General features: G+C 42.2%; 2 protein-coding genes across 2 annotated transcripts; both read left to right on the top strand.

Moving 5' to 3' along the window:
- The first annotated feature begins 16318 nt into the window (after positions 1–16318).
- On the top strand, positions 16319–44736 carry LOC117288499 (ubiquitin-conjugating enzyme E2 Z-like). Its single transcript, XM_033769380.1, has 4 exons — positions 16319–16434; positions 19449–19564; positions 20806–20896; positions 44379–44736. Exons 1-4 carry the CDS (start codon positions 16393–16395, stop codon positions 44547–44549), a joined length of 420 nt encoding a protein of 139 aa, XP_033625271.1. The 5' UTR covers positions 16319–16392; the 3' UTR covers positions 44550–44736.
- Positions 44737–67773: 23037 nt separating this feature from the next.
- LOC117288079 (uncharacterized protein K02A2.6-like) lies at positions 67774–69456 on the top strand. Its single transcript, XM_033768777.1, has one exon. It carries the CDS (start codon positions 67774–67776, stop codon positions 69454–69456), a length of 1683 nt encoding a protein of 560 aa, XP_033624668.1.
- The last annotated feature ends 2633 nt before the right edge of the window (positions 69457–72089 follow it).

Genomic DNA, 72089 nt, shown 5'->3' with positions numbered 1-72089 from the left:
GCCTTAATTAAGCTTGTGAATATTTAATTAGCAAACCTAGTTAACACCATATCTCAAAAATTAGACCGCCGATCCTGAAACTTTTTTCAGCTATACACTAGTCAGGTCCTGTTGATGTGATTTCCGACATAAAATTCTGGACGACGTCACCATGACGTCATGTAATGCACGTTTTGTGTCTGTGCACAAACACAATGGCTCTTCAAATCTATACTTTAAACTGGTCAAAAACACAATAACTTCTAAATAATTTATTTGTTAGTTTCCTAAATATCATATTATGTGTAGAAAAATACACTGATTCTAATAAGATTTGTTTCAGTCCATAAAAGCAATCAATGTTCGTCTATTAATTAATTAATCAATTAGAATCTTGGCATCATGGGTACAACGTAGTACTTCATGAATTGGGTGCAGTCACTTTCATTGCAATGTTTAAACATCTCTATGATGGGTTGAGGACTCTTGGGGAGAGTCTGAGAAGACGATGTCGTGATGTTTGCATCTTTAATTTGTTTTTGAAAAATGGCAACTAGTAACTAATTAACCACATGACCCTCATTTGCATATTCAATCAGAAAATCTTTGCAGCACCATATCTCAAGAAGTATACAGCCGATTTTAAGACTGTTTGTTGCTAAAGACTCTTTGGGGATTGGAGATTAATTTTGAAAAATCGTGACCTCAAGTTGACCTCTACTTCCGGGTCAACCGGAAGTGGGACCATATCTCAAGAACTATACAACAGATTATAAAACTTTTTTCAGTTATAAACTCCTTAGGCATAAAATATAACTTTTGACAAACCGTGACCTCAAGTTGACCTCTACTTCCGGGTCAACCGGAAGTGGGACCATATCTCATGAAATATACAACCGATTTTCAAACTTTTTTCAGTTATAGACTCCTTGGACATTCAAGATTAGTTTGAAACACATTTGACCCCATATTGACCTTTACTTCCGGGTCGACCGGAAGTGGGCCAATATCTCAAGAAGTACAAAGCCAATGTTCAAACTTCAGTTATAGACTCTAAGGCAATAAATATTAACTTTGAAAAACTGTGACCCTATGTTGACCTCTACTTCTGGGCAACCGGAAGTGGGACTATATATCAAGATCTTCACAACCGATTGCTTAAACTTTTTTAGTTATAGACTCCTTGGCATTGCAGATTAGTCTTTGGTAGCTGTGGGCCCATTTTGACCTTTACTTGTGGGTCAACCGGGAAGTGTGACCTAATACCAAGAGCTACACAATTTTTTTGAAACTTTTTTTCCAGTTATATATTCCTTGGGCAATGAAGCACATAATCAAAGCAAAACATCACGGAACAGCTTCGTGTTTGTTCACAAACACTTAATGTCTAGTTATTATTATTATTCTTTGTTTCTCCCTAAATCCCATAGTGTTTGTACACGTTTTCGTGGCAGCCTAATCTCCTAAACCATAATACGAAAGAGTGAGTTTATTATACCAAATTGAAGCTTAGAACATAAGCTTAATTCTTATCGTAAAAAATGTAAAAATTGTTAATTAATAAGCCTTAATTAAGCTTGTGAATATTTAATTAGCAAACCTTGTTAACACCATATCTCAAAAAGTAGACCGCCGATCCTGAAACTTTTTTCAGCTATACACTAGTCAGGTCCTGTAAATGTCATTTCCGACATAAAATTCTGGACGACGTCACCATGACGTCATGTTATGCACGTTTTGTGTCTGTGCACAAACACAATGGCTCTTCAAATCTATACTTTAAACTGGTCAAAAACACAATAACTTCTAAATAATTTATTTGTTAGTTTCCTAAATATCATATTATGTGTAGAAAAATACACTGATTCTAATAAGATTTGTTTCAGTCCATAAAAGCAATCAATGTTAGTCTATTAATTAATTAATCAATTATAATCTTGGCATCATGGGTACAACGTAGTACTTCATAAATTGGGTGCAGTCACTTTCATTGCAATGGTTAGACATCTCTATGGCTCTTGCAACACACTGCAGACCTGTATGGGTTGAGGACTCTCGGTGAGAGTCTGAGAAAACGATGTTGTGATGATTACACCTTTAATTTGTTGTTCAAAAATGGCAACTAGTAATTAGTTAACCACATGGCCCTCATTTGCATATTAAATTAGAAAATCTTTGCAGCACCATATCTCAAGAAGTATACAGCCGATTTTAAGACTGTTTGTTGCTAAAGACTCTCTGGGGATTGGAGATTAATTTTGAAAAATTGTGACCTCAAGTTGACCCCTACTTCCGGGTCGACCGGAAGTGGGTATATATCTCAAGAACTATACAACAGATTATAAAACTTTTTTCAGTTATAAACTCCTTAGGCATAAAATATAACTTTTGACAAACCGTGACCTCAAGTTGACCTCTATTTCCGGGTCAACCGGAAGTGGGACCATATCTCAAGAAATATACAATCGATTTTCAAACTTTTTCAGTTATAGACTCCTTGGACATTCAAGATTAGTTTGAAACACATTTGACCCCATGTTCACCTTTACTTCCGGGTCGACCGGAAGTGGGCCCATATCTCAAGAAGTACAAAGCCAATGTTCAAACTTCAGTTATAGACTCTAAGGCAATTAATATTAACTTTGGAAAACTGTGACCCTATGTTGACCTCTACTTCTAGGTCAACCGGAAGTGGGACTATATATCAAGATCTTCACAACCGATTGCTTTAACTTTTTCAGTTATAGACTCCTTGGCATTGCAGATTAGTCTTTGGTAGCTGTGGGCCCATTTTGACCTTTACTTGCGGGTCAACCGGGAAGTGTGACCTAATACCAAGAGCTACACAACTTTTTTGAAACCTTTTTTTTCAGTTATATACTCCTTGGGCAATGAAGAACATAATCCAAGCAAAACAACAAGGAACAGCTTCGTGTTTGTTCACAAACACTTAATGTCTAGTTATTCTTTGTTTCTCCCTAAATCCCATAGTGTTTGTACACGTTTTTGCGGCAGCCTAATCTCCTAAACCATAATACGAAAGAGTGAGTTTATTATACCAAATTGAAGCTTAGAACATAAGCTTAATTCTTATCGTAAAAAATGTTAAAATTGTTAATTAATAATCCTCAATTAAGCTTATGAATATTTAATTAGCAAACCTTGTTAACACCATATCTCAAAAAGTAGACCGCCGATCCTGAAACTTTTTTCAGCTATACACTAGTCAGGTCCTGTTAATGTGATTTCCGACATAAAATTCTGGACGACGTCACCATGACGTCATGTAATGCACGTTTTGTGTCTGTGCACAAACACAATGGCTCTTCAAATCTATACTTTAAACTGGTCAAAAACACAATAACTTCTAAATAATTTATTTGTTAGTTTCCTAAATATCATATTATGTGTAGAAAAATACACTGATTCTAATAAGATTTGTTTCAGTCCATAAAAGCAATCAATGTTCGTCTATTAATTAATTAATCAATTAGAATCTTGGCATCATGGGTACAACGTAGTACTTCATAAATTGGGTGCAGTCACTTTCATTGCAATGTTCAAACATCTCTATGGCTCTTGCAACACACTGCGGACCTGTATGGGTTGAGGACTCTCGGGGAGAGTCTGAGAAGACGATGTCGTGATGTTTGCATCTTTAATTTGTTTTTGAAAAATGGCAACTAGTAACTAATTAACCACATGACCCTCATTTGCATATTAAATTTGAAAATCTTTGCAGCACCATATCTCAAGAAGTATACAGCCGATTTTAAGACTGTTTGTTGTCAAAGACTCTTTGGGGATTGGAGATTAATTTTGAAAAATCGTGACCTCAAGTTGACCCCTACTTCCGGGTCGACCGGAAGTGGGACCATATCTCAAGAACTATACAACAGATTATAAAACTTTTTTAAGTTATAAACTCCTTAGGCAGAAAATATCACTTTTGACAAACCGTGACCTCAAGTTGACCTCTACTTCCGGGTCAACCGGAAGTGGGACCATATCTCAAGAAATATACAACCGATTTTCAAACTTTTTTCAGTTATAGACTCCTTGGACATTCAAGATTAGTTTGAAACACATTTGACCCCATGTTGACCTTTACTTCCGGGTCGACCGGAAGTGGGCCCATATCTCAAGAAGTACAAAGCCATTGTTCAAACTTCAGTTATAGACTCTAAGGCAATAAATATTAACTTTGGAAAACTGTGACCCCAAGTTGACCTCTACTTTTTCAGTTATAGACTCCTTGGCATTGCAGATTAGTCTTTGGTAGCTGTGGGCCCATTTTGACCTTTACTTGTGGGTCAACCGGGAAGTGTGACCTAATACCAAGAGCTACACAACTTTTTTGAAACCTTTTTTTCAGTTATATATTCCTTGGGCAATGAAGCACATAATCCAAGCAAAACATCACGGAACAGCTTCGTGTTTGTTCACAAACACTTAATGTCTAGTTTTTATTATTATTATTAGCTGTTCCGAACTTTCAGTCGGAACAGCTATTGTTTTCGTCCAGATTATTATTTTTTTTTATTATTATTATTATTATTATTATTATTATTATTATTATTCTTTGTTTCTACCAAAAACCCATTGACTTAACACATGAACTTTCTTAATAACATAGTATTAATTTACCATTATAAGAAACAAGTAAATGATATACCACATGAAAGCCTATGATTTGACTTACTTTTTAAATGTCGTTTGATTAAAATTCTTAATTAATTATTCACGTTACAGGGGTGTGAATATTTAATTAGCCAATTTTGTGACAGTCATATCTCAAGAAGTATTCATCCGATCCTGAAACTTTTTTCAGCTATACACTAGTCAGGTCCTGTTAATGTGATTTCCGACATAAAATTCTGGACGACGTCACCATGACGTCATGTAATGCACGTTTTGTGTCTGTGCACAAACACAATGTCTCTTGAAGTGTAAACAAACCCAGCTTTCCAGAACATAATTTATTCGATTAAAATTAAATTACATGTTGTACACTTCCCAAAATTGCTTTAGATTAAGATATATGTTATTGATGGTCATTTTAAAAGCATCAGAACTTATAGAAACAGTGTAATTATTTTAAAAAACCTGTATTTCCGGGGAAGTTTTTTCAAAGATCATGGGTACGGCGTAAAACTTGATTTGAATAGTCAAAATTGTAAAACTGTTAACTTGACCAAGTCCTTATACCATTTTCGACCGGTGTTATTGCGTTTTTTTTTTCAATATACATAGATTTCTTACGGTAACCGACTAGCACAAGTCTAAACTTGTTCCCAAAATTTGACAAGCCTGAGCATGGTGCGTCGTGGACCGGGTTCATTTCAGCCGACGAGCGTGGACGACGAAAACAGACCGCCCGGGATTTGGAATTATTTACGGGTAAAGTCACCTTGTTCGCGCCGGGGACCATTTGCCTAAACTAATTCCAGTATTTCGCGTTACGTTTGGAAATTAGACCATGACAAACAAAAACTCTTTGACAGGAATACAAAAGCAGAGATTTTATTATGCTGACGTTTCTCTGGTGGTTGAGTGGCTCAGTTTTATAGAGCTGCTTATAATAAACAGGCAAAACATTTTGCTTTACAAAATTGCAGAAATTGAGCAGAATACCTGGATTCACAACTTGAACATGAGGCATGGTTAAGCTGCTTTTTGTGTTTAAAAAGCTATTATGTAGTTTGGTCCTGGGCCAATGGCTTTTAAAGGAAATAATCGCAGCGCTTACGTAATCAGGGAACTGTGCTTACGCTAAGCGTATTTTACAGCTTAGCAGGGAATGTGTTCTTCACGTCACAATTCGCATAAAAATTTTTGCTACAGTTGACTAATTGTGCTCAACTCCTGCGAAACTTTCACTGCGAAAACAGTGACTTAAAAATTTGATTTGCATTCGCAGGAAAAACCGTGCTTTACTTGTGACAAAAGTAGGCAGGGGCGACTAGTGTGCTTTAGTGTTAAAGTCGCGACTACAAATTATTATTTGAGTCGCGACTACTGTTTTTCTCTACTCCGTTATAATCGTGTCCACACATCGACTACAAAATTTGTCCCGACTACCTGTTTGGTGAACCAGTTGTGTTGCTTACTACTATTCGCAACATATTTAATATTGCCCTTGCGGCATAGCGGCACAAATCTTGAGAATCTGTACTTTATCTCGACAAGTGTCGTAGTTAGGTTTGAAGTGCGACTAGTCGAGTAGTAAATTTCACTATAGTCACACCCATTCGCAACATAATTAAAAATTTGTCCCGACTACCTGTTTGGTGAACCAGTTGTGTTGCTTATATTCGCAACATAATTTATATTGCCCTTGCGGCATAGCGGCACAAATCTTGAGAATCCGTACTTGATCTCGACAAGTGTCGTAGTTAGGTTTGAAGTGCGACTAGTCGAGTAGTAAATTTCACTAGTCACACCCATTCGCAACATAATTAATATTGCCCTTGCGGCACATAGCGGCACAAATCTTGAGAATCCGTATTTTATCTCGACAAGTGTCGTAGTTAGGTTTGAGGTTCGACTAGTCGAGTCATGATGGGAACTTGCTTAATGAAAAAGATTCAGTGCTCTGCAGAAGCATTGAATTCTGCGCTTACGTCAAGCGAAATAGACTGCTTATAGCAGGGATTTCTTTTGTTTGTGTGCTTCCAAGTTCGCACATTATTTTCCAAGCTTGCACATCACAGTAAAGCGGAAAATGGTGATCGTAAGCGCAGACTTTGGTGGTCATGAGAACCATGTAATTTTGCCCTGTTAGTAGGTTTGGTAAGGCCTACACTTCAAACATGTAAAGTCAAAAAAGATTGTTAGTACATGAGGGGAAATCTTGTGAATCTGGTCCAAATTGACTCTGCTTCACCGCGTAAGCAAAGAATTGACACATCAGAAGCGCGGATATTATCGTTTACTTAAAGCATATTTCACAGCTTAGCAGGGATATTTTTGCTTGTGCGCGGGGAAACTTATAATATGTAATCTTTGCTTTGAACTAATTGTACAGATATTTCAGCGCCTGCACAGTAAGCGGAGAATGGTGGTTGTATAACAAATGGGCAGAGTTTGGTTGAAGCAGACAGAGCCATAAAACTGGGCCGTGTTCTATAGGGGAAATTATAGCTTGACATTTTGTGACAGTTTTGGTCTCTGCGACGTACACATACAAATACAGAGTCAGATACAGAAATTACGGTGCAGAAATCGTGCAATTGAAATGTCTCATAAGAGCGCCCCCTATCGGCAGGAGTAGGAAAATAAAGGAGTATATACAAATTAATTATGTGTTTTTAAAGACGTAAAATAATATCAAATGGAAGCTTTAGGATGTTTAGCTTAATTCCTATCATAAAACATATTAAAATTATTTATTAATTAACCACCAGTGACCCTCATATGCATATTAATTAGGAAATCTTTGCAGCATCATCTCAAGAACTTCACGGCCGACTTTTCAACTGTTTGTTTTTAAAGACTCCTTGGGGGTTGGAGATTAATTTGAAAATACTGTGACCTCAAGTTGACCTCTACTTCCGCGTCAACCGGAAGTGTCACCATATCTCAAGAACTATACAGCAGATTTTCAAAATATTTTCAGTTATAAACTCCTTAGGCATAAAATATTAACTTTAAAAAACCGTGACCTCAAGTTGACCCCTACTTCCTGGTCAACCGGAAGTGGGACCATATCTCAAGAACTATACAACAGATTATCAATTTTGGTTCAGTTATAGACTCCTTGGGCATTCAAGATTAGTTTGAAACAACTTTGACCCCAAGTTGACCTCTACTTCTGGGTCAACCGGAAGTGGGACTATATATCAAGATCTACACAACCGATTTTATAGACTCCTTGACATTGCAGAATATGTCATAAGGTTGTAATGTTTGTGAATTTTTGCAACTTCGACACACTTGCGACTTTTGAAAGGAAACAATGTACCTAATTTGATCTTTACTTGAAGCTTGAAATTAAGCAAAATTACCGGAACAGCTCTGTGATTGTTAGTAACAATCACTATCTCTAGTTATTATTATTATTCTTTGTTTCTCCCTAAATCCCATAGTGTTTGTACACGTTTTTGTGGCAGCCTAATCTCCTAAACCATAATACGAAAGAGTGAGTTTATTATACCAAATTGAAGCTTAGAACATAAGCTTAATTCTTATCATAAAAAAATGTAAAAATTGTTAATTAATAAGCCTTAATTAAGCTTGTGAATATTTAATTAGCAAACCTTGTTAACACCATATCTCAAAAAGTAGACCGCCGATCCTGAAACTTTTTTCAGCTATACACTAGTCAGGTCCTGTTTACGTGATTTCCGACATAAAATTCTGGACGACGTCACCATGACGTCATGTAATGCACGTTTTGTGTCTGTGCACAAACACAATGGCTCTTCAAATCTATACTTTAAACTGGTCAAAAACACAATAACTTCTAAATAATTTATTTGTTAGTTTCCTAAATATCATATTATGTGTAGAAAAATACACTGATTCTAATAAGATTTGTTTCAGTCCATAAAAGCAATCAATGTTCGTCTATTAATTAATTAATCAATTATAATCTTGGCATCATGGGTACAACGTAGTACTTCATAAATTGGTTGCAGTCACTTTCATTGGAATGGTTAGACATCTCTATGGCTCTTGCAACACACTGCAGACCTGTATGGGTTGAGGACTCTCGGTGAGAGTCTGAGAAGACGATGTTGTGATGTTTACATCTTTAATTTGTTGTTGAAAAATGGCAACTAGTAATTAGTTAACCACATGGCCCTCATTTGCATATTAAATTAGAAAATCTTTGCAGCACCATATCTCAAGAAGTATACAGCCGATTTTAAGACTGTTTGTTGCTAAAGACTCTTTGGGGATTGGAGATTAATTTTGAAAAATTGTGACCTCAAGTTGACCCCTACTTCCGGGTCGACCGGAAGTGGGACTATATCTCAAGAACTATACAACAGATTATAAAACTTTTTTCAGTTATAAACTCCTTAGGCATAAAATATAACTTTTGACAAACCGTGACCTCAAGTTGACCTCTACTTCCGGGTCAACCGGAAGTGGGACCATATCTCAAGAAATATACAACCGATTTTCAAACTTTTTTCTGTTAAAGACTCCTTGGACATTCAAGAATAGTTTGAAACACATTTGACACCATGTTGACCTTTACTTCCGGTTCGACCGGAAGTGGGCCCATATCTCAAGAAGTACAAAGCCAATGTTCAAACTTCAGTTATAGACTCTAAGGCAATAAATATTAACTTTGGAAAACTGTGACCCTATGTTGACCTCTGCTTCTGGGTCAACCGGAAGTGGGACTATATATCAAGATCTTCACAACCGATTGCTTTAACTTTTTCAGTTATAGACTCCTTGGCATTGCAGATTAGTCTTTGGTAGCTGTGGGCCCATTTTGACTTTTACTTGTGGGTCAACCGGGAAGTGTGACCTAATACCAAGAGCTACACAACTTTTTTGAAACTTTTTTTTTACAGTTATATATTCCTTGGGCAATGAAGCACATAATCCAAGCAAAACATCACGGAACAGCTTCGTGTTTGTTCACAAACACTTAATGTCTAGTTCAAATTATTTTTTTAAATAGCCTGGATTAGTCATAACTGCTGTAAAAAAAATGAATAAATTTCAAATTAAGTGGAACAAAATTTAAAATTTTCTTAACGAAACAGCTCTGCATTTGTGCACAAATGCAATTATGTCTAGTTTATTAGCTGTTTCGTAGCGAAGCGCAGCGAAACAGCTCTTGTTTTTGTTAAAGTTTTTTTTATTATTTTTAGCTGTTTCGTAGCGAAGCGCAGCGAAACAGCTCTTGTTTTTGTTAAAGTTTTTTTAGCTGTTTCGTAGCGAAGCGCAGCGAAACAGCTCTTGTTTTTGTTAAAGTTTTTTTTATTATTGTTTTTTTTTTTTTTTTTTTTTATTTTTTTTTTTATTTGTCTGATTCAGTACTCGCAATTTTTTGCATAGTTCCCAAGGAGCAATTGCAATGAAACTTTCAGGGATTGAAGGTTATGGTGCAATAATGGTCCTAAAGCAAGGATGTCATGATGACGTCATCAGCGGTCACGTGACGTCATCTTAAAGGTGTTTTATGTTAAATGTTTGAAAATCTATATCAAATCAGCCAAACGAGACCGTAGGTTTCTGTTTGCGGGATGTGGTAGGGATAAATTAGGTCTTCATTTTGTTTCGTGTGCGTGACCTCACATGACCTCTACTTCCGGTTGAAACCGGCAAAAAACGGAAGTGCCCTGTAACTCAAAAGTGGTAAAAGTTATGAAGTTGCTTTCCAAGGACGTAAGTGTCTAGCAAGGGTGGGCAGTTCAAAAAAAATATTGATGACGTCACAAATTGCAACAGCGCCCTCTAGCGGCAGGTTGAAAACTCGTCAAAATGGACTTTTTGAAGATGTCTGTGGTGAAGTTTTTTGTAATCACTTCAAGTTTTACACACACGTTAACTGTCAGGCAGCCATCATATGTGTGAAGTTTCAGATCAATGACGTCATCGGGGGTCACGTGACGCGGCCTTAAAGGTGCACTTTTTGAACTAATATAACTCCCTAAGTGATTATGCGATCATGTTGAAACTTGGTAAGTTGTTGGATATTGACAAGTTCTTTACAAATGTGAAATGACGTCATGATGACGTCATCAAATGATTTTTTATGATTTTTTCCATTTTTGCACCTTTAAATCATAAAATGCTATCTGAACATGGTATCATCCAAATTATTTTTTTTAATAGGCTGGATTGGTCATAACTACTTTTATGCAAAGAGAATTTCAAATTAAGTGGACAAAAATTGAAAATTTTCTTAACGAAACAGCTCTGCATTTGTGCACAAATGCAATCATGTCTAGTTTATTGTTGTTTTTTTTTTTATTTGTCTGATTCAGTACTCGCAACTTTTTGCATAGTTCCCAAAGAGCAATTGCAATGAAACTTTCAGGGATTGAAGGTTATGGTGCAATAATGATCCTAAAGCAAGGATGTCATGATGACATCCTCAGCGGTCACGTGACGTCATCTTAAAGGTGTTTTATGTTAAATGTTTGAAAATCTATATCAAATCAGCCAAACGAGACCGTAGGTTTCTGTTTGCGGGATGTGGTAGGGATAAATTAGGTCTTCATTTTGTTTTGTGTGCGTGACCTCACATGACCTCTACTTCCGGTTGAAACGGGCAAAAAACGGAAGTGCCCTGTAACTCAAAAGTGGTAAAAGTTATGAAGTTGCTTTCCAAGGACGTAAGTGTCTAGCAAGGGTGGGGAGTTCAAAAAAAATATTGATGACGTCACAAATTGCAATAGCGCCCTCTAGCGGCAGGTTGAAAACTTGTCAAAATGGACTTTATGAAGATGTCTGTGGTGAAGTTTTTTGTAATCACTTCAAATTTTACACACACGTTAACTGTCAGACAGCCATCATATGTGTGAAGTTTCAGATCAATGACGTCATCGGGGGTCACGTGACGCGGCCTTAAAGGTGCACTTTTTGAACTAATATTACTCCCTAATTGATTATGCGATCATGTTGAAACTTAGTAAGTTGTTGGATATTGACAAGTTCTTTTGAAATGTGAAATGACGTCATGATGACGTCATCACATGATTTTTTATGATTTTTTCCATTTTTGCACCTTTAAATCATAAAATGCTATCCGAACATGGTCTAATCCAAATTATTTTTTTTAATAGGCTGGATTGGTCATAACTACTTTTATGCAAAGAGAATTTCAAATTAAGTGGACAAAAATTGAAAATTTTCTTAACGAAACAGCTCTGCATTTGTGCACAAATGCAATCGTGTCTATTTTTTTTAATTTTTTTTATTTGTCTGATTCAGTACTCGCAATTTTTTGCATAGTTCCCAAAGAGCAATTGCAATGAAACTTTCAGGGATTGAAGGTTATGGTGCAATAATGATCCTAAAGCAAGGATGTCATGATGACGTCATCAGCGGTCACGTGACGTCATCTTAAAGGTGTTTTATGTTAAGTGTTGAAAATCTATATCAAATCAGCCAAACGAGACCGTAGGTTTCTGTTTGCGGGATGTGGTAGGGATAAATTAGGTCTTCATTTTGTTTCGTGTGCGTGACCTCACATGACCTCTACTTCCGGTTGAAACGGGCAAAAAACGGAAGTGCCCTGTTACTCAAAAGTGGTAAAAGTTATGAAGTTGCTTTCCAAGGACGTAAGTGTCTAGCAAGGGTGGGCAGTTCAAAAAAAATATTGATGACGTCACAAATTGCAACAGCGCCCTCTAGCGGCAAGTTGAAAACTCGTCAAAATGGACTTTTTGAAGATGTGTTTGGTGAAGTTTTTTGTAATCACTTCAAATTTTACACACACGTTAACTGTCAGGCAGCCATCATATGTGTGAAGTTTCAGATCAATGACGTCATTGGGGGTCACGTGACGCGGCCTTAAAGGTGCACTTTTTGAACTAATATATCTCCCTAAGTGATTATGCGATCATGTTGAAACTTGGTAAGTTGTTGGATATTGACAAGTTCTTTAAAAATGTGAAATGACGTCATGATGACGTCATCAAATGATTTTTTATGATTTTTTCCATTTTTGCACCTTTAAATCATAAAATGCTATCCGAATATGTTATAATCCAAATTATTTTTTTTAATAGGCTGGATTGGTCATAACTACTTTTATGCAAAGAGAATTTCAAATTAAGTGGACAAAAATTGAAAATTTTCTTAACGAAACAGCTCTGCATTTGTGCACAAATGCAATCATGTCTAGTTATTTTTTTTTTTATTTGTCTGATTCAGTACTCGCAATTTTTTGCATAGTTCCGAAAAAGCAATTGCAATGAAACTTTCAGGGATTGAAGGTTATGGTGCAATAATGATCCTAAAGCAAGGATGTCATGATGACGTCATCACTGGTCACGTGACGTCATCTTAAAGGTGTTTTATGTTAAATGTTTGAAAATCTATATCAAATCAGCCAAACGAGACCGTAGGTTTCTGTTTGCGGGATGTGGTAGGGATAAATTAGGTCTTCATTTTGTTTTGTGTGCGTGACCTCACATGACCTCTACTTCCGGTTGAAACGGGCAAAAAACGGAAGTGCCCTGTAACTCAAAAGTGGTAAAAGTTATGAAGTTGCTTTCCAAGGACGTAAGTGTCTAGCAAGGGTGGGCAGTTCAAAAAAATTATTGATGACGTCACAAATTGCAACAGCGCCCTCTAGCGGCAGGTTGAAAACTCGTCAAAACGGACTTTTTGAAGATGTGTGTGGTGAAGTTTTTTGTAATCACTTCAAATTTTACACACACGTTAACTGTCAGGCAGCCATCATATGTGTGAAGTTTCAGATCAATGACGTCATCGGGGGTCACATGAAGCGGCCTTAAAGGTGCACTTTTTGAACTAATATAACTCCCTAAGTGATTATGCGATCATGTTGAAACTTGGTAAGTTGTTGGATATTGACAAGTTCTTTACAAATGTGAAATGACGTCATGATGACGTCATCAAATGATTTTTTATGATTTTTTCCATTTTTACACCTTTAAATCATAAAATGCTATCTGAACTTATTGAACTAATATAACTCCCTAAGTGATTATGCGATCATGTTGAAACTTGGTAAGTTGTTGGATATTGACAAGTTCTTTTGAAATGTGAAACGACGTCATGATGCAACATCAAATGATTTTTTATGATTTTTTCCATTTTTGCACCTTTAAGTCATAAAATGCTATCCGAACATGGTATAATCCAAATTATTTTGTTAAACTACTTTAATGCAAACAGAATTTCAAGTTAAGTTAACGAAACAGCTCTGCATTTGTGCACAAATGCAATTATGTCTAGTTTTATTTTTTATTTGTCTGTGTCAGTACTCGCAATTTTTTGCATAGTCCCTAAAGAGCAATTGCAATGAAACTTTCAGGGATGGAAGGTAATGATGCAATGATGATCCTAAAGCAAGAGTGTCATGATGACGTCATCACCGGTCACGTGACGTCATCTTAAAGGTGTTTTATGTTAAATGTTAGCCTTGCTCAAGGCAGTCGAATTATTCACTCCGAAAAAAGACCGCCGCTGTATAAGAAAAAAACGTATTCACTGTGCGTAACATCGCACGACACGATTCCCCCGTACCGCATGCGGAGGCCGTCAGGCCGACAGCCTTGTAGGGTCTGTGTTGAAGCCACTGACCTCATTACTATAATAAGCGAAGAGTTCCCACGGTCAGCTCATTACCATAATGCATGCGAAAGACGAGACATGTCTACATCACACAACACCACCACGGACGGTCAGCGAGCATGATAGGCGTGCGTGATTTGCATCAAAATGAATAATTTATTTGCCTCACGTCCTGTGTTGTCTGATAGGTCTGACGAAAGATATAAATATTTATGGGCTGCATACTAGCATGTCCGAGAGCCCCCCCAATTTTTCAATACAACACATTAAACCCGGAAGTTACAGACCCTACAAGGCTGTCGGCCTGACGGCCTCCGCATGCGGTTAGTGGTACGAGTGGGGATGACTTGTGTGCACAGTAGTCGTACGATGACAGTGTGTATATGGGTGGGCCATGGGGTGTGATCGCAAGCACCACGCACAGGGTATACGGGTGGGTTTACAGTGGCGTCTTTTCGGAGCGAATAATGCGACTGCCTTGACCAAGGCTAGTTAAATGTTTGAAAATCTATATCAAATCAGCCAAAAGAGACTGTGGTTTCTGTTTGCGGAATTTGGTAGGGATAAATTAGGTCTTCATTTTATTTCCTGTGCGTGACCTCACATGACCACTACTTCTGGTCGAAACCGGAAGTGCCCTCTAATTCAAAAGTGGCAAAAGTTATGAAGTTGCTTTCCAAGGACGTAAGTGTCTAGCAATGGTGGGCAGTTAACAAAAAAATATTGATGACGTCACAAATTGCAACAGCGCCCTCTAGCAGCAAGTTGAAAACTCTTAAAAATTTACTCTAGTAAGATGTGTGTGGTGAAGTCTTGTGTAATCACTTCAAATTTTACACACACGTTTACTGTCAGGCAGGCATCATATCTGTGAAGTTTCAGACCAATGGCGTCGTGGGGAGTCACATGACGCGGCCTTAAAAGTGCACTATTTGAACTAATATAACTCCCGAAGTAAAAATGCGATCATGTTGAAACTTAGTAGGTTATTAGATATTGGTAAGTTCTTGTGAATTTCATGACGTCATCACGTGATTTTTTATGATTTAAAAAAAAATTGCACCTTTAATTCACCAATTGCTAACTGAACATGGTTTAATCTGATTTTTTTTTTTTTTTATGCCAGGATTGAGCAAATTGCTTTGAAAACACAACAAATTTCAAATTCAGGTGAGAAATTTGAAAAATGTATTGATGAAACAGCTATGCATTTGTGCACAAATGCAATTATGATGTTCTTCACACACTCCATGCCAATGCTGAACTACCCAAATCTATATCGTCCATTCTTCTCACTGACTTTTCTAAGGCTTTTGATCACATCGACCACACAATTGCAGTTACCAAGCTCCTCAAGTTGGGAGTTCCACCACATTTAGCCGCATGGATCGGTGATTTCATCTCTAATCGTGAACAGTGCGTGAGATACCTCGATTGCTTTTCTGTCGAATGCAGGTGTCCCACAAGGCACTTAGCTCGGTGCCATAATCTTCCTGGCAATTATCAACGATACCGGTTTCAAAGAGAACAATACAAGTTTCAAATATGTTGATGACATGACTGTCATTGAAACCCGTGATGCCAGTGTTGGATCCAACCTCCCATCTGCAACAACTGATCTGGATGTTTGGTCGTCGGACAACAAAATGCAAATTAACGTGAAAAAGTGTTTTACCATGGACGCGGAACCCACCAGATCCCCCTCTCATTGACTCTAAATGACAATTTTCAAAAAAAAAATTAAAACAAAATAAAAACATTGTGGATTATTTTGTATAACTGCTGATCGATGCAACAAAAACATTGTAGCAGCCTTAAAACGTCGGGTTGCCCTGTGACTGCAGTATCAATGCACAAGACGTGATATACATTGTAAATATTTGTCTCTCTCCTTAATCAATTATTTCTTAAATAATGTGTAATAGTGTGATTTTTTCTTATGTTAATCTCTCTATATTTTCCTGTAATTCGACCTCCGGTCGCCATGGGAATTTGTTTTTAAAGTAATAAACCAATAATGAATGAATGTCTAGTTGTTAATGTTATTATGCAAATTATAAGAGTCTTCTGTTTTTCTTAATAAATACTTGTGATATATTTTTCAGTACATGGACAGGTCCAGCGTGGAGTCCAGCTCAATGTCTTTCAAGTGTTCTGATCTCCATTCAGTCTCTCATGAATGAGAAACCATACCACAATGAACCAGGTTTTGAACAGGTTTGTGTATAGTGCTATTATTAACCAGTGATGTGTTAAATATGCAAATTTTTCTATGATGTGTGGTGGGGGTTTGACTTTTGTGTTTTTGTGTCACATTGGATAACAGGAACAATGGTCACTTACTTTCCTTTAGTGAGTATGCTTAGAGCACCATGCACTGTTTACTTTCTATTAGTGAGCATGCACAGAGAGCAAACACTCACCATGCACTGTTTACTTTCCATTTGAGCATGCACAGAGCATACACTCACCTACACTGTTTACTTTCCATTAGCGAGTATGCTTAGAGCATACACTCATCGTGCACTGTTTACTTTCTATTAGTGAGCATGCACAGAGAGCATACATTTACCATGCACTGTTTACTTTCCATTAGTGAGTATGCACAGAGCATACACTCATCGTGCATTGTTTACTGACCTTTAGTGAGTATGCACAGAGCATACACTCACTAATGCACTGTTTACTTTCCATTTGTGAGCATGCACAGAGCATACACTCACTGTGCACTGTTTACTTTCCATTAGTGAGTATGCTTAGAGCATACACTCACCTTGCATTGTTTCCATTTGAGCATGCACAGAGCATACACTCACCTACACTGTTTACTTTCCATTAGCGAGTATGCTTAGAGCATACACTCATCGTGCACTGTTTACTTTCCATTAGTGAGCATGCACAGAGAGCATACACTCACTGTACAATGTTTACTTTCCATTAGTGAGCATGCACAGAGCAAACACTCACCGTACACTGTTTACTTTCCATTAGTGAGCTTGCACAGAGCATACACTCACTGTACAATGTTTACTTTCCATTAGTGAGCATGCACAGAGCATACTGTTTACTTTCTATTAGTGAGCATGCACAGAGCATACACTCACCATGCACTGTTTACCTTCCATTAGTGAGCATGCACAGAGCATACACTCACCATGCATTGTTTACCTTCCATTAGTGAGCATGCACAGAGAGCATACACTCACCATGCATTGTTTACCTTCCACTAGTGAGCATGCACAGAGCATACACTCACCATGCATTGTTTACCTTCCATTAGTGAGCATGCACAGAGAGCATACACTCACCATGCATTGTTTACCTTCCATTAGTGAGCATGCACAGAGCATACACTCACCATGCATTGTTTACCTTCCATTAGTGAGCATGCACAGAGAGCATACACTCACCATGCATTGTTTACCTTCCATTAGTGAGCATGCACAGAGAGCATACACTCACCATGCAATGTTAACTTTCCATTAGTGAGCATGCACAGAGCATACACTCACCATGCACTGTTTACCTTCCATTAGTGAGCATGCACAGAGAGCATACACACACCGTACACTGTTTACTTTCAATTAGTGAGCATGCACAGAGCATACACTCACCATGCACTGTTTACCTTCCATTAGTGAGCATGCACAGAGAGCATACACACACCGTACACTGTTTACTTTCCATTAGTGAGCATGCACAGAGCATACACTTACTGTACACTGTTTACTTTCCATTAGTGAGATTGCACAGAGCATACACTCACTGTACAAAGTTTACTTTCCATTAGTGAGCATGCACAGAGAGCGTCACTCACCATGCACTGTTTACCTTCCATTAGTGAGCATGCACAGAGCATACACTCACCATGCATTGTTTACCTTCCATTAGTGAGCATGCACAGAGAGCATACACTCACTGTACAATGTTTACTTTCCATTAGTGAGCTTGCACAGAGCAAACACTCACCGTGCACTGTTTACTTTCCATTAGTGAGCATGCACAGAGAGCATACACTCATCGTGCACTGTTTACCTTCCATTAGTGAGCATGCACGGAGAGCATACACTCACCGTGCACTGTTTACTTTCCATTAGTGAGCTTGCACAGAGCATACACTCATCGTGCATTGCTTACTTTCCATTAGTGAGCATGCACAGAGAGCATACACTCATCGTGCACTGTTTACCTTCCATTAGTGAGCATGCACGGAGAGCATACACTCACCGTGCACTGTTTACTTTCCATTAGTGAGCTTGCACAGAGCATACACTCACCGTGCACTGTTTACTTTCCATTAGTGAGCATGCACAGAGAGCATACACTTATCGTGCACTGTTTATCTTCCATTAAAGAGCATGCACGGAGAGCATACACTCACCGTGCACTGTTTACTTTCCATTAGTGAGCTTGCACAGAGCATACACTCATCGTGCATTGCTTACTTTCCATTAGTGAGCATGCACAGAGCAAACACTCACCGTACACTTTTTACTTTCCATTAGTGAGCATGCACAGAGCATACACTCACCATGCACTTTTTACTTTCCATTAGTGAGCATGCACAGAGCATACACTCACCATGCACTGTTTACTTTCCATTAGTGAGCATGCACGGAGAGCATACACTCACCGTGCACTGTTTACTTTCCATTAGTGAGCTTGCACAGAGCATACACTCACCGTGCACTGTTTACTTTCCATTAGTGAGCATGCACAGAGAGCATACACTTATCGTGCACTGTTTATCTTCCATTAAAGAGCATGCACGGAGAGCATACACTCACCGTGCACTGTTTACTTTCCATTAGTGAGCTTGCACAGAGCATACACTCATCGTGCATTGCTTACTTTCCATTAGTGAGCATGCACAGAGCAAACACTCACCGTACACTTTTTACTTTCCATTAGTGAGCATGCACAGAGCAAACACTCACCGTACACTTTTTACTTTCCATTAGTGAGCATGCACAGAGCATACACTCACCATGCACCGTTTACTTTCCATTGGTGAGGAGTGCAGATAATGCAATGCAATGGAGAGCATTGTGGGCAGTAGAAGATGTCTTGTAGAGAGCTGTGTATTGAATCAATGCAGTACTGTGAAGAGTTGTGTAATGAATGGAGCATGGTGTATTTGTATAATGAATATGTTACAATTGACTTTCTGCTGAAGTTCAGTTAATACCCTTTCAGTTTTCTTTTAACATTCTGTAAAATTGTATGTTTAGGAACGGCAGCCTGGTGACTGTGAGCGTTATAATGACTGTATTCGCCATGAAACCATAAGGGTTGCTGTTTGTGATGTGTTAGATAACGTCAACCCAATCATGCCTTCACCTCTGAGGTAAGTCAATTGCATTAAGGTTTTTTGGTATTCTTACCTCCTTCCCTTTTACGATCCAAGAAAAAATCGCAAGCCTTCATTGACCAGGCGGAAAATCTTCTTAAATTGAACTGAAATGTGGTTTTATAACTGGTGCTTTAAAACATTGTTCTTTAATAATATGTAAACGAGTGAAGATTGTGAAAATGCATAAATGTACAATGTTAAGTTAAGTTCATCAACACACCAGAACCACACAATGCGTTTGTGTTTTTCTCTATTGGAAAAAACAGGACATTGAACAATAGACTCACCACAAGACAACACAAATACTGGATAAAATTACATGATGAAATTGTACATGATTATAAAATAACTTGTGGTTTTTACTGTTATTACTACATATTGTACATGTAGATTATGCACTTTACTACATGTGTTTTATTATTTTGTGCAAAAAATGTTACCTCAGTTTGACCATTTTCAAAGCCGGAAGTTCAAGTGAAACAATATTGTTAGTGGTCTGTAACGGATGTGAGTGGGACTTTTTCTTTATATGAAATCATCAGTAGTTGGATGCACCTGTTCAGAACAGTAGGAAAGTATTTATTTTGGACTGAGCTTAGTCAACACAGCATACTGCATCTTTGTGTCGTGTTTATCAAAGACTAAACCCCAAATTGGAAATTAAGATAGAACACAAAAATGCACCACATGATTTTAAATCTAACAAAATACGTAAATCATAATATTAAGACCATTAATTTGCTATGTGCAGTTGACCCATTATTTGGCACAGGAGTGGGTCATAAGCAATGGAAAATGTTTATTATTAACGCAATTTTGTCATATGACAATGGCAACATTAAAGGAGTGTTACAGAATGTGTAAGAAACAGAAATCATGAAATCACAGATTTACATAAAACTTACACAGTCTAATGATGAAGATACATGTATTAGAAAACATGCCTTGAAATATTTCTGTCTCAAATTTCATATTTGATGAGAAATTAATAATCGCGTTTGGAGATTATCGCTCAGTGAGTGTTGTATTCATTTTTGTTTTGGCATCGATGCAATGCAAAATTTGTAATCGGTTCTTCACTATTCTCTCGTGAACCAGGTGGCTGATCGATCTAAAACTTCTACAGGTTTGTCAAGTCATGTATATGATGGATTACATAAAGTGCTTAGACTGCAAGCAACTGTCTTGCTAGCAAAACCAATTCTTTAAAACATGCAATGTATTTCTAAATACAGAGAGGTGATTAAGAAATCATTTCCAGAGTTTTATGAATACTACTTGAGTGCAGTGACTGAAAGATTACACCTGACTGGACAAACTATGCAGGTAAAATGAGTTTATTTCACATGGCATACCCTTACAGAAAAAAGACCTACCGTATTTTCCTGCGGAGCATACCCTTACAAAAAAAATACCTACCGTATTTTCCTGCGGATAAGACACTTGGCGGACAAGACGCAGGACCCTCAAATTCAAACGCCAACAGACAAAGGCGCACTGCCGCATAAGGCGGAAGTTTAGCCGCACACAGAAGTACACCAGGTGCCACCCAGGGTCGGTACATTGACACAAAGACGTAATTTTGTGCCTTTTGGAACATACGTAAACTGATACTGACCTTCATCCAATCAACCAACGCTGTCTATTGTTAATAAAATAAAGTCTGGCCCAATCAGCGGGCAGAATACATGGTCCACACACTATCTGAAGTTAATTTTCCTTGCAACACGAACCCAGGCCCTCCCTGGACGTAGCGTGTGTGTAGTAATGTATCCCCCGGCTGGGAGGTAGCTGCATGCACATTAATATGCACATGTACTTGTGCGAGTTCGTTAAGCTAGCAATCTGTTAATTGCGCTGCTCAATCTTGAGATTGTACAACAGATGTTGGGGGCACTGTATTGAGCGATGTTTGCCGACGGGTTGCGCTACGCCCTCGCATTTGCGCCGCCTGGAAATGCGCTAAAATTCCCACGTGACTGTGCAGATCCCAAGCATGCCCAGACACGTCGAGTCTTGTCTCAATGCGTTTATGCTGGTTCGCGTAATTTTTACCAATAGAGGGCGTTTAATCTTGGGCTATTACATTGTTCCAAAACGCCCTCTAGCGTTCAATGCTTCTTGTATTTATTGTCGCACGCAAAGTAACAACGACTACAAGCATGATATCAGCTTTTGTGTTGCGTGAAATTAGAGATTTTTTAGTTGAACTTGGACATCGTTGAATCAACAGGAAATTTACATGCGAGGGCAAACATATTTTTAATAATCGTTCCTACCCGAAGTTTTGAAGCAATAAAATATATCAACAAAATAAAATGTGTTTTCGTCCCTACCGACCCACTAATTTTTTGGCCAGTCAGTGTAATAGGAAACACACATATTATTTTGTTTGGCCTTACCAAAAATCCTATCCTATTGTAATAAGATAATGCTATATGTTCCCATAATACACTTTAAAGCAAACGTCTATAAAAGAGGCAAATAAATTAAAGAGGTGAATGCCGTTTGTACAAAGGCATTGACTGTCAATCTGCTTGCAAAATTTACGGAACAAATACATGCCCAGAAATATAAATTATTATTTCAACAAGACCCCTTTTACTGTAATTACAAATCCTATCCTTCTATGATTATAATAAGATAGTGCTACGTTCCAATAATATTTTTAAGGCAAACGTCCAAAAAGAGGCAATAAATAAATTTTAAACGATTTGAACATTTATTATAACAATAATAAACTGCGCCAATAAAGTATCTAAACACTTACAAATGGTCTGATTTACCGGAACCTCAAATAGTATACAAAAAATAATTCTTCATTTCTATTCACCGTTAATTTCTGCACATTTTGACATCTCTTGCGTTGTGCTACGATATTGTTTGGTGGATTTATGGGCACTTGAGTGGCTTAAGGTCGAATTTCAAAAGTTGCAAAAGCCCCTATTCACCCAATTCCAGAAGGGAACTTACATAAGCACAAAATAAAAAAACAAAAGACACAATTCGTTACGTTTACTTGACCATGTAATTTATTGCCGTATCTTTAACTCTAAAACTGCTGATATCCTGTCCTCAATATTTGCCCACATTTCCCTGAGCTTGGTAGCGATTCCACCATGTACTGACCGTCGCTGGTGACGTTGTAACCTGATGAGCTGCAGCTCGCATCGACATAACGGCTTCTATCAAACCAACGAGCCGTCCTCTTTCATGTTTGGTCTGTTGAGCCATCTTTCATGTTATCTTGAAACACCTTTCCCTGTCTTACCTTATCGGGGAATCTGGCTATAAACCCATATTGATGTATGCCTCCCATCTTTGACCCATTTGCTTTGTTACTGACAACTATTGCTAGTGTTCATCACAACCGATTTATCCAACACGCCACAAAAAAATCATCTATAAAAAGTGGGCAAAAGAAACGCTGATCTTACTCGTCACAATACAACGATTTAGCTCGAATAGGGGCTTTTGCAACTTTCGAAATTCGACCTTAAGCCACCCAAGTGCGCATTAATCTGCCAAACAACAACGTAGCGCAACACAAGAGGTGTCAAAATGTGCAAAAATTTACGGTGAATCAAAATGAACTAGACATGTATTGTTTGTGAACAAACACAAAGCTGTTCCGTGTTTTTTTGCTTTGATTAGGTGCTAAAATGATCAAGGAGTTTTTAACCGAAAAAAAGTTTGAAAAATGTTGTATAGTGTCTTGAAATGAGGTCCCACTTCCAGTTGACCCGAATGTAGAGGTCACAATTTTTCAAAATTAATCTCCAACCCCTAACGAGTCTATAAGTACAAACAGTTTAAAAATCGGCCGTGTAGTTCATGAGATATGATGCTGCAAAGATTTTCTAATTAAATATGCAAATGAGGGTCATGTGGTTAATTTAATAAAGAATTATAATATTTTTTTTCAATTTACCCCTAGCACGCGCGTCCACGCGGCGACTGATGCCAAGCTACCCATTATTTCTAGCAGGGTTGCCGTGCGAAGCACTGCATCCCGCTAGTCTTTATTATATATTGTACGTTGTCAATAGAGGGCGGTATATAAGAAGAGTGGTCTACTCTATATATACAACATCTCCTTTTTACTAGTCAAACGTTCAGTTGAAATGTTTTTCACAAAAAGTTCAATTAAAAAGTAGCCTTGCTCAAGGCAGTCGCATTATTCGCTTCAAAAAGACGCCGCTGTAAACCCACCCGTATACCCTGTGCGTGGTGCGTGCGATTACACCGCATGACCCACCCGTATACACACTGTCACATCGTACGACTACTGTGCACACAAGTCATCCGCACTCGTACCACTAACCGCATGCAGAGGCCGTCAGGCCGACAGCCTTGTCGGGTCTGTAACTTCCGGGTTTAATGTGTTTCATGAAAAAATTTCCACTAGTGGAAAAAAATGGCGGGGCTCTCGGATATGCTAGTATGCAGCCCATGAATATGTATACTCAACAACTTATGCAATAACAATTCCGTAGACCCCTGGCCTATCATATAAGAATACAAAGATAAACACGTATAAGACCCCTGGCCTATCACATAAAATGCAATGATAAACACAATGATTGCAAGAATGAACAATCTAATATATATACACTTTGTACAGAAAACTTAACTTACGATCTCTCCCGCTCCATCCACGAACTATTTAGGGAGCATGTATATATTTAACCCCCCGAGAGCTAGGCCGAAACTGGCCGAATCGTCCGGTGCTGTAATGAGCATCATTATCAACAGGTGAATGCACACCGCTTGGTTTGGTACCTGCATATTCATGATCTCCTTGCCCCTGCTTCCTAGCTTTTGGTACACAAAGGAATAGATGGGCGACTGTTAATCCCTTATGACTTGGACAAAGCCCCTCTGTGTAAGTTTATTGCTGGTTTCTATGTTATGACTGAATTTGCAAAAAATAAATAAGGAATGATTTCTTCAACTAAATTCTGCTATTAAAAATATAAAAACACTTGGTAGGCCTACTCTTTCGTAGAAACAAACCATAAAGGTTGGACTTAGGCCGTTCCAACTTGATAAGTTTGTTTACGGATCGCGGCGACCGATTTTCTGAAAAAATTGAACAAACGTACATTTTAGGAAATCCACAATGTTTATTTGTTTTCGCCCGGTGCGTATATATTGGTCCGATTATTTATAAAATACATCATATTTCAGTTCATTTTTTATGTTTGAGAAACGTGTTGCAATGCATCGACCGGCCGGTACATGCTACCCGGCTCTGCGACGCAAAGAAAAATCCGTCGGGGCAAACCTTACCTCACAAAAAACAACAATGTATTAATATCCATTATCGTTCAGCACACGTGGATAATTTATAGGCACTGAAATATTGTTATCACACCATATTTTGTGTACTGACGCAAATTTATTTTGAAAATGTCTTTAAATAAACAAACACTTGGCGGGTGAGTGGTATTCATTATTCTCGGTAGAAAAAAAAAGGAAGGAAACATTCGTGTAAAAAGAGGGCGCTCTTTAGTAGGTTCCCTTAATGTATTACGCACGCAATTGTATCAACACGTCTAGCACACGACCTGTGGTAGTGTTGTTGTGAGCAAACCAATACGGCAGACCCTGTGCAACTGTACATGCATGGAGGAATAAATCAGTTGTTTTAAAATCAGCAAATTAGTGTAAGTCTCGGTGCACATGACTTGTGGTAGCGAAATAAAAGTTTAATCAATCTGGCTGTTTCAAACAGCCTATTCAGTCTGAAGTTGAGGGCAGTAATCCTATAATCCCTTAATTGCCAACCACTTGACAAAGGACTTGTCATGCCTTTTGTTGCCGCCTGGACCCATCCAGACCCAACAACCATTGTGTTGAGGTTGTGAAGGTTTAATGAGCAAAGGTGAGCAACTTTAACCCCAGATATGCGGATTATTCATGACACCAGTCATTTCTTTTGTAATAGCTTTCAGAGCGGAAAACCTTCAGGTTCGGCCACTTTCGGTCTAGCTCTCGGGCGGTTAAATAGATACGTGCTCCCTTACACAGCACCTCCTGTTTGGAGGTCTTCCGCTACACACACCTGACTCGTTACTGCCCTCTACACGCTAGCCCCCGGTGCCATGCCTCTACACATGCGGTCCCAGATCGCTAACTGCGCACGCGCACCCCGCTAACCTGATCACTGCGCACGCGCACCATGCCAGCCTGAGTCACTGCAAGCGCTTAGGCTCCGCCCACTTGCATCGATCGCCCAGCCACACAGCAACACATGCAAACACATGTCCGTTACATGCATTTCCGCTACAATATTAAAGGGACAAGGTGAAGGGATTGGGACAAAAGGCATACCAACTGAGTGAACAAAAGTCAAGAGCTATTTTTGAGTGCTTGGACAAGGGATGGGATGCAATTTGGCTGACAAGCCAGAATGATACGAAAGGCCCTTTTTGGTAACCTTTTAAAGCCATTATATACTTTCGGTACCAAAAAAAAGTTCACAGATTTACAAATAATTTACAGGGTTTACAGAAGGTAATGGTGAAAGACTTCTCTTGAAATATTGTTCCATAAAATGCTTTACTTTTTGAGAAAACATTAAAACAATATCAATTCTCGATAGCGAGAATTACGGATTTATTATAAACACATGTCATGACATGGCGAAAAGTGCGAAAACAGGAGTGGGTTTTCCCGTTATCTTCTCCCGACTCCGATGACCGATTGAGCCTAAAGACGATCTGATAAAAATCCACATGGCCAAGCCCCAAGCTTAATAGATTTATTAATAACTATATTGTGGTAAACTCTATCACATGCCTTACTAAAATCGGTGGCTATTAAGACAGCAGAATTATGTGGTTTATTAAAAACACAATGTATACAGTTAATTACAGAGAGTGTATTAAACAATTTGATTTATGGTGTGATGAAAACTACTTGCATCTCAATGCTACTAAAACAAAAGAACTTATATTTTGCTTAAAGAGGAAAAATGGTCAACAACCTGTTATTCCTGTAAATGTTGGAAATTTTGATATTGAAATTATTCAATCTTATAAATACAGTACCTGGGCACCATCATTGATAACTAACTTGGACTGAACAGTGTAGGGCACTTGTTTTAAAAGGCAATCAAGGCATGTACAAAACAATTATGGAGCTGTTTTAAATTTCTGGTGTCATTCTCTACGGCTGTTTTGTGCGTTTCAAAAGTCTAAAGAAAGCAGACATGAACAAGCTACAAAGGATAGCCAACCAAGCTGGTAAAATTTTTGGTGAGAAAATAGACCTTTCTGAAAAATAAGGACCATCCCCTGCACCATTATTGCTGTTTCATGAGGTCGGGGAAATGACTTCAAAGCATCCAATGTAAAACCACACGCTTTCTTAATTCATTTGTGCCTTTGTCAGTTGGAATTTGTAATGATTCTTAATGGGTTTTTACTGATTATTTTTGGCGAGCTGCAGAGCAGTGCGAGCCTATGTAATACCAATTTCCGTCCGGCGTCTGTCTGTCTGTCTGTCCGGCCGGCATTTCGCGCTAAATTGGAAATGTTAAAGTTTTTGGCTTAAGTTTAAAGGGTGGCTGCAGTGTTTTTTTATTCATTTAAATGATTAAACATGACTTTTTAAACCTGAAATATTTTTTTCTATTTGTTATTAAATGCGCAAGTATTTTAAAAATGGTTTTCAAGAGATTAGGGGAACCCACCCCGCCCCTAAAAGGGAGCCTTTATTTGCATAAACGTGACGTCATGTTGGTAACCCGAGCCGTCGGGCCCCCTGGCTGTGTGCATATAGAGACGTGTGCACTGTGTGGCCTGGTACCTAGGCGCGTGTAGTTAGGGGCCAGACTCTTTTTGCCGACGATATGTTTGAATTCCCGACGTGATGTTGATGGTAGGGGGCGGTAACAATCCACAAAAGGGGGAGGGGCATGACTTATTCGCTAATTACGCAAGTCAGATATGTCGGGAATAAACAAAACACATTTTATTGATGTTCAATACATATATCAGAAATAAATGACAGCAAAATTAAATGTTTTATTTTAATTCACTGCAGCATCCCTTTAAGTCTTTGAGTTCAGTTGTTTTTGGTATATACAAGCCAAAGTGAGATTGTTATATACAGTTGCCAGTCATTTCAGTAATTTTCACCTATGTTGTCTAATAATGTATAAGTTTCTGGAATAAAAAAAATGTTAAAGTTTTTTGGAATAACAATTTTTTTTTTTCAGGCTCAAACATTGACATCTGGATTTAATGAAACGAACTCAATCTAAAATCTCAAAGTTTTGAAATAATTTGTTAAAACAAAAATCAAACTTGTTGTCACTGGTTCCAGTTGAATGAGCTGAAACAATGACAAACATAAATGATCATAACTCCTGATTGCAATTATGTACAGACTTGAAACTTAAGTCAAATATTGCTTCTTGTGTAGGTTCATATGAAAAGATAAACTCAAAGAATTAATCACAGGTTTCAGTTGAATGAGCTAAATTAATAAAAAACATTTTAATGTTTGGTCATAACTCCTTATTGCAATGATGTACTGACTTGAAACGAGTCAAATATTGCTTCTTACATGTAGATTCAAATGAAAAGAGATAACGCAAAGAATTAATCACAGGTTTCAGTTGAAAGAACTAAAACAATGAAAAACATAAACGGTCATAACTCCTGATTGCAATGAAAATACATTTTTTTGTATTGACTACGACCATACTTCGTTGATTACTATGGTTCTCGTCCAACATCTGGCCCGGTCAGTACTTGGATGGGAGACCGCTTGGTCAGTTAATATTTCAAATGTTTTTGTTTTTCTTAATAAGCTTCGTTTATAATCTGTTTTCAAGGCATTTTCAACCACAAAAAGCTATTTTGACAAGCTATTCATCATATGAAGGAGCTTTATGTACGTGGTCTGTTTTCAAGGTGTTTCCCTTCCGGTTAGTTAGTCTCTTCTCCAGTCGTCATTACTCATCAGTTCCTATTTCCTCAACCACAAAAGCTATTTTGACAATCTGTACATCATATGAAAAGCCTTGACGTACTTCACAAAAATGGGTACATAGGTTGGTTGCCTTTTCTTGACATTTTGACCTGTCTTAACAAGTGAATGTAAAATGCTTTGATTAGGCTTAAATTCATGGAGTTGTCGCTTTGTTTATTTGTGACCCGCTACGTGAAAATGAGTCAGATATTGACAATTTCAAGAATTGAGTTGTATGCATGGCTGGAAAGAACACACCAACAGCAGTCGTTTGGTATAATATGTCTAAGCTTTTTGGTGTGTCGCGTTGCTGAGTTACCCCCATTTGAAATTAGCCAATACATCATTTTTTCAGAAAAACGAATTACAAGTAAAATGATGTTTTAAACTATCATTTCGCGCAAAAGGATACAAATTAGACATAAGTATGATCACAAAATTGTTGTATTCATAGCTTTAATGCCTAAAGGTAAGTGTTCTCAAGGTTAACCATGCAAATAAAGATCTTAACAAGTAAAAAGAAAAAATGTATATTTTGTTTATATTTTTTTTTTCCACACTAAACTGTCCATAACTTAATAATGCATTGGGCGACATCTGACTCATTTTCACGTAGCGGGTCACATTTATTGTCCACCATGCTTGAAGTCTTACTGGGGGAACTCGAAATGTCGTCATGGTGACGTAATCTTGTTGTTTTGACATTTTTGCAATTTTGATCTTGAGAACAAAGCAAGGTGCAATATTTGTTTTTTTACCTCAGGCTTTTACTCCCGGAAGCTGAACACCTCGAATTTGTTCAAAAACTCTCATTGCTAGTTATTAATATTAAAATTCAAACATCGGCTTGATGATTTACTTGTCATGGTTTATTTATTTTCGCTATATTATAAATGTTAAGAAAATAAAAAGACAGAAAACTAAATAAAAATCAGATTTGAAAGCCATCAATTATTTACACATTCTATTTATTTATTTTTAATTAATTTTTTTGTCAAAATATCATGGTAATTTTGTAAAATGACATAAAAAACTAGACATTGAGAGTTTGTGAACAAGCTCTAGGTGTTCGGTTTCCGGGAGTAAAAACCAAACATTGCATCTCGCTTTGTTTAAAAAAAAAAATTGTAATAAATTCAAAATTACCAAAAATTGTCAAAACAACAAGATGACGTCATCATTGTAAAGTATGTACATGTATTGTAAAGTATGTACATGTAAAGCCCTTTAATATGATGTATAGATTGTCAAAATAGCTTGTGTGGTTGAGGAAATAGTATGAACTTATGAAATATTGACGACTTCAGAAGAGACTAACTAGCCTACTAACTAGCCTTAAGGACACTGTATGTTGAAAACGCCTTGAACGAAGACTAATAAATACGCGAAGCATTGCGCTCTATAGTCTAGTGGGATTTATAGAAAAAGTGACTGTTTGGGGCATTTTGGGGTTAAAGTGGGGAACTAGACTTTTTCACACATTTCTGGTGTGGTGATTCCGAAAAAAATGGTTCCCAAGCGAAATTTTAGTTTTTGACCATCTAATTTGCATAATCATATTTGGAGAAAATTACTCCTTTCTCAAAAACTACATTACTTCAGAGGGAGCCGTTTCTCACAATGTTTTATATTATAACACCTGTTACGTCCGTTGCGTGTACGAGGATGATAAAGTAATAGTCTGTAACCATTTCGGATTGCACGACACTACATGCAGCACAGTAAAAGTTTTTGCAATCTGTATTCGCGTCGTCCGTGGATTGTAGCATTCAGGTCTGTAACTTAATAATAATAGTACAGTATTTGGAAATGTTTGGGGTGTTATAAAACAAATATTGACTGCTTTTACTCGTGCAATGGTTAAAACTATGACTCCCTCGGTGATCCCCATAGCGTTCTATGAACGCTTCGGGGATCACCTCGGAAGTCATAGTTTTAACCATAGCACTCGAAGGAGTCAATATTTGTATACTATCAACCTCTCCCCATTACTTGTTACCAAGAAAGGTTTTATGCTAATAAATATTTTGAGTAATTACCAATAGTGTCCACTGCCTTTAAGATGAATCCAGATAAGACAGAGTTCTTTATTGCATCTTCCCCCTCTCACTTAAAATGTCTTCAATCATCACCTCACTTTCAATATCGAAAATCTTGTTATTCACCCATCTCCCTCCATTACCAACTTAGTTGTTGTCTTCAACGCTGACATAAATCTGTCTGACCACATCACACAACTCTCTTGCTCTATCAACTGGCATTTTCGCAAATTTAGTCAGATCAGAAGATTTCTTGATTTTGATGCCTGCCACAGTGCAGTCTGTACCCTGATCGTGTCCAAGCTGGACTTAAGCTGTTGTGTGTTGAATGATAATAATAATAATAATTACAACATTTATAGAGCGCTAAATACGGAAGTTTCTAAGCGCTATAACCAGATTGACAGAAAAGATGGGTTTAAAGTTGAGATTTGAAAGTGTCCAATGAAGGAGCTGCTTGAATGTGGATGGGTAACTTGTTCCAAAGTGTTGGAGCTATGACTGAAAAGGCCTGATCGCCATAGCGTGTCATGGTGCGGGGTCCCGGGGAAAGCTTGAAATGAGCTATTGAAGAAGAGCGAAGGCGTCGGGTAGCTGATGAAAGTGAAGAAGAACGAAGGGCTATGAGGTCTTGGAGATATACCGGAGCCAAATTATGAACAGCTTTATACACAAGAAGAAGAATTTTGAAGTGGATGTGTTGGTGAATTTGAAAGCCAATGAAGAGAGCGAATGATGGGTGTTATGTGATCTGATTTTTTCGTAAGGGTGACTAATCTGGCAGCGAAATTTTGTATTCTTTGTCATGTTTGTAGAGGAGCGAGATGAGTGTTTGGAAGACCTGCCAGTAACCCATTGCAGTAGTCCAGATGGGAAGGCACAAAAGCATGTTTCTATGAAAGACATACGTCGCCTCCAACGACTTCAAAACATGGCCCAATTTCATGGCTCTGCTTACCACTGAATTATGCGCTTACGATCACCCTTACGATCGCCCCTCACTTGCAAGTGCTAAATTTCTGCGCTAGAGATGTGTAAGCGTAGTATGCCTAGTAACATGGAGTACGCACAGTCACAACCCAAATTCTCTGCTAACCTATGAAATACGCTTGAGGTAAGCACATAATTCCCTGCTTCCATATGCCCCAATTATGTGTTAACAGGAAGCAGAGCCATGAAATTGGGCCCAGATGTGCCAGGCTAATCTCCAAGATGCCAAACACTCAAAGACTGTTTGGGCCTCCAAAAAGGGTCTCAAGACACACCTGTTCTCCAATCTGTAGCTGGTTTGTCACCATCACTTCAGTCTTTCATTTCTCTTTGAAGGAACACGTTGCCTTTAATCAGTCGAGTTGGTTTTTGAAAAGTGTTTACTAGGTGTTTGTAGCCGTTCGTTATAAAATGCATGGTTAGAAAGATGTTTTAAAAGTAGAATACAATGATCCACACACATTTGCCCCGAAATTGCATGGTTTTCCTTTTACTTTGCGAACCAACACGGTCGGCCATTTCAGTACAGGCTGGTACAGTTCTGGATCTTGCTTTTGACCCATGACGTGTGCATCCCCATCATCCCAGCTTCTTCCTCGAATCTTTGGAGTGAGACAGGCCACTGAGCGGGCTCTCCTAGGAACAGAGCAGCGTCGTCAGCATAGTCCAGATCTGTGAAGGATGTGTCTCCGACCATTATTCCGAAGTCTGCCTGACAGCGGTTTAGGATCCAGTCGATGGCGCAGCAGAATAATGTTGGGGCAAGGATGCAGCCCTGACGGACACCTGGGGTGGTAGAGAAGGGGTTGGAAACGTCACTTCCGATACGTACAGTCGATGCACTGCCCACGTGCAGGTCCTGAATCAACTGAAGCAGTAATGGTGGGACACCGGTCGCTTTCAGGGCCTTCCAAAGAGCATCGCGATCCACCGAGTCGAACGCTGCCTTGATGTCAACGTAGGCAACGTGGAGATGTCTCTCAAATTCACGGTGGAGTTCTGACAGAAGTCGGAGAGCACCGGACACCGGTCGCTTTCAGGGCCTTCCAAAGAGCATCGCGATCCACCGAGTCGAACGCTGCCTTGATGTCAACGTAGGCAACGTGGAGATGTCTCTCAAATTCACGATGGAGTTCTGACAGAAGTCGGAGAGCAAGCACGGCATCCAGAGTAGACCGGCCCCTTGTAAAACGAGACTGCTTGGGTCGTCGGTGACAGGCAAATAGGGGTTCTTAGGAGGAGAGCAGAACATGGCTGAACACCTTTCCAGGGACAGACAGTAAAGTTATATGTCTGTAACTGCTGCACTGGTTTCGATGACCCTTTCCTTTGTACAGGGAGATGATGATGCCATCCCTCCATTCAGCAGGAACCCTGCCAGAAGACCAAGAGTTTTGAAAGAGCTTGTGAAGGGCAGCACTGATTGGGGTTTCTGCACATTTGAGCAGCTCAGGAGAAATGCCGTCAGGTCCTGCAGCACGCCCATTGTTTAACTTCCTGATAGCACGACGTACTTCAGCCAAGGTGGGAGCGTCAGATGAGACGTCTGTGGCTGGAGGTGTGCCTGAAGCCTGTGCTGTAAGGTCTGGGCAGGGCGTAGCTGAGGGGTGGTTGAGCATGGTGTTGTAGTGCTCCCACCAGCGGGCAAGAGTCTCCTCGACCGACTTGCAGGGAGTGCCATCAGTTTTTGTAATTGGGGAGGTGCTTCGTCCCTGTTGTGGGGGGCTGCGCATGCACTTGATGGCCTGGAAGGTTGGACGGAGGTTGTTTTTCTGCAGTCCTTCGTCGGCGAGGTAGTTGTAAAACTCCTCGAGGTCGCCCTTAGCCTTAGCTTTAAAGACACCCTTCAGTCTGCGAGCTTCGTCAGTGTCACCACGGAGACGCGCTTCACGCTTCTGGTCAAATACGTCCAGAGTACTTGGAGTCAGCCAGGGACCTCGCTGGGGTCTGCGATTGCCGATGGATTCTGAAGCCGCAGAAATGATTGATGAGCAGATGGTGGACCAAGCAGACTCTTCTTCAAGAGCGCCGAGTGCTTCGAATTTGTTGCTGACCGCAATGTTGTACTTTGCTGCGATGCTGGTGTTGCGTGTTAGTGAGCTTACATCGAGCCGTCTGGCGGTTGGTTTTTGTGGTTTGTGGTAGACCTGAATTTTGACACCAACAACTAGTCGATGGTCTTTTAGCTGGGGCCTCTGCCCCTCTGTGCACCCTGTAGGAGCTGAAGAGAGAGAGAGATATCTTGTTAACATGTGGTCGATCTCCTTCCTTGTACGGCCGTCATTGGATAGCCACGTCAGACGGTGGATTTCTTTCCGTCTGAAGGAGCCGACAATTGACAGCTTGGCGAGGGAGCACGTGTTGAGGAGGCGTGCCGAGTTATCATTTGGCTGTCCAGAACCGAAGTTTCCAACAACACGCTCGTAACCTGCACGAACTATTCCGCTTACAGCATTCAGATCTCCGATGACAAGTAGTTGGTCATGGGGTGGAGTAGATTGAATGAGTGGTTCCAGTTGGTTGTAAAAGACATCTTTATCGGCTGCAGAGGCGAGCTCTGTCGGAGCATAGACCACAATGATGGTGATGGGCCGTGTCTATGATGCAGCCGGGCATGAAGGATCCGGTTTGAGACTGGTGTCCATTCGGTGAGGGATTGACTGACCTTGTTATTAAGGAGCAAGGCAACTCTCTCCGTGCGGCCTGTACTGCCCGAGTGGTACATTGTATACTGATCGATGCGACATTCCTAGTTCCTGGGATACGAGCTTCGGTAAGACCAGCGATGCTTATTCGGGAGCGTGTCAGTTCGTGAGACATGGCCTCTGGGTATCCAGCCTTGGAGAGTGTCAGTACGTTCCATGTAGCGACACGGAGACACGATCTTAGATCGAGTTTTGGTCCCAGTTTGGAGCCCACTATTGGTCTGGCACCGTCCCCTGTGGAGCTTGAGGTGTCAGACGCCATTGAATCACTAGACTTGTGGACAAGTCGTTAAATCGGCCCCACGCGCTGAGATAGTGCTCCCCCGACAACACTGCTCTCGCGCGAACTCACTGCTCTCGCGCGAACTGATGGCTCCCCGATTTCGACTCCTCATTGACAACTTGTACAAGCTGACAGCGGTACGTATTCATGTATTCAAGTACGAACGCGGTATACCTTCACTGTTGCCGCGGAGACAATCGTGCAGACGAGTCCATTTTTATAAGAGGGTAGTAATAGTTTCTAATACTGTAAAGCTTGAACCGGAGGGCATCTGTGAATCTTTTTTATTTTGATTTAACTGCTTTATTAGTTGATTAGGGCCTAACTTTACAAAGTCATCTTCAAATGCATTACTATTTATCTGTTTAATATCCGTGAGCTGCCTCATGCAAATAAATAATGCCCACGGTCAATGGTAATGGTCCAATGCAATCCTTTAACCCGATGTGTTCTGCTCCGACTGTGTATAAATTAAACTTGCTATAAGTCCCTGGACAGTACGTTACGTCAAATTACCAATCAAAATGTGTTTTAAATATGACACCTAGACAAGTTGCAACATAAAATATAGTTTGTATTACTACCAGTCCCAAAATTCATTATTTGTTTACTGACAAACGTTTTTTTTATTTTAAGTTTTCATCTAAAAAGTGATTTTGAAAACCATGGTCGACATGTGGAAGTTTGATATGTGAGTCTTGTGGACAAGTTTCACAGGGCAGTCGTGTGCGGATCGCAGGGATTCCGGAAAATTTCAGTAACTCTTTTCAGATGTCGATGTATTTTAAAGGTATTATAGCTAATCATCGACATACACTCTACTTGCCCAAGATATTGCAAGACAAGGTTTCATATAGCAGCTGTACTTTTGTTTTGTTTTAAGCAACTGTTACCACGAAAAATATTTTCTCACTTCCAAGCAATCATAACAATTAATATAAGGCTCAAATAGGGTAAAGACACCGTGAAATGCAAAAAAGGAACAGTGACTCAAATTGTAGTTTGCCTCAAACAAAAAACAAGAAACAAATTTATTGATAAATCGATCAACAAATGCAAACGAGTGGTTGAAATAAATAAATTAAATTGAGCAATAAACAATGAAAATACCTTCAGACTAATGGATATTGATGGTAGAAACTGTAAATAAAGAAAATGTGGAGTGTTTCCCTTGCACCTCCAGGTTGCTATATAAACATAGTGAGTAGTTGACCACGGATTTTGCAAAACCTGTTCATTATAAAACACTTTAAACAATTTACAAACTAGGCGAGTGCTAGAAGGGTTACAGCTCGATGGCCGAAGGTTCAATAGTCTGAATGTTCGATAGTCCAAATTGACAATAAGGTTCGATAGTCCGAATTGACAATAAGGTCCGATAGTCCGAATTGACAATAAGGTTTGATCGTCGATTCAGACTATCGGACCTTATTTGGACCAGTGAACCTTCGGATCAATGAACCTTCGGACTATCGTATCAAATGTACGGGTTAATGAAACCTACTTCATTTTGGGACTAATGAACCCCCTGTTATGGGAAATTTGTGCGTTCGGACAATCGAACCTTCGGACTAACGGACCTTCGGGTGGACACCGCTAGAAGATCGTACAGAAATGTAAACAGTGGTGGATATGGGAAAACTAACTTGAATGAACATTTTAAATGGGTCTTCTACCTATGTTGCACAACCGCCTAGCCTTTATACATTATCAAACCCTCTCAGTCTGTGCTTTGGATATTTAAGTATTTGGATTGGAAAGAATAAATTTTAACTAAAATGAGCAAAATAGTTGTTGGTAATTGCACAGTATAAATGTCATTCTTACATTTGGAACCATTCAGAATGCACCATCCACATCAGTCAAGAACTTTGGTGCATATTTTGATTGAATTGTCTATAGGCCTTTTCACACGAGAAAAGTAAGCAGGGGGTCCTTGGTCTTAAGAACACAAAGTTGTTTAATCCACATCGTGTGAAAGGTACCTCTGCTTAAATAGGCACGGGTCCCTGGTCTTTTTAAGACCAAGGTCCAGACCTCCGTCTTGAAAACACAACGTTGTGAAAATTATACCACGATCGGCCGTGTGTGCTGTGTGAATGAACATTGCTTGCGTAACGAAGGACCCTGGTGTGGCTGGAGCTACTACGCATGCGCGCAAGAAGAAACACATAGTGCAAGAAAATCAATATGTTCGACCCCGTTGTACGATAACGTTAAACCTTTGAGCATGTTTGTGAGAACGTGTGCACGACTCCTTCAAGAGAGCAAGTTTTCAATGTTTAGCATGAGATCGTTGAGACATGTTTCAAAAAGTTCACTCTCGAAAATCAATTTGATTTTCCCTGAAATTCCAGCATAGTTCTAGGAGTAGGCCTACGTAGCATTCGTTCGATAAGTTTCATGATCGAGCATAGAACGACATATTTATATAAAAAAACTTCAGTGTGCAACAAAATGCGTGCCAGATTTATGACAACATTCATCGGTAAGAATCTGCACTCCCCAGTTTATAATCGATTGTTACATTTTCTGTTTGGAATTGGTGGTCGGAGCATGAGTGAATGGTTCGAGCAACTCAACTACACGTTCATTCTTCGTCCAAAACAAAAATCTTTTTTAGGGGCCGCCGATTCACGACAGTGCAGAAAAATGATTGGTACATACGTTGGCGATGCGGATATCAGTGAAATGGCGATGAACAATGTTGACCTTTAGCACCACAAAAGACGGATGTTCTGAGACACGGGACGTTGGTTTCTGCGCCGTGTGAAAGGTCCTGTTTGAGTTTGACTAACGTCCTTGGTCAAGACAACTGGCACCGGGGACCAAGGACCCTAGTTTGACTTTGTCGTGTGAAAAGGGCTTATGACTGATCAAATAGACCTGCTTTCGTTTACACCAAACTCTTTCCAACTTGTGTTAATCTTACGACTTGAGTTGAGTCCCAGCCTTGCAACGTAACATGCAAACCCTAAGATCAACGTTTCGTGAAAACGGCTCCAGCTTTGCAAGTCTGTTCGATTTCATGTGTGACAGATTAGGAAGTATGTATCTGACGATTCATAACATCATGTGATTCGCAGCCATGTTCTTTCTCGGTTAGATTGTTGTAATGGGCTGCTTACAGAAAACCCACATGCATATTTTAAAAGAGACTTCACAGTTTGCAGAACTGGGCTGCTCGTGTTATATTTAGGTTAAATCGCCGTCATGATGCCATGCTCCTTCTAAGATCGCTTCATTGGTTACCAATTAAACAGAGGATTGCAATTAAGATTATTTTATTTGTATGAACATTTCTTTATAAATCAGGCACCAGAGTAATTTAATGAGTGTCTTGAGTTGTATCAGTTTTTGCGTACACATCTTCACTCCAATGCAGATCCATCTCGGCTAACTTTTCCCATGACTCGCAGTAAGGCAGGAGATCAAACTTTCACAGTTTTTACAGCAGCTTAGGGGTAGGGGTGGAATGAACTTCCTTCTTAAACGAGGAGTGTTTCCCTTGCACTGTCAGGCTGCCATGTGACCCTGTGGAGAAAAGAAAGAAACACACAATGTTGACCTGAACTTATGTTGATTGTGTAATACTATCCGTAGTATGATAGGCTAATACTTATTGCAAGCAAATAAGTTAACGTAAATGTCAGAAAATTGTGTTGTTAAAATCACACATAAAGATACCATTTTTCACGTCAGGAACCTCTCTGTGCAGACGTCTTACGTGAGCATGAATTAAGCCCAAAGTGGTGACGTCACCTAACAACACAATGTTTTGACCTTCACGTTCACGTGTTTGCTGGCATAACATGCAGCTAATAAAACCTACCTAATACTTACGGGCTAAAGTGAGGTTCGAGGCAACACCATCACAAATAAAGACTCTCATGTAATTGCAAATCTTATTTAAGTTTTAGTGTTTAAATTTTTAAAACATTTTGTTATTATGTTTTGTTATTGTTTCTAAAAAAAAAAACAATTATGTTTAATTATAAAAACCAACAACAACAAAAACAGTGAATTTGGTACTTTTTGCATTGCTTGAGACTCTACTCTCTAGATACAAAAGTTCCAACAACAATGCAAAACAAGTAACCTTGTGTAGAACTAGAACTTTAGAAGTAGGGGCTCAATTTTAATATAATAACCTGTGCGTGTCGGTGCAACCGCCACTGACGACAGTGCTTTTTGTGGAACCATGGAGGTAGAAACTTCCTCCATGGTGGAACCAGTGAGTTATATGAATAATAACACATGTTTTGTTAAGTTTTACTTCAAAACAAAACTTGTTCTTTTAAGTAAGAAGCCCAAACCAAGTTACCGGTAACTCCATGGAGGTAGATTTTTGCAATATTATTTGTCAACGCAAATTTATTAGTAGTTTAATTAAGAAACTTAACAGCAAGCTCACTTGTTTTGATTTCATGATGCCAACACAGTATGCACCAACCATCACCACTGCCTTGAGCAAGGCTACTGATTACATCGAATATTCGGCCGGTGCAAATCATTTGTTTACAAAAGTGTCATTGCCTTTCATCAATCAATACACGCTGTGTGCAGTGTGTGTGTGTTGGCATGATGCATATAAATGGCGGCTTCTTCTTCTTCTTCCTTGCGACCTGTCGTCGACGTGAGCAGATCTCTTGCATGTTGCATGCCTTGAGAAAACTGGCTACTTCTATATCTTGTTCTTCAAGTTTATCAACCAAGTCAGACCAAGTTAAGACGAAGTTATTTATTTAATATGCACGTCAAAGTTCCCGATGAAAATACGTACTCAAAAGCACAACCATACACACACGACGTCTAGTGTGTAGGCATAATAAATACACGCTGACAGGTTTGTTGATCGTTCATTCATACATGTGACTTCCCGAACCCATCCAATACAGGGTGTACTGTTTGATAGCATATACATGTTGAATATTCATTGATTTAACGACATCGACCAATCAGATGCGTCCGTACGATTTCGGCTGAAGTGCCCATAGGCTGTGCACAAACTGCTGACAACTTGTACAAGTCGTTAATGAGGAGTCGAAATCGGGGAGCCATCAGTTCGCGCGAGAGCAGTGAGTTCGCGCGAGAGCAGTGTTTTCGGGGGAGCACTATCTCAGCGCGTGGGGCCAATTTAACGACTTGTCCACAAGTCTATTGAATCACGAGATGGAGCTTGTCGTGATGTGGTTCCTAGTATGGGGCCGGGGTAGGCAGGGACTTTAACCCTGGTGTTACTTTGGCGTAGATTCATTGGTTTGGGTGATGACCCTTGATACTCTGCCTCCTTGGGACAGGGGAGACGTAGAGCACAGTAGCAGGAGACGACTTCTGAGTTGTCAGAGCGCCCTCACGTAGTGTCTGACAGATCATTGGGCCTCGATGTAGCCTCATCCGCCCCGTCAGCATTGTCACGGCTGCTGCCTTCGCGCCTTCACTGGACCTCGTTCCCAGTAGGGGGTTTGGAATCAGAGTTTTCCTTCTCCTGGGTGGGCTGCCAACCAAGGCTGCGAGCCCCACCCGCCCGAGTTTGAAATCAGAGTGGCTGTCTCCTAGGTGGACTACCTCCCATGGTTAACGAGCACCACCTGCCCGGAGCTATCTGGTTTTGAGGCGCCAGAAATTTGCCTGCACACCTCTGCCCACTGTTCCCAACAGGGATCGGCACGTGAAGCCGGGCAGATAGGAGTTTGAATTAGGAGAGGCTCTTTGAGACGCTGATCATGTGGGACATTTTCAGTGGATGAGGAGTGGCTCAATACTCCCCACCGTTCCCGATCATCCTAAAACCTTTGACCCCCAATTTGCAATTGGTGCTATATAAATCAAGTTATTATTATTCCATCTTATCACAGCAAGCAAAAGAAAGATTACATTTTCCTTTGAGCCTGTATCTTCTCGAGTCCGGCTATGTCCCCGTAGCCTTGGATCTTGACGAATTTTCTCAGGATCCTTGCTGTTCCCGAAAACGCTGCCTTCTGCAACAGATCTATCCTCACATTTGTCCGTTTTACGTCCTGATGTTTCCCTAGTGCTTTCGGAATGGTGCCGAGCGCTCCAATTGTAATATTCACAAAGTACACGTCCCGTACATTGCATCATAATTTTATGTGAATGTGTAGTTTGTACATGATAAAGACGTGTGCAAACATGGCCACCCGCGATACTCTTGAACCCCTGAACCAAACGTAGCAGGCACTACTTTTACTTTAACCTGCCAGATCTTACCATCTCCTTCCAATATACCCTTATATCTGCCGGCACAGCTATGTCAATAAGATGACACATCTTCGTTGCCTACTACGTTTGTACAACATCAAACACTGATGTTTTGTAACATGATCAGTGTGAATGCTTAAGTCTCAGAGGATCTTGACCAGGTCAATCTTTGCATCTTTCCCTGGAACATGGTCATACCATTTTGCAGTCACTTTGTAACATTTCTTACACAGATCCCAATGAATTATCTTGGCCTAATTGTCATGCCTTCCTTTGTACTCACTGACAACATGAAATACAGTCTCATCCACCTTGTTACACATTCTGCAAACAGGAGAGACGTCTGCTTTTTCTATCCTTGCCTTCATTACATTTGTCCTTAGAGACTGGTCTTGTGCCGCAGCCATTGGTTTCCTTTTTCACTTCTCCGCTCTTTAACCAATTCTAGGACTTGTTGCAAGTCACCTCTTTAGTACACCTTAAGAACCTGCCATGAAGTGGTTTGTACTGCCAATCTTGATGTCTTTTCCTCTTACCTTTCCCTCTGTACTCCGTCGGCCCAACTTCGCCCGTTTTCATGTATTTCTGCACAACTTTCAACAAGCTCTCATCTTCATTGTCATTGACACACATTTTGTCAGGCCGAACTGCATCCTGATGTCATCGCTGAAAATCCTGACGGTCTGCTCCAAAGAATCAGTTTCCGGTCTCTTCTTTGCAAACAACTTCAAGTCATCCATAAATCCTTCTTCATAACATAACCGGCACTCACCTTCTTCAGAATCATTGACTAAGGCATCAATCAGTGCAAGAACAAACATAAGCAGAGACAGAGAATCACCTTGGAAAATACCTCTTCTTGTACACATCTTGCCCAGACTAACATTGTTGGCAGTAAGATTGGTTCTCCATGTCTTCATGCTCTCAACTAGAAGACACTTTACTGCATCAGCCACTCCAACCAGATCCAGGCATTATCCATGTGTGAGATACCATGTAATCTGCCTTCTTGAGCATATTAAGGTGGTTTCTTCAAAGTGAAATATTTTTCCCTCAGAAAGATTATTCCAGCAATACTTTGGAATTTATGATAAGCAGCAGGTACAACTTTTTAAAATCCAGATTGAATTTTTATTCATATTTCCCATGCAGCATGTGAGTGTTCTTGTTGAAGCCCACAGGGTGTAATGCAACTGACCGAGCGATAAAGTTATTTCAATTGCAAGAAAAATCCACTATCTATCTTCATGGCATTTCAAAACATGCTTCTACCCTTATTACCAAGTCTGAAATGAGTAAAGAAATCAACACTCTAGTTGATATATTTTAATAACGAGTCATCAAAAAGTGTAATGCGAATAACCAGTAATGCGACTGACCATGCAAATGTAATGCGACTGACCTAGTTGTTTTTCAAGAGGAGGATGCTAAGCAGGATATCTTAGTTATGACTTACTAGAGGACAATATTACATGAATTAAGAGATCTGGGGCTCTTCAAATGCCACTCACTCCCTACCCTTAATGCATTTATCCAAAAGCACATGCTCAAAACTATAACACGTGTTGTACATCAGCCATTCCAATCTGTAACTTCTAGTTTCATCATTTGTACAGAATCTTAAAGAGCCAATAAAGGATGATCTCAATATTTCAACTATTACCTTTTTATGGCCAAATAGACATCGTACATGTAGATACCAGTTAATAACCATTTTACTCTCAAAATTTGCATTTAGTAATGAATAACTCGAGTCAAAAATGCACCCGATCGCGTGGCTTTTTCAGCCGAGAGTCAAAAACGGCTTATTATAATGACCTCTTGACGCCAGTGACGATATTCCCCTAATTGGGTGTGAACACAGTTCTCCAGCTTTGGCAAACTGAGGGCGCTATTTTCCACACCAAATAGCTGCCACTGACGTACTGATTCCTTTGTCGCGCAGGTTTGTTTGACCTCGCGTTTTTTTTTAATTTGGCTAGAAGCGTTCTGTAGAAAAAACATTTTTACCATGTTTTAACGTGAGGTAAGAGACTCGTTAAATTTTTGGTATGTTTCCTATGGACTTCAGCTATTAGAAAACTGTAATATCTATATATTTGAGATCATCCTTTATTGGCTGTTTAATGTTATCATATGAAAAATAATAAAGAAAAGCAACATTTGCTGAGAATTTTGAGTAGAAAAGTGAAGTTTATCATTGAAATTGTTTACTCTCCACAAATTTTGGACATACCACAGACAAATATTCCAAAAGAGCAAGCAAAAGCAAAAAACTTATGTCCTCTTGCCTAACGATAAATAGTTCTCTAGTTATGAAATTCTTGAAATTTCAACTTCAATGTTAAAGGGGCAAACCGGCTCACCGTTAAAGTAATTTAGTGGTGTAGTTCATGTCTGGATTGCAAGCGTACCTTTTATGGAATGAAAGCATAATTTGAAAGAACGTAACAATATCTTGGAATGTAAGTGTAGCTGCGTATCTTGGAACGTAAGCTTAGCTTGACTTGGGATTGAAAGCGTACCTTTTTTCCATAACAGATTATTTAATTAAGCTACTCACACAATAACACCATCAATATACCCAATGCGGTAGTTCCAACGTTTTGGCAACATCAATCTTTTTTAACTACCTGAAAAGTCGGAACAACAAAAAATAGGGGCGGAAACAAAACACAGAGTATTGGGTAAGAAATAACTGATTCGACAAGCGAGGTACCGACTGACAAACCCACGGACACCCCCATGAAGGCTCCCAACCCCTCTTAAGCTCACAGCTAGACCTAAGCTCACGGCTGAGGAGTTCATAGCGCCTGGGGATTACACCTCGGGGCCCCCACGAGACACGGCATGGGCGGTACGCGATATGCTCCAAGGCTTACAATCCGATTGCTCCAAGCCATGTGGCCATACAACACGCTTCCGTTACACGGACTCTCTGAATGCGAATCTTGCATTACATTTTTTACCATTATTTACGATTTGTATCCATAATCTGAATACATAGTCTTTTTTTGTCATTTACACATGAATAATTTAAACAAAAATATTGAAATTTGGTTCAACAAATATTGGCTTTTCTAGGGCATGAAGTCAAACCAACTCGGGAGGTGACGTGATTGTTTTAAAACCACTTGTGGCTCTAACTATCACGCGACCTTTGTTTTTCAGTGGTCGATGGAGGGTTTCAGCGGTACCTAAAGAGCTTTGATGGTCAGCTCAGAGTGTGGTTTGGAGGTTGGGTGTGGCACTTATACTTGGTCTTCGGAAAAAGGCCAATGTTCGTAATGTCATTGGGCTGACTTAGTTTCTGTAGCAATCTACATGTACATGATTTACTGTGTGTATACAGTGTATGCAAATTATCACAGTGTAGCAACTAAATCGTGGTGATGGGCTACATGGGCTACTATGGGAATGCTCTAACCATAGCTGGGGTATCAAGAATAATATACATTACTCTAGCTCAAATATGCTTGTTGCATGATCGCAACACTATACCATGTATATACTTTTTATGTCCCTTTACAGCTCCGTACTGGTGCTATTATTTCATCAATTCATTTTCTTATTATTACTTTTAGGATCCATATGGTGAAAAGAGAGGAAAGTTCCAGTACAGCACATTGAAAACTCGCCTAGAGGGTTTAAAAAAAAGTTTAGACGAAGAAGGATTGGATAAGGCATCAGATGGTGATTGTAGTAGCTCTTCAGACAATGAGATGGACACATGTGCTTCACTATCAGTCCACTAAACAACTGGTGTTTGACTTCTCGAACAGTGTGTAGCAGTTGATTCAAAGCTTTATGCCACTCAATTTTAAGACTGAAACACTGCCCTAACTTGCCTTCAATGTAGGGGGATGCCTCTTTTTTGAAAGGACAAGGGCACCAAGGCATATTCTCCTTTAGGCCTATATAGGACTCTTCCTCTGTACGCAGATACAGAGTCCTATCTATTAAGGCCCGTTTCTGGGGCCAAAATTTTTCAAAGCTTCATAACTCAAATCTTACCTGCAACGAGCCACTAATTTCAACAGATTCACATTCTAAGGCGGCATACATTTTTCTGCGGTGGGTTTTGGTCGTCATATATTCTTCACAAATCCGTCATTTTTGTGAAATAATGCAGCTCCCAAAGTTACAAAATTCCTGTTTTGATCGTTTTCTTACAGTGTTGTCTGCTGCCGTGCGTACGCGTATACATTCGCATGCCAGACGCAAGAACTCTTGGTCACCGACCGTATCTTGACTGCACAGCTTAACACTCGGACACAACACTCAAACCCAACGCAAGGTTTGCGCGTTTTGCGTACACACGGCAGACTGTGAGAGTACGAACAAAAATGGGAATTCCTTAACGTTGGGAGCTGCATTATTTCATGAAAATGATGGATTCGTGAAGAATATACGACGATCAAAACCTACCGCAGAAAAATATATGCTGCCATGGAATGTGAATCTGTTGAAACTATAGTGGTTTCTTGCAGGTAAGATTTGAGTCATGAAGCTTTGAAAAGTTTCCGCCCCAGAAATGTACCCTGATATCCAGGACGTCACTGTAGTACAATACGAAAGTGTAACACCACCAGCGCTCATTCTCCTTAGTAAAGGGCACCTTGGGAGGAAATTTGTAATGGAGCATTTCAAGGGCACCAAGGCAATGACCAGGGGACATGGAGGCAATGGCGTTCGTTGCTTTTAAACTAAGTTTCGTTGAATAGTCAAATGATGACCAACACAAAATGTAACCCCACTGACTGTTGAATATATTATAAAGTAAACACCATTATTATATACATAATAAACTGTATATTGAAAACAAGTTAATTTAAAAAAGAGATCTACTTAAAATATGAGTTCTAGTGTAAATTACTTTTTGCTGTCCATTTTTTTTTATTATGAGAGATCACCTTACATTACACTTAACTGATTTGGGCTGTCGAAGCAAATCAAGTGCTACCAGGGGTTAAAACAGGGTTACCCCCTTAACAGCCCGTAAGGATGTAGGCATGGGTACTGGGAGCGTTTTTTTTTTCTCCCTAGGACGAACGTTGGCAATTTACATAAAATGGGCGTAGTTAACTATACATTTTCCCATGAAGACACGCCCATTTTGTGTTAATTGCCCATGTTCGTCCTAGGAAAAAAAAATACGCCCCCAGCCCCCTGCTTGTGGAGTGGGTCACTTGGGGGTGACCTGAGGTGTATGCCATCACCACGAGAGGGCGAGTGTGATCATTCATTTAGTTCTTTTTAGGGGCTAACCGGAGTGAGCACTGCGGGGTCGACCCAGGGAAGCTAACCAATCCACAGGCTAGTGAGTATAACACATGACTGCCACACTGCATGCACTATGCTGTCGGTCTATAGGTTCTTTATAAAACCCTCTGATACGCAGTCAAATTCTTGGGCATCTATGTCACTGCACGTACCCAATGATATCATTGTATCCAATGGAATCTCTGGATCTAGCGGCAGCGACCTGTCTTTATCCTTGCAGATAAAGACAGGGGCCCGGTGTGGTGGCCTCAGAGCTAATCAGCACTAATCGGCAGAGCCAGAAACATCTGCGGGCACATTTCCTAACAAGCTAAGTATAAAGAACTAGCTATTATATGTCTCCCAGTTACGCCACAGAAAAATACACAGATTGCATTGCGTTCAAGCGCCCTTCTCAACCAACGACATACGGCAAGGATGATTTTAGCTATGAATAACGACATTTAAAGGATTTTGGCAAACACAAATGCAATAGGAATTACCTCTTTGTAATATTCTTATAAAACAAACACAAAATCAGTTGAATAATTACGACTCTCTCAATCGAAGTGTCGTGGCCGAGCGGTTAAGAGCACCGAATTCAAACTCTGGTGTTTCTGATCAGCAGAGTGTGGGTTCGAATCCCCAGCCGTGACACTTGTGTCCTTAAGCAAGACACTTAACCATTGCTTCGTCCTTCGGATGGGACGTAAAGCCGTTGGTCCCATGTGTTGTGTAACGCATGTAAAAGAACCCAGTGCACTTATCGAAAAGAGAAGGGGTTCGCCCAGGTGAATATTTAATTAGGCAATATTCTAACAATCATATCTCAAGAATTAAACATCCGATCCCAATTTTTTTCTTCGGTTATGGACTTGTCTTGTACAATAGATGCTGTGTCTGGCCTAAAATGTTCAGTCACGTCATCATGACATCATACGTTTGCGCGTTTTAATTTCTGTGTACAAAACATGGCGCTAAAAGTGGAAACGTTTTACAAGTCAAATACACAAAAATTGACAATAACTTCAAAATAATTTATCTGTTCGTTTTCAAAATGTCATATTCTGTGTTGAAAAATTAACTGATTATAATAAGGGTTGTTTCAGTCCATTAACAGCAATCAAGGTACGTCTATAATTAACGATTAATTAAAAATCTTGGCATCATGGGTACAACGTAGTACCTCATAAACTGGATGCAGTCCCTTGCAAGGCATTGTATTACCTTCTCCATGGTTAATGCAATACAAAATTAGGATTTGTAAAAGGCATTGGATTGGGGGAAGTTGCATACCATCGTGGTACCTTATGAAATTTATTAGTACAAAAAACACAATTTTAAGACTGTGATGTCATCACATGTTCATTTATGCTAATTAGAAGCTTTAAAGAGTTTTTCTTTGCAGCACTTTATCTCAAGTAGTGTATGGCCGATTTCAAAGTTTTTTTCAGTAGTAGACTCCTTTGGCATAGGAGAATTGCCTCAGGTAACCGTGACCCCGATTTGACCTCTACTTCCGGGTCACCTGGAAGTGGGACCATATCTTAAGAGTTACACAACCATTTTTTTTCTTTAATTTTTTTTCTTTAGTTATAGACTCCTTTGGCATTAAATTTTGTTGGGGAAAATCCGTGACCCCATTTTGACCTCTTCTTCCGGGTCAACCGGAAGTGGGACCATTTCTCAAGAACTACTCAACCGATTTTTAAACTTTTTTCAGTGATAGACTACTTAGGCATTATATATTAACTTTGAAACCTGTGACCCCCATGTTGACCTTTATTTCCGGGTCAACCGGAAGTGAAACCTTATCTCAAAAACAACACAACCGATTTTCAGACTTTTTCCAGTTATGGATTCCTTTGGAATTGGACAATCGCATCGGGTAGGTGTGACCCTATGTTGACCTTTATTTCCGAGTCATCCGGAAGTGGAACCTTATTTCAAGAACTACACAACAGATTTTCAATTTTTTTTTCAGTTATGAACTCTTTGTGCATTGAAAATCAAGCATGGGTTTCCGTGACCCAGTATTGACCTTTACTTCTGGGTTAACCGGAAGTGGGCTCCTATCTCAAGTACTACACAATCGATTTTTGAACTTGGTTAAAAATGGCGCCATGTTGACCTTTATTTTTTGTGTTAAAGCTTCTTTTGATTTAGTATCAGATACAAGACCAGGTAATTACATGTCATAGAGTTGTAATGTGTGTGTTTTATTGTAGCATAGAAAACTATTATTAACAAAACATTCAGGAACAGCTGTGTGATTGTTTACAATCACTATCTCTAGTTATTATATTATTATCTTCTTAACCAAAAATATCCTACGCGAAATTGTATAAAAGTAAAAAATAAAAAATAAATCATTTTATATTCCTACCGTTCAAATGCATATCCCCCGCTAAGAAAAGCGTTTGCAAACAATCTCAATTCGTTTTCAACGGTCGGAGACCACCGACATTCTTTTCATGATAAAACAATCAATACCACATATTTCATAATTTTCCCGATCAGCAAAACCTAACAAATGTCATAATTCAATCACAGGAAAGATTTGTTTTCTTCAAAATTCAGTTAAAAGCTCAAATTCTATGGCAAGCCATATGCCCAATAATTCGATAAGCACTGTTTATCACTGATAAACACTGTTTTTTGAGATAAACTATGTTCATCACTTGATAAACATAGTTTATTTTGATAAACACTGTTTTTCACCGATAAACAGAGTTTATCGAGATAAACATTGTTTATCAATATTGATAAACACTGTTTATCGAAAAACAGTGTTTATCAGGCAATAAACAGAGTTTTTCGAGGTGATAAACTAGAGTTTTTCAATAAACACTGTTTATCAAGTGATAAACAAGGTTTATCAAGTGATAAACAAGGTGTATCGATCAAGTGATAAACAGTGTTTATCGAAAAACAGTGTTTATGGGTCGATAAACACAGTTTTACTCCGACGTCAAATGCCCAATAATTTGATTTGATAAACGCTGTTTATCGAAAAAACAGTGTTTATTGGTCGAAAAACACAGTTTTACGCCGACGCCAAACTATTCGATAAACAGTGTTTATCAGTTGATAAACACTGTTTATCGAAAAACTCTGTTTATCGACTGATAAACACTGTTTTTCGATAAACATGGTTATTTGTATACCGTCTAAAGAGGGCGCTAACGCGCCGGTGTCTTGAGCCCAACACCAAATTTGGTGATGAATCGGTCAGAGACCGTCAATGACCGTGCGAAGGGATTGTAACGCGACAGGTATGGGCAGACACAAAGCCAAGATCCATCTAAATTGAAAAGTATTATTAATTTTTATTTCATAAATCTGTTCCTCATACCCCCTGGCTTTATCACATTAGCACCCCAGTGTTTTAAGTCAGCTAATTAGCCCAACCTTATTATTTGGTACTGTATGCGCTGTATGCGTAAGGTATTGCAAATAAAAAGCCAAGAGTTCCATCTTAAATGGAAAATATTATTATTTTTTATTTCATAAATCTGTTTCTCATACCCCCTGGCCGATTCATCACCAAATTTGGTGTTGGGCTCAGACACCGGCGCGTTAGCGCCCTCTTTAGATGGTGTACGAATAACCATGTTTATCGAAAAAACAGTGTTTATCAGTTGTTAACCCACACCTTTGACGTCATGCTTTTGTTAAAGGAACACGTTGCCTTGGATCGGTCGAGTTGGTCTTTGAAAAGCGTTTGAAACCATTTTTTACAAAATGCATATGGTTGGAAAGATGTTGTAAAAGTAGAATACAATGATCCACACAAACATGCCTCGAAATTGCACGGTTTTCCTTATACCTCGTCGAACAACACGGTCGGCCGTTTATGGGAGTCAATTTTTTGACTCCCATAAATGGCCGACCATGTTAGTTCGCACAGTAAAAGGAAAACCACGCAATTTCGAAGCAATCTTTCCAACCATATGTATTTCATAAAAAATGGTTACAAGCGCTTTTTATAGACCAACTCGTCCGATCCAAGGCAACGTGCTCCTTTAAATTGCTCCATTATTTTGCACGAATGGCGCGATGGGTACAACCATAGAGAACTATTCACCCATTGTGCAAACGGGTGAAACTGTCCCCATTGCGCAAGTCGTGCAAAATAATAGGTCTACTTCACTCTACTTACCTGTAGAGCGAATACTACAATTGCATTGTTCCCTATGCCGGCAGGCAAAAAGCTAAGAGTTTTACACACAATAGCGCCCTCAAGAGTCCTATCCCCGACGCCCTGTGACATGCGCACCACGTCGGAGTCCTCTTTTTCTCTTAGCCGGCAAAGGCAGCGGACGTAAGTACGTGATTGTCCGTATTGCAGTAGATTCTTTGGCCCTTTTAGCTAATAAGAGTGTAGTTCAGCAGATATCCGATAGCAGGATAGTCTGTAAGTGTTGAGAATTTCTAGTAGAGTTGTTGAGAAATTCTAGAGTGAGATTTAAATATGAGTTATAAGAAATTGGGAGGACAGGGCTTGTCAACGTAGGGGGGACCTACATCCCTCCGAGACAGCCCGAGTCCTTGGGGGGGGATTGCGGCAGTGACATTACGTCGCCGCCAAAGCAATCTCCCACTCGGCCCCCTCAGCCATAACCGGCCGAGCGGGGGACCTTACGGTCGCGCCGTCTCCGCCGGGATCCGCCCGACAGAAGGGGAAACGCTCCGGTAAGGCCAAAAAATTGCCTAGTACCGGGGCGACACCCAAGAAGGGACGAGTTGGTAAGCGGGACTCCACTACGGGGCCGGCCCCATCCACGGCTCGGTGCACCCAGGGCGGAGTACAGGGTATGCACAGCCGGAGAAATTACCTCTCCACGGCCTGGTGCACCCGGCCCCCCACAGTGCACACGCGAGTACCGCGGTGCCCAGGGATGGCCTTTTGTACCGCCGCCCCGACCAGGCAGCCTGCGCTATCGGGCTCGGGGCCGTGGCGGTCGCCAGGGAGATTGGCAACAGGGTACAGACCCCTTGGGGCCCCGTCGAAACGCTACGTTCCGAAGGGTCGGCCTCTACTTCAGGGTTTACCCGCTGCTCGGGTATTCCCGCCCGCAGCCGGCCTCCGATACTACATGGAAGTCTGCTCGGGGATGCCCCACCAAAAAGGGCAAGAAAGCCCGCCCTCGTAGTCCCAGCTTGAGCGGCTCTACCGCCGATCGTCCCCACAAACGTCACAAGGGTGGGGACCCGATCTCGAGGGAAGAATTTTTGGAAGCTTTTCACACCCTCGCGGCCTCAATTACGGGTCGTCGCGAGGGTGGTGGACAAGGCCCAGCCGACTTGGCCACCGCACCGGTGCCCCACAGTCAACACGGCCATGGGTGGCTTGCACCGGGCCAACGGGGACTCCCCCACACGGCTAGCCGTGCGCCGGATTCCCCCCCGGGTTTGCCACAACCGCCCGCTAACCCATACGTGATGATGATGCCGGTGATGATGCCGGTTCAGAATCTCGTTCCTCGATGACATCTCGCCCCTCCGACTCGGCCGACTCGGCCAATGAGGAGGACGAGTTGGTCAGCTCCATCCAACGGTTGTCAGTCTCCAAGACTGAGCTACGCTTGGTATAGAGAGACATGATAAGAGTTCTGAATCTCCCCTGTGAGCCGGAGCCCCCCTCTGACGAACGCCAATCGTTCAAGAAGAGGGCGGGCCCCGCAACGGGCGCGACTAAACCCTTCCCGGTGATGCCCCTAGATCGGGTGTGCAGCGACCGGATGGATGGGGTTATGGGAACGAAGAAATGGACCCCGTACTCCAAACGTACGGAGCCGTACTACCGTTTCCCTCCAGCAAATTTTGAGAAATATTTCGCCACTCCCGTCCTGCCGGACTCAGCCTCCGACAAGCTGGTCGCGGACAGGGGATCGTTGTCTTCCAAGCTCCCGTTTGCGGACAAGATCCGCAGCAAATTGGAGGACGTCGCCCGAAAAATGGATTCTTCGGCGCGCATTGATATGCGCACAACATCCTTTCTCCTGCTCCTATCAGAATATCTGGAGCAGGGGTGCGACGAGGAAAACATGGTGCCGACGGACATGGTGATTGCGGCCCTTCATTGTTTGGACAATGGTCTTTGTTCCATCCTCGACCAGTTCACAAAGATTACGACCCTGGCGACGACATCGCGCCGCGCCAATGTGCTGGATGCGCTTTTCCTGCCATCAGCCGGGGCGCGTAAACGCCTTGACGATCTACCGCTCACCAGCGTCGACTTGTTTTCCGGGCAATTTCAGATGTCCATGGAGGCTGAAGCGAAGCGCCTCAAAGCCACGGACAAAATAAATCTGAAAAAGCCTAACGCCCCGCCTAAGGGACCATGGATAAATTAAGAACGCGGCCGCCCGCGGTCAGACTCGTTCTAGAACGAGTCCGTCCCAAAATTGTCACGCGCCCGTCCCAAGATGGATTAAGCGCTTCACTGATTTTTAAGGTCCCTCATTATCGAACTCTATTGTTGGTGCCTTTTGTTGTTCAGATAACATGGACAAGGCAGCTTGCAAGTAAGCCACGAAGGGGTGAAGGATTAGTGTTTGCGGTCTAGCTCAGGTATACACCAGACAATGGGTTGGAGATGTCCATGTACAGCCAACCCTCAAGTTTGCCAAAGCCAATACAGTAATATGCTACTGCCATAACAAGTTGAAGTGGTGACTATTATTCTTAAATTTGAAATCATCGCCAACTTATTTTGTATCTACATCTAATTGTTACATTAGGACCCGTGTTTACAGAGATGATTACACTTACAAGATTCGTTCATAACGGTACCGCGAAATCATGCTGACCGGCTCGCAATCACAAAACACAACGCAAAATTACGTCGTAGTACACAAACACTCCATCTAGCTACACACTCACACACAGTGTTTTCAATATTCAGGCCTAGTAGTCTTGTTATTTTGCGTGCAACAAACTATAATGCAAGAAACATTGAACGCTAGAGGGCTTTCCTAAACAATGTGATAGCAGGAGAGCCGCCCTCCGTTGGAAAAATTGCGCAACAGCTTACGAAATTAGTTTCAACCGCCTTGAGATTAAGACTTTCGGGAGAATCTGGTGTCCGAAAATTGCAATACTAACCAGCGTTGGTGCCCGAGCTAAACTCATACAACATTGGCGCCGTCGCTGGTACCTTGGGGAAATATTAAGCGTGTTTAAGAAAAACTTCATAACGTGTTGGCTTCATTGTTCAAACATGAAACATTTTGGACACCTTGGATGTACAAAAAAGAGTATAGTTTTACTGTTTAATGTAAGATGTTTTTCCTATTGACTTTGTTTTACTTTGGGGGATTATTTTGCATGGCGGTCGTGCAAAGACGTAGTATTATTTATTTTTTAATCTGCGGTTGTGCTTTGACTTATTGTGTGAAAAGGGCTACAACTTGGGTTTATCTACCCAGATAAGCCGATTATAACTACACAGTGGTTTGCGGCCTACACCATTGTTCCTTTGTTATACAGTGGGTCTTCCTCGAGACCCGGTGGTTGAGGAGAACGCGTTCCACTCCGTAGTTTTTCTTTTGTTCATTTTGTCACGCGAAGGAACGCGTCACGACGCGGTCGTTCCCGTGACATAATTTATCCATGGTCCCTAAGGCCGTGGGTAACAAGGCGAGGAAACAACCATCCTTCGTCATCCCCCGTCGCCGCCCACAAAAGACGGCCCGAGGCAGTTTTCGTGGTCGCGCCGGTAACACGGCAGGCTCACGTTACCCACAAACTCAACCTGGCCCGCCCCCCACTATACCAGGGCGTGGCGCAAGTGACTTGACAAACTCCGAGCGGCCTCCCACCGACAGACCCGTGGGGTCAGCCTCCGGAATTTTCTGGGGTCCTGGGGGCAAGTGACCTCCGACCGGTGGGTCCTTGAAACAATCGGCCGCGGTTACGCGCTCGAGTTTACGAGGACCCCCCCCCGTCGGACATGCCGAGAAATCCCACCTTATCCCCTCACAGGTTCCCACCTTTCTCGGTGCGTCCCTCGACCTGCGCAGGGGATTGGCCCGCCCTTCGGAGGAACACCTACTGAACCTTCAGCAGTGCGTTTCTCTCTTCCTCCCAGCAGTGGTGGCCCCAGCGCTGGCCTGGCTCAGGCTGTTGGGCCTTATGGCCAGCATGGTGGATTTGGTGGACTTCTGCAGGTTGAGGATGAGGCCCATTCAACTTCACCTGCTCTCCTTTTACAGGCCCATCCGTCACCGAATCCACCACCCGGTGCCGACCACGCCCTGGCTAGTCCCCCACCTTCGCTGGTGGCTAGCCGATGCGAACATCTCGCAGGGCCGGGCTTTTCGTCCGCCCCCGCCGTCGGTGACCGTCACGACAGACGCGTCACTCCTCGGCTGGGGGGGCAACCCTCCTGCGTCAAATCGCAGGCGTGTGGGGTTCTGAACACCGATCAGCCCACATCAACGTCCTGGAAATGTTGGCAGTCTCCAACGCACTACAGCATTTCCAATCGGACGTCAGTGGTTGGCGGTCCTGATGAGATGCGACAACGCCACAGTCGTGACCTACATCAATCACCAGGGGGGCACCCGGTCGGGACGCCTGTGTGCACTGGCCTGGGATCTCATCCACTGGTGCACACAGCGGGGAACAGCACTATCAGCAGTCCACATTCCGGGCGTAGAGAATGTCACAGCCGACGCTCTTTCAAGGGGCTGGATTGCCCCCACGGAGTGGTCCCTTCTCCCACAGGTGGCTCGGTCGCTCTTCCACCTGATCGACCGGCCACACGTGGACCTGTTCGCCTCCCATGCAAACCACCAGTTGCCGATCTACTGCGCAAGGGGCCCAGACCCCAACGCGTGGAAGATCGACGCTCTATCAGTACAATGGGACGGCCTACTGGCCTATGCGTTCCCACCCATCTCACTCGTCTCTCGGGTTCTGACCAAGATCGTACAGGAGGATTGCCGGTCCTCCTCATAGCCCCGTTCTGGCCCCGCCAACCGTGGTTCCCACGACTCATCAGGTTACTGGTCCACCGTCCTGTGATCCTACCAGGGCGAGCGGATCTCCTGTACCAGCCCAGTTCGGGGATGGTCCATTCGGCTGCGGGGGATCTTCACCTGACGTGCTGGGTGCTGTCACGCGATCCCTCCGCTCAGCAGGCCTTTCGCTACGGGCTGCAACAATCGCAGCCCAGTCACGACAGGCCTCCACCAGGAAGCTATACAACAGCCGACTACGCCATTTCTTTAAATGGTGTGGCCGGGAGTCCCTCCATCCTACCAATACTTCTGTAGGGGAGGTTGGGGATTTCCTGGTATATCTCCTAGATAGCTGCCTGACGACCGGTACGGTCAGAAATTACAGGTCAGCCATCGCCGCAATCCACCCCGGATTCCCAGACGGTTCCTCCATCTCAGACAACGGGGCCCTTAGCCAGTTGATCAAGGGGATGTTTGTCACCCGTCCCCCAGAACGCAAACTCGTCCCGTCTTGGGACCTGTTCGACGTTCTGTCAACCTTAGCAGGGCCTCCCTATGAGCCTATGGATTGCTCCACACTACTGCAGCTCTCCGTCAAGTTGGCGTTTCTCCTGGCCGTCGCTACTTCGCGACGGCGCAGTGAGCTGCACGCCCTGTCGGTAGAGACCAGACATATCCGATGGGAACCAGGCGGCGTCTGCCTGGTCCCCAAGACCGGCTTTTTAACCAAGAAACAGTCAAGTTCCTTCACGCCCCCGGACATTTTTGTCCCGGACATTAAGTACTTTTCATCAGAGGCGAAGGACAAACTGTGGCGCCCCGTCCGGGCACTAAAGTGGTACGTGAATCGTACGAAGTCGCTTCGTACGGACTATAAGAAGCTGTTCGTGACGACAACACCGCCCTTTCGGCCGGCGTCACAGTGCACCATCTCACAATGGATAGCTTCTTATGGTCCGTACGAAGCTGTTCGTGACGACAACACCGCCCTTTCGGCCGGCGTCACAGTGCACCATCTCACAATGGATCGTGACCGCCATCCGCTCCGTGCCGGGCGGCTGGCCGGCGACCGAGAATACGATTCGGGCGCATGATGTTAGGGGGGTAGCCGCCTCTTGGGCCTTCTTTAAAGGGGTTACCTTAGCAGATATCACCAAGGCGGCCTGCTGGAAGTGTCCTAACACCTTCAGCGAGCTCTACCTGAAGGATGTCCTCCAGGCAGACAGCAGAGCCGGGAGAGAAGTGCTGAAGACGGCCAGTCAAGTTTCCCAGAAACGCTAACTGGCGAGTCCACTTTCCTCTCTTATACATGTAATAATTTATATATTACCTATGTGCATTGGACATTTAACGAGGTGTACCTATTATGTTTTTACCCCATAATGGCGATACCCCCCTAAGGTCTTGCGCACGATTCGCGGGCCCCCAGGGCCCCGCGCGTCGTTCTCGCGGTTCCACGCGCCTGGACCGACCTGTTTATCATGGTCCAGCCCTCTGTTGCGTAGCCCGCCTCTGGCCCCTTGGCGCCCGCTTACCGGCGGGCGAGCTAGGGCCCTCCGTTTGGGTTCTTAGGCACGCCCCGTGTCCTACGCCCCTGTAGACATACGATAGCCTGCGTATACCCACCGCCTACTCGGTGCGAGTCTATGCAATTGTAGTATTCGCTCTACAGGTAAGTAGAGTGAAGTAGACCCCCACCCCACAGTAGTGTGGGTGGGTCTACAAGCGAATACTTACCTGTAGAGCACCCTCCCTCCTACCCCACTATACAATTGGTTTCTTGAGTACTTAGGCGCGTAACGCTTGACGAAAAAGAGGACGCCGACGTGGTGCGCATATCACAGGGCGTCGGGGATAGGACTCTTGAGGGCGCTATTGTGTGTAAAACTCTTAGCTTTTTGCCTGCCGGCATAGGGAACAATGCAATTGTAGTATTCGCTCTACAGGTAAGTATTCGCTCGTAGACCCACCCACACTACTGTGGGGTGGGGATATATGGAATAAAGTAAATGACGTCATTGACGCCATACACCATTATTTTTTTAAAAACAGGTTAGAGCTCTGTAATTATAAATGATCGTTAAGACTTTACGCAAGTGAACAGCTAAATTTTTAATTATGATTTAGCTGAGATAATAATTTTTTTTAGATAACTACAACAGTCATTTAAACATGTCTTAAAGTCAGATAAATCAATTTCCTTTTAACCAGTACCTTTTAAATTAATGCTTAATTTATCATGGTAAGTGAGTAAACTCCGTAAAAATTAAGTTTGCAAAGATGCTTCTTTCAATATCTTTATTTAAATAATGACAGGAATTTAACTGAAATTGTTGCTCATTAAGTTAGTTTAAATTTGTTAATCAAATCAAAGTTATATCCGAAATATCTGAAACAACTTGCTAGTATATGATATTTTTTTTTTTATTTTCACCTTCAGGGGTAGACCAAGCAAGTCGGCTACAACATCCGTATTGTCGTTACTTTCTGTCACTTGACAAAATTTACTTTGAGTCGGGAAAAACCACTGTCGAAGGAACGAGCATATTTCCTAAATGTCAGTCTTCGTCCATGCATAGAGAAAGGACTATGGTCCATGTACCATGTTTACGCACCACTGGGGTGTCCACTGGAGTGAACAAGACTTCAAAATTAAACAATATCGCACCATTCGTGCAAAATAATGGCAATTTTAACAATTGCATGACATCCCAGGTGTGGGTTTAGTCGCATAATGCCCTCGGTGAATGCGCCATCCCACGAATGGCGCGCACCTCGGGCATTATTCTATACATAAACACTGTTTCGTGATAAACAGTGTTTATCAACTGATAGGCCTAAACACTGTTTACCAAATTATTGGGCATTTGGCGTCGGTGTAAAACTGTGTTTATCGACCGATAAACACTGTTTTTCGATAAACAGCGCCAATATAGTAATATGTGGGGACTCTCAAATGATTACAAACGGCCAAACACTAGACTTATAACGAGAGGAACAACTTTAATGTGACGACAAAACGTACACGGTGAAAGAAGATGGCGTAGCCAATGTTTACAATATAACTGGACGCATGAGGGCGCTATAACATAACTGGCGCGACTACTTCTTTTTCTTCTATTCTAAGGAAAAACAATACATAAGTACAAGGCCGAGCATCTACATGTACTGTACATGCAGAAAAAAAGGCAATGTGACCTGTGGGAAGCAAACAAGTTACAGTCATTGTTCAAAAACGCTGTCTCGCGTACAATGAGTTAGTGAACAGCTGTCAAAGAACGAGGGAAAAAAATGAAGAGCAAAAAAACTGAGGCTGTCATAGGGGTGGACTACCCTCGAGCCTAAAAGCATGGGGATTATTCTGCCCCGTAAAACAAAAGCAAAAACACTATAACGAAGTGAGGTTCGGGAACTAATAGTCCAGAACAAAGTCTTTCAGGTGTTTTGGTAGGCTGCGCTGACGACTGGAGCGCCTATGAGTAGGTACAGTGGAACAGGGCTGGGCTGGTGTGGGTGGCTCTTCATCAGTGACGGGAGTGGGTGTCTCGCTTGAACCCATAGCGCTGTGAGGTGTGAACTCCTCGGTGATTGGGACAATGTCGGAGGAATCATCAGCAGGTGTGGATAGTTCCGTGGGGATGTGTGGTGGATCTGGGGGTCGTGGTGCTGGTTGCAGATAGATGTCATCATCTTCATGCGCAGTGTCATCCGGTGGGGGAGGCATTCTGTGCATGCTGGTGTGTTCCCAGTGTGATGGAACCCTGTAGCATTCGGATTTCTTGACTCGGTACGATGCAGATCTTAGTTGGGAGCCCCGGAACTTGCGAATGTTGCACCATGCACCTTCGACGGATGAGACGAGGTATCGGTCTCTTGCTCGGGTTTTGTCACGGTCAGAGTACAGGTACACAAGGTCACCAACCTCAAGCTGTGGCGTTGGCGCAGCGGGTCTCAGGGGAGCTTTAGACCGTTCGCTGTAGGGGTGGTTTGTTGTGCGAAGCTGGTGTTGTGACTGGATCATCTGCAGGTCGGAGAACGGGATTTGTTGATTTGTGAATTGATCGCGTTGATGCCACATTTCACGGGCAGAGAGCCCACGAGTGCGGATGCGGGAATTCAGGTTAGCGGTGGCGAGAGAGAGGGCCAATGGTGTAGTGGTTCCTCCCATTGGGTCCAGACGTAGAAGTTCTTCCTCCAATTCACGAACTGCCTTCTCTGCGACTGGATTCTTATTGGGGTTTTTGATCCGGCCAACTTCAATGCTCATGTGGTGTTGTTTGAGGAAGTCATCGCGGACAAGGCGTGTGAACCCGGGAGCTGGGTCGGTGCGAATTACTGCAGGAGGGCCGTCCAATGGCCGAAGCTCAATGCAAAGGCGAATCAGTGCATCACGGAGCGTATCGTGACGTTCGCTGTCCACATGACATGATGCAGTAAACGAAGTAGTATTTTCGCGCACGACGAGGATAAGTTGGCGGTTGCGTTTGATGACGTCGGCGGAAAACGAGACACCGATTGTCTCTGGGGGATCTCCCGTGGATTGTTCAATCACAGTATGCGGTGTGGTGCGTAGGGATGCACAGTGATGACAGCTGGTGGTCACCTGTTCAATGGCTTTGTCCATGTCAAGGGCATAGAAGTACCGGTTTGTGACAGTGTGAAGTTGGTGGCGAGTAGGATGGCTTAACTGAATGTGAAGTGCCGTGAGGAGCCCATTTAGTACTTGACGAGGGACGATGATGCACTCACGTGTTGGAGACAGGGGTTGGTCACGGCGGACTATCAACAAGCCGTCCTTGGCTACAGAGGCGACGTGGAGATAGCGCTTAACGTCTTTGATGTTGGTAAGTTTCTTAGAGGGGCGGGTTCCCTGGACGAGGTGGGCATGGGTGCGTCGTAGGTCTGCGCATTCGGACTGGACTTCGGCCCACGCTGCCCTACTGGTGAAGGGGAGTTTAGTGTTACCAGAGATCACGTCCTCGGCAGATATGCGAAGGACCACAGAATCTTCCTCATGCTTCACAAAGGCGCAAATCTGGCAGGTGGAGTCGTGGCAGGTGGGAGCATTGCGGCTGGCAAAATCAGAAGGAATGTTGGCTGATCCGGCGAGGTGTCGGACTGACGCTTGATATCGGCTGACTGTGGAGAGGAATGTTGAAACACGGGGGCTCGCTGAAAATTCGCCACGGCATAGCTTTTCAAACGCTTGCACACATGGTTTGCTGTCCGTGAGTATGCATGCGTGGTGTTTCGACTGAATGATGAGGGGGCTGAAGTGTTTGGTCGATGCGGAGATGGAGAGAGCTTCAACCTCACATGGTAACCACGTAGGCTGGCGACCTCGCAATTTGGCGCTGAAGAAGCCGGCCAGGAGAGGTTTGTCATTGCGAGTGATGTAGAGTGTTGAGCCGATGCTGTGCTTTTTGACTGAGCCATCAGTCACAATCCATAGCTGATCGTCTGGGCGTGGGAGAGTGATTGTTTTGGCAGAGGTCAATGCACTTTGGGCTTTGCGGAATGCAGCTCGTAAATCATCTGACCAGGTAAGTTTGTCTTTAGTTTGTCGTCCGGCTGCGGCATCGTCCAATGGAGACATTAGGCTGGAGCATTCTGGAACTACTCGTGACAACACTTTGAAGGCGCCGATGAATGACCTCAATCCGCCAACTTTGTCGGGTATGGTGCAAGTTGAGAGGGTAGCTATCCGATGAGGACTGGCTTGGATTGTGCCATTGGACCAGATCCAGCCCAAAATTGTAGTGCTCTTTGGGCAGACTACTGTCTTTGATGCAGAAAGGCGTAAGCGGCTTTTGTACATGGCATGTAGAACTGATCTCCAGTTGTTGAGTAGCTCGTCGAGGGTGTTGCCGCCGCAGTAGAGGTCGTCGGCAAGCTTTGCAACTATACCTTTTTCGAGGTGGTCCCCGAGGATGCGGCACATGAGCTCTTCCAAGGCTGTCTCGGAGCCAGGCATACCCATCGCAGATCTGGTATATACACGAACACCACGGAATGGTGTTGCGACACCACAGTATTTCATCGACTGGCGAGATAACGGAATCTGGTAAAACGCACTGGTGAGGTCGGTGGCGATGAGGTATTTCCACTGTGCGATTTTGCGCAAGGTGGAATCTACATCCGGCATGAGGGAGGGCTGAGGCTTGCTGTATCTGCCGACATAGGCAAACGCGGTAACAAGTCGGAAGCCCCCATTTGGCTTTTTGATAAGGAATGAGGGATTGAGATATTCAACATTGACTCCCATGTCTTCTGGGCGGGCAAAGACTCCCTGCTTCTCAAGCTCGTCAAATTTGTGTTGCAGTTCGCGAAGCTTGTCTTGGGCATACTGTGGCAGGCGGCCTTTGCGTTGGGGGGGTTGAACTGGGCCCATGTTAACAACGGCTTCAAAGGGGCCTGCCGCACCGTTGTAGCCAGGAACTGTTGGGTCGAAAACCTCATCGTATTCTTCATGTAGGCCGCGAAATCTGGACTGCATGTCTGAATTCAACATGTTGTTGGGATCAAGTGTGATTGAGGCAGAGTGCGTTATGTGGCGTGCTGAGGGGCATGGAGTTTTTGGGGCACCCGTCGTGTCCTGTTCATGACTGTCCGCGTGAAGATTGTCTGACAGGGGTAGGAACACTGGACTAACCTGGCAGAATTGTTCCTTGCGCTTGAGGACCAGGGGCTCGTCTGTGAGATTTGGGATGCGAACTCGCCCTGCCACACTTTGGATAAGGGCAGGTGGAGGCCAAAGGTTGGCATGACTGGTGTCTCTGGCATGGGTGTAAGTGCGCGGTTCCAATGCCAACATTGTGTCATTGAGGCTGTTGGGAGGGAGCTCCAGTTCGATGAATTCTCCCGGCCACACGGTCGTGGTGTGGGATGGGGCACGTAAGACGTCGGCTCGTCGTACTGTGTGGCGACCTTTGGGTTCCTTGGTAGATCCATATGTGTATGTAGTGCCATCGCCGAGTATGACCTGACGTTTTGCAGGGCGGATTGCAATGTCATTTGTCTCCATGAAGGGGGTCCCTGCGAGAATTTCAACGTCAAGGTTTTCGACGACTAATCCCTCAAAGCGAAATTCGCTCCCATCTCGCGTCAGCGTGAAGTCGGTTTCCCCGATGACTACTAGGGGTGAGCATCCATCGGCCTGATGGGCAGACTGTGAGCTTTTGCGTATTTTGGAATTTAGTCTCTTCGCTGTGTTCTCACGAATCATGTTACCTGTTGCCCCACTATCAATGGTAACACGGACAGTGTGGTGGTCATGGAACGTGTCGATGTATGGGGATTGTCGGACCTGAACACGTAGTGTTGTCGATGACTCTGAAGAAAGTTGGTTGTCAATACGCTCGTCAACCAGGGCGCAAGCCAGCTCTGTGGGTTCGTCATCTGACTCATCGAGAATATTAGCGACTTGGCGTGCTCTTGCGATGTACTTGCGGTCTGGGTCAGGTAAGTGGGGGCATTCACTGAGGAAATGGCGATAGTCATTGCGTCCCACTTGTTTGCAGAGGGGACAAGTTTTCGTGGCTCTGGCAGGCTTGGGGCGAAATGGAGTTTGGCTATGAGGTGTCGTTGAGGGCGTCGTCTGGCGAGGCCACTGTGGTTTGGATGTTGAGGTGCGCATGGACCGTGTACTGTCGGAGGTGTGTAGCTCTTCCAACAATGACTCCAGGGCTTGTGATATTTCTGGCTTAATTGAAGCTAGGGTGTGGGAGCGTAGCTCGGTGCCATAGCGTTGCTTGACGAGGCGGGGGAGGCCACTATGGATAAGTCGAAGCCATGTAAGCACGATGTAGTTTTCAAGTGAAGGAGATAGCTCTTCATCTTCATTGATAACTTGGCCATGGTGGGATATGCCACTGTCCCGACGAAGGAGATTATCCTCGACAAAGGCCGTTAAGCGTTGGTAAAGGTCTTCCGGACGTTCATCAGCATTGAGATGTATGGATGCAAAGTCTAGTATGTGTCCCCCAGTGGACTGGAATCCGAAATGTAGTCGGATCGCTTGCCAAATGTTTGTGATGGATGTGGAATTCTTAACTATAGTGCTTCTGGAGATGACTGGGCAGTAGTTAGCTATTTGGCCTAACATGAGCTCGAGCATGGACATCTTTTGTTGAGCGGTCCGGCGTTTGGCAGCTGGGACCTGGTCATCATCATCAATAAATCCACGGAGGGGAGATGCCTTAGTCTTTTTGTCCCATGTGAAGTTGTCAATGAGAAAGGGGGCAAAGTTTGGGTCAAGCGAGAGAGTATATTGCAGGTTGTGCTTCCAGTTTTCGAAGGGACCACTGTTTTGGCGCACGATGTGTGGTGGCCATGTTTGGAGGGTGTAGTAGTCACTCTCGCTACGGGACAAATCAAAGTCAGTGTTATGCACAGCTGTAGTATCAGCTGGTTAGCCGCTCACCTGCTTGTGAAGGATGCAAACGATCGGGATTCCGGAAATGGTACTCAAACTCGACGGTTTCCTGTGACGACCAGTCCTGTTATGAGCTTGAAATTGCGTGGAAATGTTTCCGACGCTGCCACCACGCCAATACAGTAATATGTGGGGACTCTCAAATGATTACAAACGGCCAAACACTAGACTTATAACGAGAGGAACAACTTTAATGTGACGACAAAACGTACACGGTGAAAGAAGATGGCGTAGCCAATGTTTACAATATAACTGGACGCATGAGGGCGCTATAACATAACTGGCGCAGTGTTTATCACTTGATAAACATTGTTTATCACTTGATAAACAGTGTTTAGTTTATCAAAAAACTCTGTTTATCACCTCGAAAAACTCTGTTTATCACCTGGAAAAACTGTTTATTGCTTTCTATAAACATTGTTTATCAGTTGATAAACAATGTTTATCTCAATCAAGTCTGTTTATCAGCGAAAAACTATGTTTATCGGCGAAAAACAGTGTTTATCGAGATAAACTATGTTTATCAAGTGATAAACATAGTTTTTCTCGAAAAACAGTGTTTATCACTTGCGGTCGAAAAACAGTGTTTATTGGCGATAAACAGTTGATAAACAGTGTTTATCGAATTATTGGGCATATATGGCTTGCCATAAAAGTCTACAGTTTCTAATGTAGCATTGGGCGCATGCAACGTTGGTGACATTGTTTACTGCGCACGCTTTGAACTTGTGTGTTGCTACTTTACCACGCCAATAATTATGAATGGAAAACGACGTGATACCAGCGACAGCAGCGAAAGGCGGTAACAGAACACAAATGGGGTACAAAGAGCTCGCTGCGGTCGAAATGTGTACAGCCTTATACAGGCGCTGCGGTTCACATCCATAGTGTTTCCACTGGAGGTGGATGCAGCACTAATCAGATTAATTTGAGCTTGGGGATTAAGAGTCAAGACTTAACTTATGATGATTTACGAGGCCATCGTGGATCAGCACTCTTGCCTTGACCACCACTTCCCTCTTCTGGTTTTCAGACGACCCTTCTGTTGTAATACGGCTTGTTATTAGAAGAGGCCGTGTGTAACAAGAATGTTGTATGCAGGCGGCCATGTTTTAAGGCGATACACACTTAACGGTCTTAGTAAATGAGCTACAGCAACAAAAGAATATTTAAGTTCAATCTTCAGCCATCCGGCCTCCTGAATTATTACATGGTGTCAGAAGTAAACTACAGTAAATAGATGGATAGCATCAAGCAACCAGATAGCCTTTGCCTGGAGGGAAATGTCTCCGAAAACTGGCGTAAGTGGAAACAACGATTTCATTTGTACATGACAGCTTCGGGGATGGCAGACAAACCGATGTATGTCAGATGCTGCACGTTGTTGCACACTATTGGAGAAGAAGCACTTGAAATATACAATACATTTGACTTTGATAATGAGGATGACAAAAAGAAGCTAGATGTTCTGTTGACAAAATTCACAGAGTACTTTGAGCCGCAAAAGAATGTGACTTATGAGAGGCACAAGTTCAACACTCGTACGCAAATGCAGGGAGAACACTTTGATATTTTTGTCACGGATCTGAAGAAGAAAGCCCAGACATGTGAGTTTGGAAACCTTGGAGATAGCCTCATTAAGGACAGAATTGTTGTTGGGATTATTGAGGATAGTACTAGAGCACGACTTCTTCGCGAGAAGAACTTAACCTTGCAGCGAGCCATTGAAATTTGCAGAGCAGCTGAAATCAGTAAATCACAGATAGGAGACATGGCTGCTGGAGTTCAGAGCACCATCACAGTAAATGCACTGTACAAACAGAAAAGCAAAGGAAAACGGGTATGCCCACAAATGCGGCGACTCGTCAGTCAACCTTTAACAACCCTGATCCAGAAAGGCGATCTTGCAAATACTGTGGTAGGCAACATGAAAGAGGTCAGTGCCCAGCGTACGGTAAGACATGTGGAAATTGTGGGAAACAAAATCACTTTGAAAAAGTCTGCATGTCACGTCCACAGGATGCTAAACCAACAATTCGAAGGAATGACGCACGAACACAAAAGATACATGGAATTAATGAGTATTCTGATACCGATGATGATGAGTTCTTTGTAGATGTAGTTGGCCTAGAAAAGAGCAACAAGGCAAATACACCTGACTGGATGATCAATCTCAAAATAATGAACCGCACTGTCAGATTCAAGGTAGATACAGGTGCACAATGTAACGTTGTTCCGGAATGTGTGCACACCAAGATTTGCAACAAACTGCAACGCTCCAATGACAGACTGGTGTCATTTTCAGGTGACAGAATGAAGCCCATCGGAAAATGCACCATGTTGTGTGAACGCAAGAGCAAGCTCTTTGACATTGAATTCCAAGTTTTGCCTGGTAAAGTTATTCATTATTTTGAGATTGATCATCCAGTCAGGTGTGTTTGCCTTGTTGCTCTTTTCTAGGCCAACTACATCTACAAAGAACTCATCATCATCGGTATCAGAATACTCATTAATTATTGGGCTTAAAACTTGTGAGCGTCTTGGTCTTATCAAGCGTATTGACATACTTGAGAAAAATCCAAACGCGGAAATGCTACGCAAATACGATGTATTCGAGGGCCTGGGATGCCTTGAAGGGGAACACCATCTGTTTATTAAACCAGATGCAGTGCCAGTTATTCATGCACCACGGAAAGTACCAGTCGCTATTCGGGATAAGGTGAAGACAGAGTTAATTAGAATGGAAAAACTAGGAGTAATCGTAAAAGAAGAACAACCTACCGCGTGGGTCAATAGCATGTTGGTGGTCCCTAAGAAGGATGATAAAGTACGCATTTGCTTAGATCCAAAAGGTCTGAATGATGCTTTGTGCAGAGAACATTATCCCATGAAAACAGTTGAAGAAATAGCCTCAAAATTGCCGCATGCTAAAGTCTTTTCAACACTTGATGCAAATTGTGGATATTGGCAGATTCAGCTTGACGATGCGAGTTCTAAACTCTGTACTTTCAATACACCACACGGTCGCTATAGATACACACGTTTGCCCTTCGGTATTATGACGGCACCAGAAATCTTTCAGCGAACAATGAACCAGATATTTGAAGGCTTTGAAGGTGTAGAGGTCATTATGGATGACATTCTCGTGTGGGGTGAAAATGAGAAACAACATGATGAAAGGCTTGAGCGAGTCCTTCAATGCGTTCAAGCACGTAACATGAAGCTCAACCCACAGAAGTGTCGGTTCAAAGTGGATCAGGTGAAATACATTGGTCACGTGCTGACATCAGAAGGATTGAAAGCAGATCCACGAAAAATTGAAGCAATCACGAGCATGACAAAGCCAACATCCAAAGTTGAATTGCAACGATTTCTTGGTATGATCAACTACCTTGGCAAATTTCTCCCCAATCTTGCTCAAGTCACAGCGCCACTGAGAAAGCTGCTTGAAAATGACATTGCATGGCACTGGGGAAAAGAGCAAGATGCAAGTTTTGAGAAATTGCAAAACATGGTAACAGCATCGCCAGTTTTGCAATTCTATGATGTCACGATACCGGTGTTAGTCAGGACAGATGCATCAAAAGCAGGTGTAGGGGCTGTTTTGTTGCAGAATGAGCAACAGAATTCGCTAAGGATTGTAGAGTTGTTGTACCGCCCTCTATTGACTGTAGTTGTTAAGTCTATTAGTTGCAATCCAAGATGTCTGACCAATAACAATAATAAACGTATCATCATCAACCAGTCCAATCAAACATGTCTAAGTGTCTCAGTGGTTAAAGCCTAAACACCACATTTTGGCGACAAGGATAAAGAGATAAGAATCAAGCCAGCTAGGGTGAGTTGCCAAAGATTTATTGGCATTTTCTACTTCTATAAATCCAGAAAAAGTAGCACCGAATCAGAACATTATTTTGTCAAGTCAGCCACGCTCAATACAACATGTCAATCCTACCAGTTTTTCAGAGGTTTGACGTCCATGCCGATAGTAATGCAGGCCCCAGATGGAAAAAATGGCTGCAACGATTCGAAAGGTTGATGGTAGCTATGGACATCACCAGTGAAAAACGAAAGAGGGCACTACTTCTTCATTATGCTGGTACTGAAGTAGATGAGATTTTCGATACACTAGATCAAACGGGAGATGATGAAGAATACAAACCAGCATTCATGCATTAACCAAATATTTCAACCCTCGGAGAAACAAAGCATATGAGGTATACAAATAGACAAGCCAAGCAAGAAAGTAATGAAACACTCGATACATTCCACACCAGATTGCGACAGCTATCTCAGACCTGCGAGTTTGACAATATGGACAATGAAATAGTGTCACAGATAATCTTAAGCTGTCAATCTCAATGTCTTCGCAGAAGAGCCCTGCGAGAGACAATGACCCTCGACCAACTATTAACCATTGGCCGTTCTTTTGAGACAAGTGAGCGTGAAGCTGATTTAGTTGAAGCCGGTCGTCAAGAAGCCACTTATGCAGTCAGTGATAGAGGCAGGCCAGGAAATTATAAGCAGTCATATCCCAATCACCATGATCAACGCCGCCCAAGCAAGCAGCACCCATCTTCAGGTCAACAATCACAGCCTCAACGCCGGCAACCACAACAAGGTAATCGTAATTGCTGGTTTTGCGGAGGTCCTTTCCCACACAAAACAACCTGCCCAGCCACCGGAAAAGAATGTAGACACTGTAAGAAAATGGGACATTTTGCGTCAGTTTGTCGCTCAGCAAAAGCCAACGAAGCTATACACACTGTTGATCAAGATGATGACAACTCTGAGACTGATGCAGGCTACGTATTCGCTAATCATGCAAGTGCTTTTGTTATCCACTCTGCCAACTTGCCTACCTGTCAGATGAACATTGGCAATACAACCATGACAGCCATGATAGATTCTGGAGCATCCGTCAATGTTCTTGATTCAAAGTCATTCAATCTACTCAAACAAGATCATCATTCGTTCCAGATGAGAAAGCCGAAATCCAAAGTATTCTCATACGGCACTGCAACACCTTTGCCAGTACTCGGTGTTTTCTCTGCTGATGTTACTGTCGGTTCCACATCTTGTCCAGCAGACTTTCACGTAGTTGACACCGACACATGTAACCTACTCTCGTATAGAACAGCAGAGCAACTGAAGTTAATCACTCTTAACACCGATCATGTTACGTGTAACATACAGTCAGCACCAGAACGGATGATGCAGAAAACAGAACAAACAACAGGCCATGAAAACGTCTTTAGCCAGTATACTTTCTTATTCGATGGCATTGGGAAAATCAAGGATGTTCAAATCAAACTCCACATTGATCCAGATGTGCTCCCAAAACAACAGAAGCATCGCCGCATTCCATTCCACACTCGAAAGGACGTGGAAAAAGAGCTCCAGAGACTTGAAGACCTGGACATCATAGAAAAGATTGATGGTCCTACCCCATGGGTCAGTCCAATCGTAGTAGTACCGAAACCCTCAGGAGCAGTAAGAATTTGTGTTGACATGCGTCAAGCAAATAAAGCAATAAAGAGAGAGCGACACCCCATGCCTACTCTAGAAGACATCATAGCAGATTTGAACGGTGCATCCGTATTCAGCACACTCGATATGACTGCTGGCTATCACCAGTTTGAACTCGCACCCGAAGCACGACATGTCACAACTTTTAGCACTCATGTCGGTCTCCGTCGCTACAAGCGTTTGATGTTCGGTGTAAACGCAGCTTCAGAAATCTTCCAAACAGCCGTATCACAACTCCTCACAGGCCTTGCTGGATGCAAGAATATGTCCGACGACATCATAGTATACGGTAAAGACAAACTGGAGCACGATAGAAACCTCAAGGCGGTACTCGATAGACTTCAGAGTAACAATGCAAAACTCAACAAAGACAAGTGCAATTTTGCCCAGTCAAAGTCCGCTTCTATGGGCATATCTTCAGCAAGGATGGTCTCGCTCCTGACCCAAAGAAGATCGATGCACTCATAAATGCGCCGCCACCGACAAACCAGAAGGAAGTCAAATCTCTACTTGGTCTCGCTTCATATATGTCCAGATTCATCCCTAACTACGCTACACTCACTGCACCCCTCCGTATTCTTACACACCAGGATGCAGAATGGAAGTGGGGACCAGACGAAATCAATTCATTCACAAAGTTAAAAGAAGTTCTAGCAGATTCAAGCAGAATGGTCTACTTCGATCCACGTAAACAAACCGACATCATTGTAGATGCAAGTCCAGTGGGTCTAGGTGCAATGCTATGCCAAGATGGAAGAGTAGTCTCCTATGGAAGTCGTACTCTGTCAGATGTTGAATCACGATACTCCCAGACGGAACGTGAAATGCTTGGTGCAGTTTGGGGTGTTGAGCATTTTCACCTCTATGTATACGGTGCTAAGTTCCGAATTCTGACTGACCACAAGCCACTGCTGGGTATCTTCAAAAGCTATAGACAGACTTCTCCCAGAATCGATCGATGGCGTCTACGTCTCATGCCATACAACTATGAACTTGTGTACAAGCCAGGCAAAGACGATGAAAATCCTGCAGACTACATAAGCCGACACCCAGTACACAAGCCGCCAAAAACATCTGTTGCAGAAGAATATGTGCACTATATTTGCAACAATGCTGTTCCTAAAGCAATGACCCTTGATGAAGTTCGCCAAGAAACCGCAGCTGATGAAGTCATGCAAAGGCTGATGAAGACTATTCAATCTGGAAAGTCAAACGACTGGGATGACATCGACATGCGATCATTCAAACCAATTCGATCCGAGCTAACAATCTGCAATGGAGTGATCCTGAGAGCCAATCGCTTAGTCATGCCCACATCACTGAGATCCAAAGCTGTAAATCTTGCTCATGCCAGTCACCAAGGGATCGTGAAGACAAAAGGATTCCTGCGAGAGAAAGTTTGGTTTCCGGGAATTGACGGTATGGTGGAAGACAAAGTGAAAAAATGCATTCCATGCCAAGTGTAACCCGGAAAATGGGTACACTTAGAAAATAAATGAATAAAACTAATAAAGCTAGAGGGATTGCACTGACGACCGAAGATCTAAATGACGAGTCGCAGATTTTCCTTAAATAACTGGGGCAAGTACACTAAATTTTGCACTGAAACAACACTATGAACTTTTAATTAAACTTTGACCACTGATGTTCGAACAATCCAAAAGAATTTACTTTAAGCCAGAGCAAATGTTAACTCCAGATTAAACTCAAAAATACAAAATATAAAAAAAAAGTAAAAACCCAACACAGCACTAATAGCGAATTACTCTCTAAGCACAATCAGAACAAATAATGAATAGCCAGAATTATTGAGCAAACAGGGAAGTACAGCAACTTGATGTCCAAACTTTTAAGAATTTTGGAGGACACAAGAGGAAACTTGAAATTGGATCTGTCCTCAACGCTGTATCGCTGCTCACTGACCCACACTAGCACATGTGGCCAGTGGAACACAAAGCAATAGACTGGTGCGCCTCGCATCATTAATTAAGTAAAGAGTAAACTAAGTCAAGGAACTATGCAGGGGTGCCACTCCTATAAAATCAGTAACTTTAGGGGAACCACTTTGGCAAAAATCCTATTGCAATAAGGATCAATAAAAACAAAGTTAAATTTCACTCCTCTACACAAGCAGCAACCACTAGTGGTGCAGAAAGACAAGAACCACTGAAAATGACACCTCTACCCTCTGCCCCATGGAAAGAAGTTGCAGTGGATTTCACTGGCCCATATGCGTCAGGAGAATATCTTCTCGTAGTTATTGACGAATACAGTCGCTATCCCGAAGTCGAAATCGTTACTTCTACTTCATCCAAAGCAACCATTCCAAGCTAGATGCGATTTTCGCTAGACAAGGAGTCCCTGATGTAGTGAAGACAGAGAATGGCCCGCCATTTCATGGTCATGAGTTTGCTAGGTTTTCAGCATACCTTGGTTTTACTCATCGCAGAGTCACACCACTATGGCCCAGAGCAAATGGTGAAGTCGAACGCCTGAACAGAACGCTTGGAAAAGTCATACGCACAGCCGAGTCAGAAGGAGTAAGCTGGAAGCAACAACTGTACAAATTTCTCTGTCAATACAGAGCAACTCCACACTCTACGACAAATGTATCTCCAAGTGAAGCTCTAAACTCCAGAAAGCTGAAATGTGAGCTACCCGAATTGCAGACTCCAATGCAATCTCACAAACATGACGCCTTTCTCAGAGAACGTGATGCACAACAGAAGTCACAGATGAAGGAATACACAGATAATCTTCTTCATGCTAAGCCGAGCAACCTCAAAGAAGGGGACACCGTTCTTGTGCGTCAGCCAAAGAAAACAAAACACACTCCCCCATTCAACCCCCAACCGTTTGAAGTGATGACGAGAAGAGGAAACATGATTGTAGCCAGACGAGGCGAGAAGATCACAAAGCGAAACATTTCTCACTTCAAAAGGATCCCAACCCCTCCCCCAGACCACCACTCTTCGTCAGAAGACTACGAAGAGCACATCGACAACCAACCTCTCATCGCAGAACCACCACCTACCCAGGACACTACCTTGCCAACACTTGATGCTGATCTACCTCCGACTACACCACAGAGCCCAAGCTCA

Source organism: Asterias rubens, chromosome 3, assembly GCF_902459465.1.
Source record: "Asterias rubens chromosome 3, eAstRub1.3, whole genome shotgun sequence".
Classification (NCBI taxonomy): domain Eukaryota; kingdom Metazoa; phylum Echinodermata; class Asteroidea; order Forcipulatida; family Asteriidae; genus Asterias; species Asterias rubens.
This window is presented reverse-complemented; position numbering and strand designations above follow the sequence as displayed.

Coding starts and splice junctions, on each gene's coding strand:
- LOC117288499 (XM_033769380.1), top strand. CDS start 16,393: ATGAATGAGAAACCATACCACAATGAACCAGGTTTTGAACAG. Junction 16,435..19,448: donor ATGAACCAGGTTTTGAACAG/GTTTGTGTATAG, acceptor TTGTATGTTTAG/GAACGGCAGCCTGGTGACTG. Junction 20,897..44,378: donor TGACTGGACAAACTATGCAG/GTAAAATGAGTT, acceptor TATTACTTTTAG/GATCCATATGGTGAAAAGAG.
- LOC117288079 (XM_033768777.1), top strand. CDS start 67,774: ATGGACAATGAAATAGTGTCACAGATAATCTTAAGCTGTCAATCTCAA.